Source organism: Carassius gibelio, chromosome B14 (assembly GCF_023724105.1).
Source record: "Carassius gibelio isolate Cgi1373 ecotype wild population from Czech Republic chromosome B14, carGib1.2-hapl.c, whole genome shotgun sequence".
Lineage (NCBI taxonomy): Eukaryota > Metazoa > Chordata > Actinopteri > Cypriniformes > Cyprinidae > Carassius > Carassius gibelio.
In genome coordinates, this window is record NC_068409.1 from 14,778,711 (window position 1) to 14,847,336 (window position 68,626).

General features: G+C 37.3%; 5 protein-coding genes across 7 annotated transcripts; 2 read left to right on the forward strand and 3 right to left on the reverse strand.

Moving 5' to 3' along the window:
- Positions 1 to 7,059: 7,059 nt before the first annotated feature.
- On the forward strand, positions 7,060 to 29,574 carry LOC127971981 (NEDD4-binding protein 3-A). 2 transcript variants are annotated; one of them, XM_052575343.1, is made up of 5 exons: positions 7,060 to 7,341; positions 23,448 to 23,891; positions 25,318 to 25,920; positions 26,867 to 27,130; positions 28,054 to 29,574. In XM_052575343.1, exons 2-5 carry the CDS (start codon positions 23,481 to 23,483, stop codon positions 28,624 to 28,626), a joined length of 1,851 nt encoding a protein of 616 aa, XP_052431303.1. In that variant the 5' UTR covers positions 7,060 to 7,341; positions 23,448 to 23,480; the 3' UTR covers positions 28,627 to 29,574. The 2 variants fall into 2 exon arrangements, with proteins under 2 accessions (XP_052431303.1, XP_052431304.1); XM_052575344.1 differs by lacking the exon at positions 7,060 to 7,341 and adding an exon at positions 13,959 to 14,663.
- Positions 29,575 to 32,980: 3,406 nt separating this feature from the next.
- Positions 32,981 to 40,287, reverse strand: LOC127971706 (E3 ubiquitin-protein transferase RMND5B). Its single transcript, XM_052574913.1, has 10 exons — positions 40,179 to 40,287; positions 38,907 to 39,126; positions 38,154 to 38,296; positions 37,648 to 37,785; positions 37,440 to 37,540; positions 36,927 to 37,093; positions 36,557 to 36,722; positions 35,813 to 35,915; positions 35,040 to 35,194; positions 32,981 to 34,568 (listed from the first exon to the last, which is right to left on the reverse strand). The coding sequence occupies exons 2-10, from the start codon at positions 39,043 to 39,045 to the stop codon at positions 34,505 to 34,507; spliced, it is 1,176 nt and encodes a 391-aa protein (XP_052430873.1). The 5' UTR covers positions 39,046 to 39,126; positions 40,179 to 40,287; the 3' UTR covers positions 32,981 to 34,504.
- An 823-nt stretch (positions 40,288 to 41,110) lies between these two features.
- On the reverse strand, positions 41,111 to 59,464 carry LOC127971584 (histone-lysine N-methyltransferase, H3 lysine-36 specific). 2 transcript variants are annotated; one of them, XM_052574697.1, is made up of 24 exons: positions 59,112 to 59,464; positions 57,491 to 58,359; positions 55,926 to 56,067; positions 54,849 to 55,021; positions 52,917 to 54,735; positions 52,712 to 52,824; positions 51,946 to 52,156; positions 51,776 to 51,867; positions 51,628 to 51,684; positions 49,996 to 50,044; positions 49,723 to 49,862; positions 49,405 to 49,539; positions 48,437 to 48,560; positions 48,113 to 48,313; positions 47,815 to 47,994; positions 47,511 to 47,667; positions 47,221 to 47,426; positions 46,742 to 46,854; positions 46,124 to 46,393; positions 45,225 to 45,341; positions 44,989 to 45,130; positions 44,806 to 44,912; positions 44,527 to 44,728; positions 41,111 to 43,842 (listed from the first exon to the last, which is right to left on the reverse strand). In XM_052574697.1, the coding sequence occupies exons 2-24, from the start codon at positions 58,340 to 58,342 to the stop codon at positions 43,166 to 43,168; spliced, it is 6,279 nt and encodes a 2,092-aa protein (XP_052430657.1). In that variant the 5' UTR covers positions 58,343 to 58,359; positions 59,112 to 59,464; the 3' UTR covers positions 41,111 to 43,165. The 2 variants fall into 2 exon arrangements, with proteins under 2 accessions (XP_052430657.1, XP_052430656.1); XM_052574696.1 differs by having other exon boundaries at positions 49,723 to 49,865.
- Positions 59,465 to 60,918: 1,454 nt separating this feature from the next.
- LOC127970910 (UPF0461 protein C5orf24 homolog) lies at positions 60,919 to 63,338 on the reverse strand. Its single transcript, XM_052573619.1, has 2 exons — positions 63,100 to 63,338; positions 60,919 to 62,598 (listed from the first exon to the last, which is right to left on the reverse strand). The coding sequence occupies exons 1-2, from the start codon at positions 63,139 to 63,141 to the stop codon at positions 61,990 to 61,992; spliced, it is 651 nt and encodes a 216-aa protein (XP_052429579.1). The 5' UTR covers positions 63,142 to 63,338; the 3' UTR covers positions 60,919 to 61,989.
- An 844-nt stretch (positions 63,339 to 64,182) lies between these two features.
- On the forward strand, positions 64,183 to 68,061 carry LOC127971951 (serine/threonine-protein phosphatase 2A catalytic subunit alpha isoform). Its single transcript, XM_052575291.1, has 7 exons — positions 64,183 to 64,647; positions 65,650 to 65,859; positions 65,958 to 66,131; positions 66,233 to 66,322; positions 66,435 to 66,596; positions 67,039 to 67,157; positions 67,274 to 68,061. The coding sequence occupies exons 1-7, from the start codon at positions 64,546 to 64,548 to the stop codon at positions 67,344 to 67,346; spliced, it is 930 nt and encodes a 309-aa protein (XP_052431251.1). The 5' UTR covers positions 64,183 to 64,545; the 3' UTR covers positions 67,347 to 68,061.
- Positions 68,062 to 68,626: the final 565 nt, after the last annotated feature.

Sequence of the window (68,626 nt, forward strand, 5' to 3'; positions counted from 1 at the left end):
GATTGTGACAGGGCTATTTCTGTCCGAGCCTTTCTGTCATTCCATAAGAGGGTGAGGAATCCAAGATCAGAACAGCACAGAAGAGCAGAACGGAGAGACAGGGGACCAATACAGCCACTACTCATTTACAGTAAACTTTTCTTCCTAAATACAGTGTCATCTTGTTGACAGTATTTTCCAAACACTTTTGTTACAGTTATTGGTAAAACATGCTTCAACTGCTGGAATCACATAAAGCATTATTAAATGCTCTACAAATCATGAAGGTCGTCATCTACATCCTGATTTCTTTGTAGTCAGTGAACAGGAAATCACGGCAAAGTGATTTGGGCTGCCATCGAGTGTACAGAAAGTGAACTGTTTGTTGGAATTGCTTAATAAAGAAGAATGTCCTATTTCTTTTTTGTATGAAACTATGTCCTGGTTTATTGTGCGAATATTTCCTGAGATATACGGTCATCATAACCTCAAAGCAATGTTACAAATCTTTCTTTGGTTTTCAACAAGAAAAGAAAGGCTATTTTGTTGCTAATGCATTGGGTGGGTGGGTCAAACATTCCACTCTTGTATATATTGTTGTAAAAAATCATGGATATATTTAGATGGTTATTACAAAGATACAGACTGCAAACTTCTCTGGACAATGAAGGTAAAGAAACAAACATTCACTTACTAATTTGATGAGTTAAGAAATGTCTTTGCAAGCTCTTTAGTCATTATAGTCTAAATTATTTATTTTTTGAAGGTTTCAAAGGAAAGAAACAAAGAAAAACAAACAATCAGTAGTTGTGAAAACATGAAGACATTGTAATAAGGTAAATGGGAGGATAAAAATGAATTGTCAAATAAATAACCAGCATGCAAAAGATTAAAAACTATTATTTTTCAAGCAGATTACTGAGCATAATCCAGATTAGTTGTCCAATGACACAATAGCATCGAAATGATATTAAAAATCCCATTTGATTTGATGATAAAACTATCAAAACAAAAGTCATTTTAGCTTAATGAAAATGCAGAAAAAATTCATTAATTTAAATAAATAGTTCACCCAAAAAACTACATTTTGTTTAAGATTTACTGACCCTTACACCACACAAGATGTAGATGAGTTTGTTTGTTCATAGGAACAGATTTGGAGAAATTGAACATTGCATTACTAAATGGATCTTCTGCAGTGAATGGGTGCCATCAGAATGAGAGTCCAAACAGCTGATAAAAACATAACAATAATCCACAAGTGTGTGTTTGTAAGAAACAAATCCAAACAAAAAACAACTCATCCTCATCTTGAATGTGCTGAAGATGAGTACATATTCAGCAAAGGTTCATTTTTGGGTGAACAATTCATTTTAAAAAAATGGATGTAGCATTAACCTCACACACAAGCTATTTTCAAAGTAAACCTTTAAAATTTTTCTCTCACTCGCCTATAACAGCCAATAATGCAGTCAGTGCTGTCTTTCCTGAGGGCCCTGTGCCGCAGAAAGAACCTGGAACCAGACAAAGAGATGTCCACCTTTTGTAGCTGTCTTACAACATTAGATCTGGTGGCTTTGGGAGTGGGCAGCACCTTAGGTGTTTATGTGCTCTCTGGAGAGGTAGTCTGGACACTGGCTGGACCAAGTCTTAGCCTCTCCTTCTTCACTGCTGCTTTAACTTCTGTCTTTGCTGGGCTCTGCTATGCTGAGTTTGGTATGTGCGTGCGTGCGGGCGGACGGACGGACGGACGGACAGACAGACAGACAGACAGATAGATAGACATAAATTAAACAAAATAGATAAAAATGCTAATTCTCTATGTTATATACCAAATATAGCATACTACTCTTTCTATTATGGCAAAAAATAGTAGGACTAGTATCTTAGCATGCTACTCCAAATTCAGTCACATCTTCAGTTAGTTTCTAAAACTATTTTTTTTGTTGTTGTTGTTGTTGTTGTTTTTTAGAAACCTAACATCCACCATCAACATCACCACTCAGTATGGAGTAGGTGGCTTTTTTCCATTTGGATTTGAAGGAACACTTGCAGGGGCAGACATGTATCTGTATGCATTTGTTGGCTTTGATTGCATTGATTTGATTGCATTGCATGAGATGTTGGCTTTGATTTCATTGTATGAGACTCATAATGCAGTGGCACAACTAGTCTTCAACAAGTCCAAAACAGCTCATGTTACACCTCTCTTTATCTCCTTGCACTTGCTACTGATTGCTGCTCGCATCAAATTCATGTCATTGATGCTTGCATATAGAACAGCCACAGGCTCAGCACCCTCCTACTTCCACTCACTATTATGAATCTACATCCCCTCCAGAAGTCTGAGATCTGCTAGTGAGCAATGCCTCGTGGTACCAGCAAAGAGAGGCTCAAAATCACTTTCCAGAACATTCTCGTTCATCATTCCTGGCTGGTGGAATGATCTTCCCACCCTATCCGGAACGCTGATGAATCCCTGACAATTTTCAAGCGACAGCTGAAAACTCATCTCATTCACCTACTTGGCTTCATCATAAAAAAATAAAAAATAAAAAAAACACAGGTCTTTCTCTTTATTTATTCCTTCTCTTTCTAGATTGTACTTATTTTAACAATTTCTAAAACTTGGTATTACAAGCACTTCCTTTGTTTTTTTTGCCTGTTTAAGAAGAATCACTTTACGTATTGAAACATTATTATAATTTAAAATAACCGTTTCTATCTAAAATGTAAATAATTTGTTCCTTTGATGTCAAAGCTGACTTTTCAGCATCATTACTCCACAGTCTTCAGTGTCACATGATTCTTCAGAAATCATTCTAATTTGCTGATTTGGTGCTCAAGAAATGATCCCAAATTTGTAAAAGTAAGTGCATGTTATCAACAGTAGTCATACGTTTGAACAGATTTTCTGGGCGAGGAGGTGAAGAATCCTCTGAAGTGTATACCTAGGGGTATCGTGGCATCTCTGCTCATCTGTTTCCTGGCATACTTTGGTGTTTCAGCTGCTCTCACTTTGCTGATATCATATTACAGATTCGACATTCAGAGTCCTTTTCCTGTGGCCTTCACTTACACTGGCTGGGCTGCTGCAAAGTATGTTGTGGCAGTCGGTTCCCTGTGTTCTCTGTCAACAAAGTAAAGGAGTCACACATTGAGATCTAAATCTCTGTTATTTATTGGAACAGTTACAGACATTTAATTTCATCTGCAGTCTCTTGAGTTCCACGTTCCCAATGCCCTGTGCCCTGTTCGCCATGGCCAGGGACAGACTTATGCTCAAATCACTGTATAAAGTCAGCTTCAGTCCAGTGGTGGCCATGCTTTCCTCTGCCACTGTTGTGGGTAAGTGTACTAAAAAAAAAAAAAATTCTACAAATTGGATCAAATAATTTGACCCTCTTTTCATTTGACACATATGACATACTAAACCAAACCATAAAACTAGGGAGATTTTTCTCTCTTTAAGATGAACAGTAGATAGTCTGCAGCTTTTGAGCAAAATACAGAAGCCTTGGAAATCTTGTGCTCTGCTTTATCCCACCAATAATGGCTCTTTTATTTGACCTGAAGGCATTGGTTGATATGATGTCGAGTGGAACCCTCTTCTCCTACTCACTTGTGGCTATTTGTATTCTCATACTAAGGTTGTATTCACAGCTCCACACCACGATACAAATCTTTGAAGCTAATAGCAATTTCTTTCAAGGTATCATATTTGTGGATCAATTTTACACAAAGTCTTCAGTAATTATAAATTGCCTAGTGACAAATGTCACAGAGCAGACCTTAGACTGATGCCTCTGAGTTTTTACAGCTAAATAAACACTGGCCGCTTTTTCAGTTGGATGGTCAGCTCTCCTAAGACTCTGACTGGTAGAATGAACACAAATGAATGATCCAGCCAAAAGGCTGAACCTGACCTGAAGAACAAAGATGAGAAGAGACCAAATAGCAATTCCAAATCCAGACATACCCCACTCAGGTGGTAAACATGGAAAGGTTCCAGAAAGTGGGGGACACACGGACTGTCCATGTAGGCGATGCATTGGAGCTGAGATGTAAATTTAATTCTGTACAGTGGGCTGTTCCTGCATATCTGGAATAGGATGATGAAGGACTACTCGGGTATGAGCTAATATACGTGTGATTAAATCTGTGATCGCATTAGATTGCATTCAGTAATCAATTGTTTTTTGTCTGCATTTTCAGGACAGGTCAGCATGTACATTATGGAATAACGTTTTTGGTAAATTCAACAGTGGTAGATACAGGTTCACCTCCTATGCTATGTACTGTGAGGATCCAAGTCTTCACCTTTTTCTTTGGTAATATGAGAATTTAATGTGATGAACAGAGAGCAAATTATAGTATTTTATAGGTAACAAAAATATGACGTAAATCTAAAGTTAAATCTGTTAAAAGTTCTGCACTTTGGATGTGTCAACCCTAGCTGCCAAAAGTGATTTGCAATCTGCAGATTTTGGACAGTCAGAGTAATCAGATTTCACAAAAAAATAAAATAAATGAGGTTGCTAGTCCCATTGTTTAATACATCGCAATGAACTATGTTTTTCTTTTTTAAGACAATAATTTCTAAAATATATATCATAATGAAGTTATATAATAATGAAGTAATGAAAATATTTTTATGGTCTGACTGTATAACTTACATACTGCATAATATCACAATCTGAATTTCAATTTAAATGAGACCTATTATGCCTCTTTTTACATGTGTATCGCGCTGAAATCATGTGTTTTAAACCAAATCAGTTTAAACTTCTGAGCAAAAAACAGATCAGTTAGCATACTCTCCTCGAAGGGGGAGTACTATAACAATAATAATAATATAATGTTATAATATTTTATAATAAGATATACGTCTCCTGTGATTCAGGCCTCCTCCGACACTGTGGCAGGGGGACAGGATCTCCAGGAGACATGCACTGTGAGAGGAAAGCAGGACATGGGGGTGGATTTTACCTGGGAATATCCTGGACAAAAGATTAGACTAGAGATAAGACACACAACTTATTAGAACATACATAAACAAAAATGACATTCAATTAAATGATATTTCTATTGTTAAAAGACTTCTTTTTAATGATAATTTATGTTTTGTATTATCAGATTGGGCACCCGCTGTACACCCAGACAGTGTGCAGACAGTGCAGGTGGATGGACAGAACTGACAGCAAACTCAGCCGATATTGCTGGTGGATGAGGTCAGAGAGGTTGACCAGGAAACATACACCTGTACAGCTCGAAACTTAGAGGGTTCAAAGTCTGCATCAACCAGTGTCAATGTGCAGTCAGCATGAACCAACACCAAGCCTAAGAAACCATCCAAAGTCCTTCAAAGTAATCCTGCAAAAACCTGAAAACCGGGAGCATGCCAGTCATGATATTCTCAGCTGAAACATACTATACTGAAATGCTGAAAAAAAAACAGAATGATTACCATAGAACACTGATTCTTCTTCTGAGTAGACACAAGTCAGGAGCAACAGAGCAAAGCAGAAACAGTGTTTAAATTACATAGTATGTGCATTACTATTGTTCATTAACCCCATGGCAAGAAAGCAAAGAGGATTGTATAAATGCTATTTGAGCACAGACAAATAAATATTATGACAATCAAACATGCAACTATAGAAATGCTGGTATAAATGGATCAAAAATTGGAACAAAGGTTATTTATCCATCTTAGTCTCTTTTACAACATTTTACTACTGGCTATTTACATATTTCTAATACTGTGCACTTTTGAACCCTGTATACTATACAAATAAAACACAGTATATTAATGACAGCTTCTGTTATCCTTGTTCTTTATCGCCATTTAAAGTACTACTGTTATAATGAGTATTGTTATTGTTTGTGACGCTCACTGAATCTCAGAAATACCACAGCTTTAATGTTACCAGCAGAGGGCGACATATTTGCGCTATTGAAAACACAGGAAAGATGTGGAAAGAGCAAAAGCAATGTGTTCATATTACAACAACAATCACATTTATGAGTTAGGAATTGGGTTTTTTACGTAAGGATCATTGTGATTTCTTTCTCAGCTGTTGGGACTCTCATCCTGACGGCACCCATTCACCCCATGAACAAGTGATGTACCTGTAATTGAAATTTTTTTCCAAATCTATTCCAATGAAAAAACTAACTCCTCTACATCCTGAATGACCCGATTGACTACATTCTAAGCAAATTAAAATTTTTGTGTGAACTATTTCTATTTTTACAATTTTGCTACAGTGGGGCTCTATTGGTTAAAAGTTGATTTATTTTCAGTTTTCAAAATTTATTGTTGCTGAAATGAAACCATTCAGGATGTCTCTGCTCTATCCTCAAAGGACAGGAAGTATTTGGTGTGCACTCAGGTGTGTGCCCAGAGGCTACAGTCATCAGAGAGAAAGAGAAAGAGAGAGAGAGAGGAGAGGAGAGGAGCGTTAATGACAGGGTGCTGTCACTCGTACTCTGTTTAAGGAGGTCTGGGGGCCAGATACGACTCTCTGTCTAGTTCTATGAATAATTATAATCAGGGGATGTGTCAGAGCTTAGGATACACCTCTTTGATCATTCTGTTCTGTTCGTTCCCATCGGAAATGCATTGTCTGTATAAAATTTTTATAAAGCTGATGCAGCTCTTACACAGCACAGCCTATGGTGTCATTTGTGCTCCAAATTACACAGCGGAAATGAAGGAGAGATCACCATACTATACCTTTTTATACTGTATATTATCACATTTCAAATGTTTGAGGTCAGCAGAATTTTATTTAACATTTTGAAGAAATTCTTTTATTTAGCAAGGATGCATTGAAATTGTTAAAACAAAAAAATGTTCACATAAAAATAGAAATTCTGTATCTGAATGATCAATTGACACAATTCAGCCATCAGGAGAATTAATTACATTGTAAAATGAAAATGTATTGAAATAGATACATTTTATTTTAAGTGTTATTTTTAATTGTAATGATATTCACAAAATGGTTGTTTACTAAAAGAAAGAAAGAAAGAAAGAAAGAAAGAAAGAAAGAAAGAAAGAAAGAAAGAAAGAAAGAAAGAAAGAAAACATCCAGCAGTTCCTCAATGTAATCGACTGGTGTCGCTGTAGAGTCGCTGTAATAAATGACTGAAGCCGCTCTAATGCAGATTAGTTTAAATCTCAGCGAGGGAAACTCTCATTGCGTTGTGCAAGACTCCGACATCAGATCATCTCCACCGCGTCTCTACAGTTCGCCATCAGCGCCGAGGAATATCTGTCCATTGTTTTCCTCTAAAACAATTAGAAACAAAAATCGTCAGTCTCATCTGTATCGTGATTGTGCGCCAGCAATAATGGTGAGTCTGCTGTGACTTTAGAGTCGGTTTGCACTTGCTGCAGTATCTCTATATAGACCGCCACATACAGAATTAAGCCTGATCTGTCTGTAAACATAGCTTGACGGTGCACACCACTGAACTTGAATTCATTTAACTTTATTTTTACTGCACGTGATCTGAAAATGAGTTTACAGGTGTCTTTCTGTTTGATACCCTGAAGAGCGGCAAAATAATTGAACATACATGCGTATAACACTTATATAATAAGTAGTGGATAGCACATAATTATATATATGTAATTTATTTTTTAACCGCAATTTATCATTTATTTTCTCTTTATGGTCATGAAAGGATATTGTTATCATCTCAGTCATTTTATGTGCAGAGATAGATTAGTGCACTCTTGTTTGAAAAACAATTGCTTTGCCCTCCCAGCAGGTCAGCTCCATTAAAGTAAGGTCACTAAGAAGGTTTCTCAGTCACAAATCATAAAAAAGCCATTTTGCATAGTTGGAGTACAGCTTGCCTGTTTCTGTCATCTGCCTTGGTGGTCGCAGAGCGCTCGGACCCCATCTAACTCACTCTGCACAGTGTCTACATGTATTTACTGGTGACTGTTGTGAAATATTTGGGTGGGAGTCCTTACTCTAGACTCCAGCTCTGCTCTGCGTTTGATGCCCTTATTTTAGGGACAAAGGGGAACTGCGTAGCGCTCTTCTCTGCTTGGCTGTAACCTTGGAAACCAGGGGCCAAAACAGGACCCCTGACCTATAGAGTCACGGCCCATTGTGGGAATGGCTCTTAAGTGGAGGTGGTCAGAGGGCGTGAAGCTCCTCTGTGGGTCTCACATCTCCTTTCAGCGGCACAGAATGCATTAATGGGGTGTCTAACAACATGAAAATACACTTAGGGTGGCTTTTAGACAAGGCAGTTGGACGGCTGACAGTGGATAGCTTCTTGTGAAATTCTCTAATTGTTCTCAGTGTGCATGCAAACAGAGCTACAAATACAAGCCATTGCGCTAGCGCTTTATTTTTAGAGGTTTAAACTTTTGTGTTTGGTTGGCACCTTGCAGAAAACCTAAAGGAGAGCTGTCGGATGAGACTAGTAGTAGAATCTCTCGTCCAAGCAGAAGATCTGGCACAAACTGTCATGCCATCCTTGACCTGCACTGCTGAATATATCCAGTGTTAAGTAACTGTGCTACTATACTGTGCAAGACATAATAACACAAGGTCAACCAATGGTCTGAGTTTGGGGTGGAACTTCCTGTAAGTTAATTCAATTATACATGTTTCAAATCATTTTTATCTTCTACAAAATGAGCAGTACAACTGTTTTTAACATTTACAATAATAATGTTTCTTGAGCAGCAATATTAGAAAGACTTCTGAAAGATCATGTGACATTGAAAACTAAAGTAATTACTGCTGAAAATTATAGCTTTTGCCTCAACAGAAATAAATTACATTTTATTTTTTATGATATTAAATATATTATAATAACTTTGTTTGGTGACACCTAAGTTTAGGGATCTATCCTCACTATTAACCAGTTGCTTAATTGTTATCATGCATATTACTAGCATATTGGCAGTTTATTAGTTCTTTCTTGTAAAGCACATATTTTGCATGACCATATATTTATTTTAACTTTTGCTCATCTTTAATCCTACCCAACTCCTAAACTTAACACCTGCCTAACTATTAAAAAGCAGTAATTGGGAGTTTATTGGGGCAAAATCATAGTTATTTGTTAGCTAATACAGATAACTGGACCTTAAAATAAAGTGTGACAATTTGTCATGTAATAACATTTTACATTTTTATTGTTTTTACTGTGTTTTTCATCAAGTAACTAATTGCAGCCTGGATAAGCATAAGAGACTTCCTTCAAAAACAAAAACTTACACTCCAAACAGTAATGTATAACAGTAATGTATAATTTATTAACATCCAAAAGAGACATAATCCAACAGTGACTAACACTAATTCGGCGTAAGCATCAGGAGAGCAGGTGTGAAGATTATCAGAAACTAACTACACCTTTAAAGCTGGTCCCTGCAGGGCTGTGGCTCAGCATTAGCATGCAATCCCTTCACCTGTTTGTGCTTCTATCCTGTGGCACAATCGTTTTTATAGGCCACGTAATTCCTGCTTTGAGTATCTGAAACCTGGAAACTTTTTTTCTAAGTTTTGCTCAAGTCATTAGGGTTGGGAAATAACTACGTATTGTGACAATAGTTTATCTGTTTTTAAAATACTGTAGCTTATCTGGTATCGAGCTACCTTTAGCGATGTAGTGCACTGTTTATTTATATAGAGTAAATTAGGGTGTAATCTAGTATTGGAGCTGTCCAAATGGATCTGTGTAATGCTGTAAGTCAATAATTCAAATGCCTTCCTTGTTTTATGCCAGAAAAAGTAACAGGAATGTAGTTCCAGGACCTTAGTGAAGACTGTGGGCTTTTAACATAGCTGGACCCAGATAAGCTAAGCTATAATCATCCTCCCTTCACCTCTGCTTGCTAGCCTTCTGTCCCACGAACCTCTTTCTGACACTGCATAGAAAGTCTTGCGTAGGATTAGGATTAGTCCGCTTTCTTTCTCAGGACAACATCACGCACAGCGCGCTCACACTCACCACTCAGATTCTTTAGATCCTTTTATCCATTGAGAGACGCGTCTGTCGTTGTAATTAAAGATTTGCGGCTGCAACATTACCTCAAAATAATCAAGACTACATTTAAACGTTCCCATCTATCCTGCATTCTGCTGGGCCAGAAGTCATTCTGGACTGTGTTTGCCTTCAAGCATATAGCTGATCCATGTGATACTTCATCATACTAAATAAACCTAGCGCTGCTACTCTTGTGAAAGTGGTTTCACAACAGTCTTTTGGTTTCGCTGACAGTATGAAACATTTACTTGTGGCATTTTCATGTCTGTATATCAGTCTTCTGGTCTGTTTCTTTCACCGTGGGACTGCTTTCTTTAACATTTGTTTTTTAGAGGTTTGACGGCCAGAAAAGAACAGTGAGTGTAAAATGGTCTTGACAGCCAGTGTTTATATAGGGTTTCAGTTAGAAACATTTGTATGTGGGTCTATTGTGTACTGAATAGAATGAAGAATGCGGTGGTAGTTTTTCTGTGGCTCCTGGATTGACATAATGAGGTAGGCTAACGAAACTAATGCTTAAGGTTGCTAGGATCAGTTTCATTCCCAAAATAATTTGTTATTGGAAAATGTTTATTCCACTTAATGTTTCTACCTTAAAAATGGTGCTTAAACGGTTAAAAAAAAATTGTAATTGTTTAAGAAATTTACCAGCAATTTATGAATTAAAATTTTTGCTACACCAATGTTTTCAGTGTACATACTAATATATGAGTATATTAATATTAGTCAGAATTCTAACATATTAAATTCCTGAATTCTTAGTTCCTTTTTTTTTTTTTTTTTGAAAATCGTTTAACTGTAGATTACTCCAGGGGACTTTCCCTGCAATTAGAATGCTGCAATTTGTCAATGAGGAATGAAGTAATCATTTGTGTGATCATCAATAAGCAACAGGATGATATCGATTACAGCACTTTGTTTTCATCACTCAGATATTTCTCATAGCATCAAACAGGTTGTAATTCAAAACTACCTGGAAATCAGTTTGCAGTTTTTCCTCTGATGGTCTCTTGGGCTGCGGTGTAGAAGAGGATCAAACTCTGGTACTTATTGTTTCTTTTTATAGCTGGCTAATAGCTGCTCTCCAGAAATGTACACGGTTGTGTATTTTTTTTCTGATCATGCTGCTACTATAGAAAAAGCAGAGTTGGTTTGATTGTTTTTCCACTCACAAAGAAAAACAGCTCAAATCACCTGGTTTGTTGAAGAAAGCTGTGCTATGACTTTTTTAAAGCAATTAATGTGGTTTTTTCATAGCTATTCAAGATTACATTTCTTATGAGGAACCCATATAATACATTTTTATGATGGGCTGAGGCTCAGGAAACAGGTCCGGCTCAGTTAGTTGTTTGTCATCAGGAGTCAGATAGATAACTGGAGCAGGCTTCAACTTGTCTACATTAACACACTACACGTCCTCATCCTCCCTCTGTTCTCTTTCTTTCTTGCTCCTCTGTCATCTTGGGAAAGCAGTCTCCTGCCAGTTGAATTTATGGAATCTTCTAGACTGACTTGCCTGGAGGGGAGAGAATATGCAACACTGTATTTAAGAAACATGACTGGGGCACTCATTATAAAGTCTGCTTCGTCCTTCAGTAGCTATTTATTTTTTCAGTTTGATCTCTCTGCCAGTGAAATAACCCATATGTAAATATGGCCTTTCCAAAAATCTCCTTCCCAGAATGAATTTGTTTGTCTGGTTGATCCCTGGCCAAGAGTGACGTACTGTACTTTGGTTAAAGTGTATCAGAAAAGTCAGCTGAGGCATTCCAGAGGTGAGATTTGGCCCTTTCTGAGACCTGTAATACAGGTGCAGCTCAATAAATTAGAATAATGTGGAAAAGTTCATTTATTTCAGTAATTCAGCTTTGTGTATTAAATAAATTCAATGCACGCAAACTGAAGTAGTTTAAGTCTTTGGTTCTTTTAACTGATGATTTTGGCTCACATTTAACAAAAACCCACCAATTCACTGTCTCAACAAATTAAAATACTTCATAAGACCAATTAAAAAAGCATTTTTAGTGAATTGTTGGCTTTCTGGAAAGTATGTTAATTTACTGTACATGTACTTATGACCGTCGCAAGTGGGGTGAAAGGTGGTGACTATTATAGGGGCCCACAGCTGAGGGGGGGCCCCTGCGATCTCAAACGACTGGCTGAGGCTAGCCTAAAAAGATGATCAGGACAGTTGACAGGACACTGCTTCGTGTGGTCATGAAAGCTTATCATTTTCATGTGTTTTTAAGCCTCGCCACTTTCCAATTTAAACATTGAAAAGAGTTTAAAGCATTCAAACACAAGATGCGGAAAAGCTCAACTGAGTAGCTGGTTACTCGCGTGCTGTGTTCGGTGCGCATGCAGAGAACCGCATCTCACAGACAGCAACACTGAAACGAGCTCTTCTTAGCGAAGTTCTCCTCGAAGTTCCTCCTAGCTGCGTTTCCACTGTTGGACCAAAAGCGGGTGCGCTAGTGTGTGCCAGGGCCTGTCGTGTTTCCACTGTCACTTCCAGGGCTCGATCGTGCCTTGTCGGTGCTTCCTATAGGCCAGCGGCCCGTGTTTTTTGGCCCGATGAAAACCTTGGTGTATAGGAGTGGTTATGAACAAAGGCGGAGTTTCTCCGCATCTGGAGAGCATCAGCACTGCGAATCATTTCATAAAGCTAACAGCTATAACACCAGCATTTAAAACGTACTTAAATAAGTTGAGCTCAAACTCACTTTTAGTAAGAAGCAAGTGTTTGAAATAACTTGATCTGATGTGGATTATAATCACCATGCAAGGCAGAAATATTTATAACTGATGCAAAAGACTATAACCACTGTAGCCATTAACATTAGGCTACCATAGTAAACATGGTAAATGCAACGACTTGAAGAAATCAGTATAAATCCCGGGTATCTTTTGTTCTTTGAAACCACAATTATGGCGAAGAATGCTGACTTGGCAATGGTCCAGAAGACGATCATTATAGATCAAATAGGTTAAGTCACAGAAGGTCATTACTGAAAGGGGTGGCTGTTCACAGAGTGCTGTATCAAAGCATATTAAATGCAGAGTTGACTGGAAGAAAGAAATTGGATAGAAAAAGGTGCACAAGCAACAGGGATGACTGCAAGCTTCAGAATACTGTTAATCAAAGCCGATTAAAACACTTGGGAGAGTTTCACAAGCAGTGGACTGAAGATGGAGTCAGTGCATCAAGAGTCATCATGCTCAGACCGCTTCAAGAAAAGGGCTACCAAGCCCCTTCTGAAAGAGAAACAACGTCAGAAGCATCTTAACTGGGCTAAGTAGAAAAACAACTGGACTGTTGCCCAGTGGTCCGAGTAAATTTAGCATATCATTTGGAAATCAAGGTCTGGAGTCTGTAAGGAGACTGGACAAGCACAGAATCCAAAGTCTAGTGTGAAGTTTCTTAAGTCAGTGATGATTTAAAGTGCCGTGACATCTGCTGGTGTTGGTCCATTGTGTTTTATCAAGTCCCAAGTCAAGACTTTAGCACCTGTCCACACTGCCAATGCCACTTCCAAGTGGTTAGCTGACAATGATATTACTGTGCTTGATTGGCCAGTCAACATGCCTGATCTGAACCCCATATGGAATCAATGGTATATTTTCAAGAGAAAGATGAGAACAGTCGATTCAACAATACAGATGAGCTGAAGGCTCAATAGTGCTTCAGCAGTGCCACAGGCTGATCGCTTCCATGTCACACCTCACTGATGCTGGAGTTTGTGCTAAAGGAGCCCCGACCAAGTATTGAGTGTATAAATTAAAGAGCTTGAATATTTCTGTTTTGCACATCCTATATCAGTTAAGAATCAATAGCTAATATACATAATCAATAACTATAATCAACAATCAGTGTATAATAATCAATTAATATAATAAAATATAAAAAATAAAACCATGATAACTATAATCAGTAATCAATGATTATGAATACTGCTAAATAATAAAAAATAAATAAAAAAATCTATCTAACCAATAATGGTTCTCTAGTCACGAGGATACCACAAGAAACTGACTCATTTGCTCTGTAACGTTCTCCTGTAGAACAAGCCTCTCATTTTTTTCAAGTGTCTCCCACCAGCATGATGTAATCTGATGCAGTTGAGAGCTTGCCAAGGCTGCCTGATGTAGCCTGCAAGACTAAGCCTATTGTTTGAACACATTGCAAGATGACAACACAACTTGTTTTCCACTGGACACCAGATTCTGCGGTGAGCCTATGAACTTCTCCATCACAAACAACATTCTTTGGCAGCAAACCAAACGATTTCCACTTTCTGTATTCCGACATCTAGTCGGTTCCGCATTAATTCAGTATTGCTGCCCATAGCACAAGTAGTGTCCTTCACATTTGTCAAAAAACAAGGAGAACAGGTTCTTCCATACCGGCACCAAAGAAAGGTGTGCTTTATTTACAAAAGGGAGAGAGGGGTGATCAGTGTAGTGGTGGCAGGAGAGAGTAACCAGAGACATTCCCAGGGGTGTTCCTGGCCGTAGTCTGGCAGCAGGTCCGTGGGAGTGAAGGAAAAGATGTTTAACTGCTGATGGGTAATTTGGACCTCTCCTCAGCGGCATTAAGAGGAAATCAAATATATGTGCATTGACTGGAAGACAAGAGAGCAGCAGCAGCAAGTTTTTCTCAGGTGAACATCTTGTTTTTCATTTGATTTTATGTAGCCGCATTTCATTGTGGGCTTCTCTCTAGTGTTTGTAGCATTATTAAATAAGAACAGGACAGGACATTTGCCTTTAAATACTGCCTCACTGTGACATTCAGCTCTCTCTGCCTCACAGAAGGTATTATAAAAGATTCTCTCAGTATACAAACCTATTATGGTTTGGCTGATTAACTTCCATTCTGTTTACTGTTAAGAAAGTTGTGAAGTGAGACTCTTTGTAGCTCTGGGAAGCTTATTTGCAATTGAAATGCACTGCCCCACTTTCTTTAATACAGACATCAAATGAAAACACAAAATTTGCATTGTTTTTTTTTTTGCCAGTACAAGATACATCCTCATTCCCTGCAGGGACAACATTGTAATTCGAAAAGCTATTGCGCAAGGGTGGCATTGTTCAGATCCATGCTTTGTGTTTAGAGACCACTGACAGGGTTGAAATCTTCCATCTCATGCTGTGACATGTCATAATTAATGGAATGTTCTGGGCTACATTCAAGCTATTTGAGATTCTGTTATGACATAAAACATAAAATAATTCTTACTCATCCTTCAGTTCGTAAAAAAAAAACAAAAATCATGTTTATAATAAGGCACTTTTAATGAGTCTAAGTGGCAAGGCATCATATTGGAATAAAAGGTAAAAAATTCCACTGTTTGCAACAATATGCAAAACATCATACATATTAATTTACTTAATAATGGGGTCTAAGTTTCAGAAGATATGTGGAAGGATACTATAACATTTAATTTTTATATCTGATTATGCATAACAGCTATTGATATTAATATTGATATAAAGTAATATATACTGTTTTTGTAACACACTGCCATTTAAAAGTTGGGAATGTTACGATTTTTTAAAATGTTTTTATTAATGTCTCTTACAGTAAAAACAGTAATATTATGAAATATTATTACAAAGCTTTCTAAATGCAATCTTTTTACATGCAGGGGAAATTTAAATGATTAATTATTAATAAAGCTTAACTTGCATTGAACCTAGAGTAGGTAATCCTTTAATAATAATCCAAGACGATGTCATGACCTTGTGAGCGAAACTAACAGTGAAACTCTGACATAAAGTGCTTTTTTCTAATAGAATTCTGATTGCAGTAAATCAGACTGTTTCAGACAGTATTTCTCACAATATTATGTTTCTTAAAGCTTTACTATTGCTGCAATCTAATAGTAAGTCTTTTGTTTATTTCTAAAACAGCAGAATTTCCCATATCTTGTGTAGATTTGGGTTGATCTTTCTCTGCAATTACTCTTTCTTTTGGTCTTATATCAGCACCCAGACAGCCATAAATCTCATATTAATTATTACCTCCACAGAAATGTGAGGAATGTCCATTTTTTACCCACTTATCTAACTGACTTCCCCTAAAGAATGTACCATTCGGCTCAGGGCACAGGAATCCCACTGAAAAGGGTCAGACAGAGAGAAGGTCTGGCTAATATTAACTCAATGAGTAAAGTACACAGAAAAAGAGCTGGTTAAACAATAGAACCTGATGCCCCTCCTCACCACTGACCTGTTACGACATTACACCTGGAGTTTGCAACTAGTTGTTCGTTTTGAAGTGTTACTTGGTACCTGTAAAATGTAGGCTTCTTTCAGATATTAGAGATATTCCTCATCCATATAAGTTCATCGAAGTTCATTGGTAAAAAGTATGGCAACCCTGACCTATATTTGATTCATTTTAATGCGACTGTAAACAAGGACATTTGTGTTTATTTTTAGTGCCATTAAATACATAAGCCAGATTGCTGTAATATATTGGTAGATACTTCTTTTCCACAACCCTCTGAATGCTAATCAACCCTGCTGCATAATTTAAAAGCAGTGTATGGTGCATTAAAAGGCTTTGTAGGTGTTAACAGGCAAAGCACATCCTGGCTATATTTACTGAAAGTTTCTAAAGGTAGGTGTGAAGTTTCAATTCAGTTGCCATGGAGACTGTTTAAAATGCATCCATAAAATACATACAAGTGCCCTTAAAGTTGCACGTTGCAGTTGAGTAACATCTGAATCTCCTGATGCACTAATTTCTCATGTAACTGTTTGAAAAAGTGCTTTAGGTCAGTTTTGACAGCACTCTGCAGGCGGGTGACAAGGATTTGCTCTGTTAGAACAAACCTGAGCAGCTCAGGTCTGTGCTGGGCACTTCACAGCATTAGGGCTAATACGATTTAACACTCTCAGAGTGACCTCCACAGAGCCTCCTCACAAGCTGATCTTCACATTAATGCACGTGCAGGATTTGACACACCTCCACATGGCTTGCTTCTGCTTCAGACCACATTTACGAATTTTGTTGTGTACATAAGCACAGGTGGAAAAATTTTATTTCTTAAAAATTCATAAGAACAACATTTATTTGAAAATCTTTTGTAACATTTCTAGCTTTACTGCCACATCAATTTAATACATGCTGATTTTTCTTTTTTTTTAAAGGTCACCAATTATGCCCCTTTTTACAATCTGTAATATAAGCCTAGGTGTCCCCAGAATGTGCATGTGAAGTTTCAGCTCAAAATACCTTCCAGACCTTTTATTATCATGTTGTAAATGCCTATTTTGAGTGGAAGCTCTTTAAATGCAAATGAGCTGCTGCTCCCCGCCCCCTTTTCCAGAATAGGGCTGTGCCTTCACAGCTCGAACCTCAGATACTCTGCCAAAAACAATGCTACAGTCAGTTATTCTCCTTTGAAAATGTGCGTTCCAGAATGTAGGTCTCTGATGGTTTTTTATACCCGCCCACTGCCAGTTTTCCCAATTGTATTTCGGCTCCCCAGGTTGCCAGTTGGCAGAAAACATTATAGGTCAACATTTTTTTTTTTTTTTTTTGAGCACACACTTTTGAAGCACGCACACAGAAAGCGACTGTCACATGGCATATGAATATTAAACTAAGTTCTCTTTCGTGTCTTATTGTGCTTAAACTGTCAAATACACACAAGTTTATGTTAAAAACACTCACAAGTTACAAAAACACAATCGTGTGTGAAGTTAAACAGCTGTGAAAGAAATAGCGTAATGTACAGCAGCATTATATACAGTACCTATACTGCAATTTACTCTGTTTGTTCATATGACCCAATCAATAAAATAAAACAGAAAAACACTCACTGTTCTAAACTGAATAACTAATATATTTATATTTAAAAAATCAATGTTTGACTTGAATTCTGCTTTTACATACTCTAGCATGAAGGTAAACATGGCAGATTGTGTATGACTCACTTGGTGGGGGGTGGGGTGGGGGTTCTGTGCTAATATGGCATTGTCATGGCTTGTAAAATGTGACATCACATGTTAGGGGTACTGCTTATGATTTATGGGGATTAAAAAACAATTAGTGTGGATTTTTATCATTGTGGGGTGGTTGTGTACCCACTGCAAACACACGTTTATGTTCAAACAACATTTTAAAGTTAATTTTGCATAATAGGTGCCCTTTAAAAAATATATATAATTATTTAGAAACTAACATAAGTAGCAGTGGTCATATGGAACCCTTTAAAAACAAAATAAAAAATAAAGCTGGTTGATATATTCAGCTCATAAACTCCTAATATTAGCACTATTGTTAGCACCAGAGAGAACTTGCAGTGTGCCTCAGGTCTCTGTGGGGCCCTCAGGTCATTATTTTGTGATAAGACATTCACTTTCCTCTTTGCCCTCTCTGTCTGACCCCAAGTCTCTAACCCTGAAGGGGAAAGTTTATGGTGCTTTTCCAGTGGCATGACTGAGTGGCTCTGTACTCACTAAAGAGAATGTCTCCAGTGTGTGTGCCTGTCAAAAATGAATGGTGCTTCTATGCCAAAATAAGACCTCTAAAGAACGTGATGCAATCCCTATAAAGAGAGCTAGTGTTAAGTTAGGGCCTTTTCAATGAATGAAGTCGCCACCATTCGACTTGTCATATTTCACAGGGAGTCATATTCATCCAAATGACTGTTTGGTGCTAAATGGGTGGATGATAAAAGGGGACTTGGCGTCACTTTGGGTCCTACAAACTCCCAGCAGTTTTACCTCAACTGAGTTTTTATTAACGTCTATAATTAGTAAACAATAAAGAGGCTGTTGTTATGTTCACACAGTTAAGTGAGCTGACAGAAAATGTATTATAAATATACTACAGACGCTGATATTAAATTCTGGTAAATACAGACAAGTTGATAATTACAGTATTCTATGAAGTGAGCGTTAGTTAGATGACAACAAAAGTCATTTAAATATTTTTTACAAATTGAAAAACAAGCATGCACAATTAAATACATTTAATATCGACCAACAAGTATTTAGCATTAAACCATACCAATAAATCACAGTACCAGCTTATATGGTACTGATATATTGTACAAACTTAAAATAAACTTTTATTTTAATTTCGTTCAGGAAAGTATTGATCAGTTTTATCCATTTTGTTTTCTGAGGTGATGACTATGAAGTACTTTTCGGTTGGGAGGGGATTATAAGTATGCACTAGGCAGTGAGGCAGCTTACTAGGTTTTGTAATCACTGGTCATGTTCATTTATGTGATGATGCACAGAAGGGTTCATGTCTAGGTTTGTCTATGGCCTCCGGTTAAATGATACTAATCACGACATGGTGCCTAGGATGTAACAGAAATCATTGACCAGAGAGCTATGAGTGAATAGTTGTTTTTTGACTGACAGTACATGAATGATAGCTGACTGGAAAATGCCTTGTGGAATGAAATGTGTCATTTCCTGTGACGGTGTCAGCATATCAGTCCTTCTCAGATTCAGTTAATGGGGCACCAAAGTCATTTTAAGTATAAACCTGTTGTTCTGAATGGAATACTAGTGTACCGCTTACTGCATAGTACACATTATATTGTTTCTTTAAATATTAATAATGATTGTTAATAATTTTAGACTAATAATAGTAGGATAATAATGAATATATTACCTTTGATTAAACTGTATTGTGGGATACATTACACACATAGTATACTCTGTACAGCAGTGATTTGACAAATGTAGTCACACAGGTAATGGATGAAGAACATCCATGCTGCATATTGCAGAAATAGTAAGAGTAGTAGCATGTTAGTAGTATGCTATTCCAAACATCACCTTCTTGTCTGTGCTGGAACAAGGTTGTGCTGGTCTGTGCACAAGAATGTACGAATGTTTAGAGCCAAAGAAGGAAGTAAACTTCAGATTTTTTTAAAAGATGCATCAAGTTAGACAGGGAACTGTCTTGATGAGAGAAAATGCAAGTCTCAGCTTGATTGTTAGAGGTATGTTTGGAATTTGAAGGATCTTTGAGACCTGCTTTAGCTTTATATTTCTTGTGCACGTTTGTATAAAAGCTATTTAACCAATGTATATGATTTAGGCAGACACATTATACTCTAAATATCTGGGTAAAATAACTACTAAAAGAAAGTGTTCAAAAGTAGTAGTGAGAGTTGCAGAATTTACCTTAAATATTATATTGAGAGTTCTGATGCCCTCTCTTTGTCAAATGTTTGAACTTTTATCCAAACACCAAATTTAAACTCCTGGATGTCATTTGTTACATTCAGAATCATTACATAATGCAAATGTATATAATACGAGACATTTAAAACAGTATCAGAAGGAAGAAATGAGACGTTTCTGTTGCTCTTTAAACAAATGAACTGAACTGAACCACTGTGAGGTAGACAGGCCTCTAATTAAAGCTTTTCCAGGAGGAGGATGTAAATGAAAGTGTGTGTGTGTGTGTGTGTGTGTGCGTGTGTGCGTGTGTGTGTGTGTGTGACTCTGAACGGCCTGACTAGGCTGTAAATCAAACCTGATCTCTCAACTCACTCTGGCTGTTAAAAGTCTGAAGCAATTATGGAAAAAGACTGGACACAACATTTTCCCTGTCCTTCAAGATTTGTGGCCACTTTTAAAAGGGTTTTGAACCTTTGCTAACCTTCCCCCAATTCCTCAGCTCACGTCATAAAAACTCAAGCTTTCTTGTAACTACAGCCATTCCTCACACAGTTGCTACTCCTGTCAACAAATAACAAATATAATTGATTGAAATACCTCATACATATACAGATTAACTTACCCAAAAAACACAACTAAGAATTATATTATAACATAACCTTCATATGTTGTATGAATAACTGTATACTTTGATATCTAATAAAGCTAGTCATCAGTTTCCTGGTTTGTTTGTGTGTCAACATCACTTTGGTTCACCTGACTGCATTTTAGGAGGAATTATGCTATCTGAACATAATTGTAGCAGCCATTTTTCTACACTTAGGGATAGAAGCATAACAGTCCGTGTTTACTCATGTTGTGACACAAAGCATCATCATGCATATCAAACCTGAAATGATCTGAACTCAGCATCTAGTCATAAAATGATTTCCCAACACACCCACTTCCTTTCACACTGTGGGAGAGCAGTCACTTATTACTCTAAGTTCCCACGTTAGAATACTTCACAATTCATCCTGTCAGTCATAACTAAAGTGGCACTCCGAGTCATGGCATATTTATAATCAGAGCTTGCGCAGACGCAGGTCTTGTGCTGTAAGTGTTGTAGTTAGCTGAGTGCTGTGATGGCAGAAAACTGAAGAGAGCTCGGCCACATCTCATGCATAAAATCATGAGGTGGCGTTTTGATCTCTCTATGGGTAGAAGCCTGAACTTAAGTGCCACATTTTTTTGCCTCTTCTATAACTATTTGCATAATCACTCCAGTAATGTAAGGCTGAATTTGGTAAATTATCATTTTGTTGATATAAAGAAGAGCCTGGAGGGGATCCTGTGCTTAACTGCGCATTTGTAAGTATAACTTAGCTGTTAATACATCGCAAACATTGCAAATAGATTTTTTTTCTGTTTAGCACAAATATTAAGTGTTGACAAAATGTAATTAGGTTTAACAAAATTAGTTGAGGTTTTAAGAAGTACTTTATCACATTTTAAGTATTTTTTCTCCATTGTTTTTATTAAGTATAAACAAGATTCTGCAAAAACAAAATTAAGTGAGGTTTATGCTCAAAACTGAACTAAGACACATTCCCTTAAAATATATAAAATGTTAACTGATTTTGTTTTCAGGATGTTTAGATATTTTTATGGGAAACAAGACAAAATATTTATTTTTACAGTATATAAAAATACTGTAATTCCAGCGGAATAAATGAGTTCTCTGCATTTTAATTACCAGGACTGCAGGACCTGTGCTTCAGCGTTCAATGAAAATGAATGCCCAAGAGATATTGTGAGCTTCAAAAAGCAGTTTTCACTAGCAACTTGGATATATGTCCCAGCACGTTGGTATTTATTAATATTTTAATAAAACACACCTATCATAAGATATTTTATTTTCCTTGACCTTTTGGAATACAACAGTATAAACACCATAAAAACATCCTGTAATCTCCAGGACAAAGAATTCCCTCTCTTATCTACAGTATCAATCTTCATAAATTCATTAGTGTTTAGGGAAAACAACAACAACAACAAAACTTTACCAGGTGGACTTCAGGGAAAAAAAATAGATAATTAATTAAAAAAAATATATAGCATGGCTCCTTTAAAGCCAGATCCATCATCCTGGGGAAAGGTCACAGTGAGCGAATGTTTTCTCTGGGTGAGATGCCAGAGGTGAAGATGCACTAGACAAAAGGAAACACTTAGAGATGCTCTCAGCATGACCCAGAGCTGCTGAGTAGTGATCTGGCGAAGTGCTAGAATATTTAAGGCCTCCGTTTCTCTCTATTAGCTCCACCAAAATACACAATTGGCCTAAGTGTGGTTTGAACAAGGTCACTATATTATTAATGACTCTTTCAGAAGGCACTAGTTCTTTTTCTATCTGTTTATTCTTTGTTACAGAAATGTGTCCTACATGTATAGAAGACAAACAGTATATATTCACACGGGATGTGCCTGTATATGAGTGTACACACAAGCAGAAACACTGAAGTGCGTTTGTCCTTATGGGTGTTTGAGGCCATTAGCCTACATTTATAGCAATGAGAGAGAAGGTCATTGAGGTGAAATCAATACAAGTGCTCTGGAAAGAGAAAACTGATTGAGACAGGAGGCACTACTAAGCAAATATATTGAAGCAGGGCAGCACTTGAGCGAATAAGTAAATCAGCCTCACTTCCAATGAGAGGAAATGTTCTCAACTAAGGTTTTGAGGTTTTTCTTTTAGTAGGGAAAGATTGGTGATTACCAGAGGACATTGATTAATGCAGTAGTATTGGAGTGTAAATTAAAAGTTGTTTTTTTTTATTGCGTTCCACAGGCATCTGCCCTCATTTTCAGGGTATTTGGCTCATGAGACGATTCCCAGCTTGTATCATCTCAGTTATATAACAGACTTGTGAACTTCAGCGTGTACAGTAGTTCTCATTTCTAAAAGGAAAGCAGAAGCTTTTGACCTATTTTCATGTCGTGGCCTTAAATGAAATGGTTTTTATTAGACTACATATATAAATGTTCTTATGAGTAGCTGACATTTGGAGCACCAACTGGTGTCCTGCAGTGCCTTATCAAATAATTAAGACATGTTATTTTTTGGAAAACCAGCAAGTAAAGATAAGTTGGATGGTAAGATGAATAGCTTGCTTCATGATGTGGAACATTAAAACGAATGCATCCAGAGTGTCTTGAAATATTTTCTGCAGAAGAAGGATTCAGGTTTCATATTTGATCCTGTGAAGGGGTTTCCATTGTTTCTCATTTCTCTTCTTTCAATTTAGAGATCCCAGTGGAGCCATTTGATCCTGTAACCAATGGCAGCAGTCCAGGCCCTGTCCTTGAACCAGGACCCCAGCAAAAGCATCTGTGTCGGTTATCCAGCGTCCACTTTGGCATCAGGCCGCTGCATCATGGGAAGTGTAGGCAGCCTAATCGAGAAACCAGACGTGTCACCAACCAAGAGCAACAGAGCAGTTCCACAAGTGCAAGGACGTCAGAGCCACGGCCTGCTCAAGAAGGGTTTCAACCAGAGAGAGCTGCTTAACTATCTGAACATCACCAAGAAGGAAGCAAAGGGCAGCAAGCACCTCATCTCTGGGACCTCCTCTATCAAGAGAGAGCACAGGAGAGAGGACCACGACGTCTACACTAAGGTCTACCACAGGGATGGAAAGGAGGTCGATTTGGGAAAGAACTCACTTCCCATAGGTGGCAAGTTTGACAAGGTACACACTCTACACAACTGTAAACAGAGTTGCTCCATTCATGTCATGTAAGAATTACAGTCATTGTAATTTTCCATGTTTGTCAAGTTAAAAATTACAGGTTTGAGCCTCTGGCCAATGGTAGATACAGGGAGTGTTTAGGAACCTGGTTATAAACAGTTATTAGTTTTGATACTGTGTTTAAAGACTCAAGTGGTGCAGAAATCACATACTTCAGCTTCATATATTTTACACATTGTGTGTGCATGTGTGTGTGTATATATATTAGGGGAGTAACGGTTCACATAATTCAGTATTTTTTTTAAAGCATGAAGGTGAGCAAAGGGATATCACATTAGCAATGTGCAAACTTTGCGCAAGAATTATGCTGGTGACCATCTCAGATCTCAGTAAATTCACTATGCAGAAAGTGAAAAAACTAAAACTACATATAATATTAAATATTATATATACTGCTATTTTTATTTTATTTCATAATTTTTTTAATTACAGAATATTTATAAACACAAATTAGCACAAATTTCTTCTAATTTTATGTAACACCAGCAAGTTAAAATCTGACATTTTCTTGCAAAAAATTATTATTAATTTAAGCAGTTTAAATAATAATAATAAAATAAAGAGCTTGAGTGGAGAAATAAATTGATTAATTAGGGTATTATGAGCTCTGCCATGGAAACTAATCATTTATGTTAATTTGTGTAGTTAGTATGTTAGTATGTTAATATGTTTAGTTAATTTTAAACAAAACAAAGTAATATGGTAATTCAGACATGACCTAAAAGCAGCATTTTTGTTCATATTAAAATTATTTTTCTTTAATACAGGAATGAAAGAAAAGAAAAACTGTTCAGTACTTGGTTACCACTTTGTAGGAAAGTAGGGATGAATTTATCATAGTTTCTGGCTTTTTTTTTGCCCATCAGCATTTGTTTTCAGTAAGTACTTAACAAATCTGGGAGGGAGCAGGTGTTAAAAACACACTTTACAATGACTGGATTGAAACAAGATGAATAGGTTCCTCATTGTGGTTTCAAAGACTGTCAAAGAAATGCAGGAATCGTGACAATGTTTCCAGTCCGGCTCCAGAAGAGCAATTTTTCTCCTTGACAGGCAAGTGTAAGTTATTGATAGGTGGGCTACTCCCAACAGTCTCAAACGGAAATAAATCATATAAGCTGTTCAGGCCAGCAGCGTGTAGACAAACTGACTAGCCACTGCTGGCTAAATTTATCTCTGTAATCAAATATAGTCCCCCTAAGGTGACGTTATTGAGCAGGAAATTCAGCGAGACCAAAGAAATATGGAAGTAAAAGTGGTCTACATTAAATTACTTTAAGTTGTTTGGCATGGCTCCAATAATTTAAGTGTAGATCTATTCTCCTGATGCACATGCTGCAGTTGACTTATCCTTTTCATTCCACAGCCACGATTCAGGCCTTCCGCCTTTAAACCGGTCACCCCAAAAAACTTCAGTTCAATGCAGAACCTCTACCCCTTCAAGTCAGAGAAGGTAGAGAGCGGCTTAACCAACGGCATGCATCCATCCTATGCCAAAGCAGCGTCCAAATCGCTGTCCACCTCTTCCTCGTCCTCCTCCCCTTCACGGCCAGGCGCGAGTGTCAGCAAAGGCGTGCTAGCAGCAGCCCGGGGCTTCAGCCAGGAAGAGGAGAACACGTCCGACTCGGGGCACAATTCCATGAACAGCCTGCCACCTTATCGGCCGCCGTTCCGCCCACACTTGGGACAAATCAGTGCCTCTATGGGTCACATCAACCACATCGGCTCACTAGATCGCAACTCGCTGGGCTCCAAGGGAGCTGCTTCCATGGCCACAGACGCGTCCTGTCAGAGTATGGCTACGCTGAACCGCCTGCAGTGCTATGGAAGCGAGGCACCTCCACCCTACGAGCTGTCGCACTCTCTGGAGGACGTGGTGAAGGACCTGGAGGACCGTCTGCAGGAAAAAGAGCATGAGCTACTTCAGATGAGGAGGAACCTGGATGAGAGCGAAGATGCTATTGCACAGGTCAGCATCTTTCAGATTGATTTTTTTTATGTTGTTAATATCTCTTATGTTCAACAATGCTGTATATATTCATATAAGAATGTACATTAATATTGTGAAATATTCTTATAAAGTAAAAAATATATATATATATATATATATATATATATATATATATATATATATATATATATATATATATATATATATATATATGCTTATGATAAACACATATTAATAATAAAAATAACTGTGCTAGTTTTCATAATATATTATACAATATATATGTAATTTATTTATTTGTAAAAAATTGTCAGTTTGTCTCACCAGGGCTGCATTTATTTGATCAAAAAGTACTGTAAAAAGCAATATTGTGAAAAAATTATTACATAAAAAAAAAAATTATATGTATATATATATATATATATTAAAATGCAATTTATTCCTGTGATGGAAAACCTGAATTTTCGGCATCATAACTCGTCTTTAGTGTCGCATGGTTCTTCAGACATATGGTGTTTTGTTGCTCGATAAATATTTATTATTATTATTAATGTAGAGAACACTTGTGCTGTATATTTTTTTGTGGAAATCGTTATACATTTCTTCCAGGATTCTACAATGAATACAGAGTTTAAAAGAACAGCATTTATTTCAGTTAGATATATTCTGTAACATGGTTAAAGAATATATATTTGTCTTTCCTGCCACTTTTGATCAATTTAATGCATATTTGCTGAATAAAAGTATAAATTTCTTTAGAAAAAAAGGTTTAATTTTATTTTTATTTTTAAAAAGGTTGATACCTTATAAAATAATACATTTAAATAATTTGAACCATAGGCCACACATTAAATGTGAAAAGAAACTTAAAAATAAAGAAATTGAAAATAAAGCATTACATTACTATTATTACAAAATAAAACGACATTAAACTTCCAAACTCTGTGTTTGTGTCCTCCTGTAGGTTTTTGAAGAGAAGCAGCGGCTGTGGGAGAAGGAAGTGACAGAACTGAAACACCTGTACAATGCCAAACTGCGGCAGGTATCCCAGCAGTCCCAGCGTTCACAACGAAACCTGCAGCTGCAACTGTACAAGGCACAGCAGGAACGCAACCGGCTGCAGGAGGAGCTGGACTCTGTCAGGCTGGAGTGCCAGACCCTGAGAAGTCAAAACCCCGCGGCACAAAGCCAAAGCATTAATCCCCAGCTGGAAGAGACCCAATGGGAGGTATGCATTAAGTCAGAGCAATTGGTCCAGAGCTCTGGGGATTTCAGAAAAGTTTGGAAGAGATAAAGGAAAGAAATTTAAGTTGCAACATAAACGTATCATGTATACTTGTTAGTTTGTTCACACTGAACACAAATTTAAATGAGATGTTTAAGGCTGACAGTCCACAGTCGTTTTGCAAATAATCAGAGCCATTTGTTCAAACAGTTTAGTCACTATTCGATATATCGGTTGCCACTAGTGATGACAAAAAAGAGACAAAGAAAAAAAAGGAATTAAAAAGTATATATCATTGTACAGAGAAAATGGAAAATTAGATTTTTTTTTCCCTTTCAGATTTTATGGAAATCTCACCACAGGCATCCAGAACCACTGAATTGTTTACTGACTACGTAGAGAGAGACAGAGAGAGAGAGAGAGAGAGAGAGAGAGAGAAAAAGATAAATATATTTATATATTTTATAGAAGCAGATGGAAGTGAAATTACACGTTGTATATCTAATTATATATACAAATATAATATTAAAGAAATGACCCATATATATATATATATATATATATATATATATATATATATATATATATATTTATTTATTTATATATATATATATATATATATATATATATATATATATATATATATATATATATACACACTGATCAGATTTCATTTGTTTTCTTTTCACTTCTTAGACTGTACAAAAATCTAAATTGTTTTAAATCAGAAACAACAAATAAATAATAATAATAGTTAAAAAAAAAAAGATTTAGTTGCCTGTCTGAACAAAACCCTGTGAGGCTTTCATAATTAAAACAAAGGACAGCAACCATCCTAGTTATGAACAATCTTTCCAATCTTTTCAAATCGTATTTTGTTTATTATATAAGCAGGGAAAAAAGACTAAACTGTTTTTCTCTGATAGGTTTGCCAAAAGTCTGGAGAAATCTCTTTACTGAAGCAACAGTTTCGGGACTCTCAGGCAGAGGTTACACAGAAGCTGAGTGAAATCTTCCTCTTAAAGACTCAACTGCATGAGGCACGCAATCAGATCCGGAGCAAGGATAGTCAGATCGACATGCTACAGATGGCTCTACAGGGCGCCCGGCGGAAATGCCCCATGCCTGCTTTCGAGGAGCATCGAGCAGAGGCAGGTGAGACCGGAGGAGCCGGTGCTACGGAGGAGCGTCTCAGAGCTGAACTGCTGCTTGAAAGGCGGCAGAATGAGGCGCAGGCGTCAGCTTTTGAAACTGAGAGGAGCACGTGGCAGAATGAGAAAGAGAAGGTGATACGCTACCAGAAGGAACTGCAGGCCAGCTACCTGGAGATGTACCACAAGAATGAGGCCTTAGAGAGAGAACTGGCAATGCTGAGAGGGGGCAGGGCAAGAGTTGAAGAGGTGGGGTCAGGGGGCGGAGATGAGGGCGGGGCTTTACAAGAAGCAAAGCTGCCCACTGGTCTGCCCTGGATAGAGAGGATTGAGTCCTCGGAAATTTGACTTTGCAAATGTTCTTTAGCATCAGAGATTAGATTGATGCCAACAGCTCTGGCTCCTTAACCCAAGACAATGTTTTAAACTGAATAAATAAACTAAACTATATAAGTTCGACCAAAAAGTGTACCAAACAGGGGAGCAAGCTAAATAATATGGGTTGTTTTGTATCACAGAAGGGATTTTGCTTTGATAAATTTGAATCATCAAAACAGTGACTCGTCCCAAATTTGATTTTAGACATAATTGATTTTGGGATTGTAAAACAGTCTCAATGAGTGTTCTAACGCTATTTTTTCATTGATTCTATGGTATATTTGTGCTTTAGGTACTGAATATTGCTCAGGGTCATCATGACAGTTCCAGTGGATGGTAAATCATAAATCCCAATATAATTATTTTTTTTATGCTGCCATTTTTTAAAGACTGAAATCAGAAGTGTGCTTTCCCTAAAACTCATGTTGCACTTTAAAAGCACACAACTTTTAAGTTGTCCTTTGCATTTGAAAAAAAATATGTAAACAGCATATCCATATAGAAGCATTTCTGCTACTATGTGTATTGGTTGTGCTCTGTTGGGCTTTTCTATTCTTTTGAACCAAGATGTGTATAACTGCATGAATGTGAAATTAAAAATCTGGAAAGTTTGATGGCAGTGTGTGCATAGAACTGTTGAAAAGTCATTGATTTAAGGGTAACGTTAGATCCCACGTTATGATATCTTAATATAGCAAACTATACTGTGACTTGTTAAAAACTACTGAATTTCATCTTCTATTTCATGTATTAATTGTATAGATTTGTACTATACAGGTATGGTGTTCTTTTCCTCAATGTTGCATAAACCTTGCCATTTTCCCTGACATTGACTGAAGGTTACTTCCCTTGTTCTGTAAAAACAGCTCTATAATGTGTCTTCCAGTTAAAATAAATAAAATAAAAGTTTCAAATGTATCTTTCAGTTAGTGCTTTCTTTCACAAACACTATATTTTATTATGTTAATAAAGTCCATAATAAAAGTAAAGTTTATTATGTTAATAAAGTATCATTAAGTGTAGGCTATTATGTCAATGTAAATAAGGGTGTGCCTTATTTTTCTAATAATTCAACGGCCTGGAGTCAATTATTCCATTTTTTTTTCATGGAGTAGGATAATTTTATGCATACCATTCAATAAAGATATCTCTCATAATACATGTAAAAAACACTGAAATAAGAAGAAAACTGTTGAGCGTAAAAACTATAATTAATGTGCTAAAAGCATATTAATATATTAAATTAACCAAAAAATAATAATAAATAAACAAACATGTAAGGAACAGTTTTGCAAGCCCACAAGAATGTGGCTCCACAAGCCCCTGCACATCAGATCCAGATTTAGTGCTTGATAGACCAGAATGGGCCATTGTCACAGGGACAATAAAGAGTCTATTCAGTCTCCAGGTAAGTTGCTTCTTTAGAAGTAAAAAGGAAATCAAGTTTGAGAAGGCTGAAAGGGTCAGCATTAGATATCTAACTTTAAAAAATGTAAGAACATTTTTATCTACTTTTTAAAAAGTTACATAAAACTTGGACTTTGTTTTCAAAGAAAAAAAATCCTGCTGTATTATTTTGTTCTTGAATGCATAGCTTTACCCCCTAGTGTTCATTATATTGTCAAGCTCTTTTAAAGCAGGTCAAAGGTCATCTAACTTAGGCCCTGTCCCAAATTGCACCCTAAACCCTTGCGGTCTTCCTCTGAGTCCACACTTTGGTGACGTAGTGCCACTTTGACTGTTGGGTAGAAGTCTGCTGCGGAGCTCGCCCAAATGGGGTGCTCGCGAGCACCCTTTAGAATGCTAAAATTACAAATGGGACACACCTGTTTTTATACAGTGATTGGCCCTGTCCCAAATGGCACACTCCGGACTTGTGGACTTCCTCAGAGTCACCACTTTGGTGATGTCATGTAGTGCAGACCTATAGGGCCCTTGGCGCGAGTCCATGAGGGCGCATTGAGAGGTATTCTTTGGACAGACTCGATCGTCACGCCAGAAATAACGGGCTGGTCTGGTTGCTTTTGCTTATGCCACCTGGGCATTAGACAATATCTACATGCTTATTTAAATAATGTATACAGTTGTAATAATACATAATGTTCCATTTGATCTAAGATAAAAATTTTAACACATAATAAACGTGCGTGCGTTTCAGATGAATTAACAGGTTTAAATATAAATACTAGGTTTACATAAGCCTCAGTAAAGCCCTGACATTCGGTTCTATTTATTTAATGAATCATAATGCGATCGTATTATTCAACATGCTATTATTATGCTTGAGATATCAACCACTGTTGATGACCATAATGTTTGTATAAACTGTAGGTAATAACTGGTAAAATGTGCACCTAGGTCATAAAAATCGTAATGATACTTACACTTAAATATTTTATTCTCAGCCATGTCATCAAATGCTCTTGAGCTAAATCTCCTCCCATCCATTGTCTGATTGACATTTCGCAAGGATTCCTCGGTAGCTAAAGTGTATGGAGCCTGCATCTATGTGGACTTCGCGGAAGACCGCTTCAAGGGTACAAAGAGGACGCTGCTGAGCACACTTCAGAGCGTTAAAATGCTGAATGGGACAGCCTACAGATTCGTAGACTCTGCGAGCACGCACAATTTAATGGGTTAGTTCACCCAAAAATGACTTTAATTACTCAACCTCATGTCGTTCCAAACCTGTAAGTTCTGTAAGTCCTCAGTTCTCAAATTGGACGCATCCGACAGAAATGGTTCTTGACTCGAGAACGAGTCAATCCTTTGTTCGTTATCAGGCTCGGCTCGGTGTTCATCTTCAGTTCTCTCTTCACAGAAGTTCAGTCAGTGTACTGTTTGAGTAAATGAATTACTCCGGGATATTGGTTTGTTTGAACTCAGAGGGAGTGTCAGCCACGTTAAAAAATGTAACAGCTTAAGTAATTTGTGGATTAATGCTTATTGGAGACGTGAACCGCTTCAATTGATTCAGTTCGATTTGGTGAACCGGTTAAATCGAATGATTTGTTCACGAACCGGATATCACTACACTGCAGTGAACGCACTCACAACAGACCCGGAAGAGAAGACAATGCTGAATAAAGTTGTAGTTTTTGTTATTTTTGGACAAAAATGTATTTTCGATGCTTCAACAAATCCTAACTGACCCTATGATGTCACATGGACTACTTTGATGATGTTTTTCTTACCTTTCTGGACATGGACAGTATACCGTACACACAGTTTCAATGGAGGGACTGAGAGCTCGCTGACTAAATCTAAAATATCTTATACTCTGTTCCGAAGATGAACGGAGGTCTTATGGGTTTGAAACAACATGAGGGTGAATCATTAATGACATAATTTTTGGGTGAACTAACCCTTTAAGTCCATGAGACCGAAAGTCCACATGAAGTGCGCCATTAAGGACAGGGCCTATTGGGACACACTACAGTCTAGTGGACTTAACGGACACGTACACGCGGCGGCCACTGGAAGTCCGCAAGACCGAAAGTGCACGATTGTTCCATTTGGGACAGAGCCTTTGTGTGCAAACATTGGAGGGTCTCAATTTCATTCAAGAAACCGGTGTTTCCATAGAAACTCACAGACGTCACTGTAAGGTGAAAACCTGTAAAAGGGTTGTGAGATTTAGAGTGAGATCCTTAATGGGAACATTTGCTCTACACTGTGATCACAGTTTCAAATACAATTTTGACTGACGTTTTATTACAACGTCTATTTAAAAAAAAAAACTAACAGTATAAACAAGTATTTCTGCAAAACTATTTCTTATTCCCATTATATATATATATATATATATATATATATATATATATATATATATATATATATATATATATATATATATCGATTGCCTCAGTTTAAGCCCTTTCAGGTTCCCCAGTGAACTGAGGTTTCCCTCTTGTGGGAGTAAAGGCTCAACATCTCATTTAAAACAGTTTGCTATTGTTTTCCATAGTTTCAGTATGGAGGCATTTTTATGTTTATAATTTTAAAGGCAACACAAATAATACGCCCAAAATCACTGACACACAGCAATTGCTATTAACAGTTTTTATGTTTTGAAAGAAGTCTCATATGCTCATCATAGCTGCATTTATGTTGTCACACAGTAAAAAGAGCACTATTGTAAAGTAATATTACAATTTAAGATGATTCCTATGATTGTACAGCATCATGTTTCATTGATTTTCAGCAGCAATTACCCCAGTATTCAGTGTTTACTATTATCAATATTGAAAACATGTGATGCTTAATATTTTTGTGGAAACCATGATACATATTTGTGTGTAGAGCCAGACAAAAAAACTCAAACTTTGAGTATAAAACTTTTTATTTTTTTGATGCAAACATATTGTACTATTTGAAGATCAATATTTACAATAGTTGCCTTGCAGATGTTAGCAGAGAAAGCAGAGTCATTACTGAATGAAAACTAAAACAAAAAAGCACTTCCTTAAACCCATGTTTTAACCCACAGTACTCTGCTTTGATCTTACAGATTGATTTCCAGGAGGTAATAAATGATTGTCTACTAAAAGAAAAAACAGACAATGTTTATTATCAGCACGTCACTGGCCACACAGCACTCCTACACGCCTCTTGAAGGTATTAAACAAGATGACGGCAAAAAAATAAAATCAGACATCATTCGCCCAAGAACGAAGCTATGCTGGTACATGCCCGACCTTCAAGAAAGTCAAAGAGCCAGGGAGGATTTAAAGAACATCCTGATGGACAAAATATTATTCGACCGTCTCCCATCACCTATACACATATAAACAGGGTGAGTTTTTACATTCAGGGATGATGGGAAACACCTGGAAACTCCTGTCTTGATTGGGAACATTAAAACACAGTCAGTCTACCATCAACTGTACATTAATGTATTAATGCATTTCTCGACTCAACGCATAGACCCGTTTTGATTATGGAAGTGGAGAAGCCTGGAGCTGTAAGTCCATTCAACTCCATGATAAAACAGTTTGTTTGTGCATTTAAATACATTACATATGTAATAATACTAATGAAAAGTTATACCATCACAAACCACTGCTGTATATTAATGGAACATTATTATTTTATTTTTTTAAATACACAGAGCAAGACACATGGCTTGGACAAGGAGGTTTTCTCAGACATCAGATGGGTGCAAGGAACAAGAACACAATCTGCAAAAACAAATCCTCAGATTTCAGATTATGAATATTCACACTAACACACTAATCAAAACGCCATTCGATCCAATTACGCCTTTACTATACTGGAAAGAGAGACGCGATTCATTTAAAATCCACGAGTCCTTATGTCACTCTTAATATACACACTGAAAAGCCCTTTCTACCATGTACACGTGTGAAGAATCCCCGTTCATGTATTTAAATGTGATCTCAAAAGAGGAAACCATGAATATATTCCGGCAAGAAGTCACCCACACAGATGCATCACGCCCATTTGCTTAATAAGAGTCACAAAGAAAGAAAAAGAGAGGCGTTATACCATGGAAACTTAAAAAATACTCTGCAATTAAAACAAATGGAGAGGAAGCGAAATGCGCAGACACACACGTTCTTGTAAAAGCCTGTTCATACTAGGCTGTTAACAAACGAATGATCCACAAAGATCGTTTTCCTCGTTAGGTACACTTACTGCCTCAGGTTCTACAGGTATGTAGCCGTGGCCATTGCCTCTGTAAACTAAAAGCTTTGGAGAGGGAGGTGTTTGCGTTGCGGGGAGAAGCCGCCACAGAAGGCTTGTCATGCCTGTGAATGAGGATCATTCGAAAAGCGGCTCCAAGAAGCCTTTAACACGACTTTCAGCTACGCTCCGAAAAAAGACATCAGAAGAAGACCTGTTTGGCATCGGAGGGATTCTGCTCCATTGGACAATATGGGCATTTAAGCCTGAGAAGAGAGAGTTTACGACATTGTAATCAAGGAATATCAGCATTAATACTGCATAAAAGATTAATTTCCATACATTTATTTTGGCAACACTTTGTTTTACGGTGACCTTGTTACTATTGTAAACTAACCCAAGCAACTAACCCAAAAGTAAATACATGTAGTTATTTAATAATACACCACAGTTGTTATTTGTGTAATTATAATCTAAAAATGTCACCTCAAAATACATTTTAGACGAGGGATTTATTAAATCATACAGTGAGTACCTGGCTTAAGTTAAGTTATTTGCAATCATCTGTCAATCAACTATGGCTACTGGTGCTAATGCTGTAGCAACAGCTGCAGTCTGCACTTTAACCCTGGTTAAATGGTTAAATAACCATCAGGCATCAGGTCTGGGGTCTGTTTGCTAGCACTGATTACCCTTTAAACATAATGTAGAATGTGATGCATATGTCAGAGTCTTACTTTCCAGCATTGGTGAGTTTGTTAAGCGCGTCTCTGGATATGACATGCCCACAGATGAGCTTCATGGGTGGATTGCTCTCTGATGTCTGCTGCCTCAGGATAGGACAGGCAAACACAGAGTGATACCAGCAGTTCTTCCCCAGATCTATTTCAATCTAAACACATACACACACACAAACAGCAGCGATGAACAGATGAGGCATTAATGTATTTAAAATGACCACACTTATTAATAATAATAATTAGCAGATATATCAGCAAATAAAAGTAGGCATCAAGCACCTATCAGACACAGAGCAATTAGTCAAGCCAGCTGAAATCAAAATCTGAAATCGAACAGTCTGAATAGGGAAATGAACAAAAGTGTCATTTATCATTCATAATTTTGGTAGTTCATTGGTTTAAATTTGACAAATGAAAATCGCTTTCTTTTTTTCATTTCTTTGCTGGTCTTGAATTATGAAAGTTCACCTAAAAAAGCACCTTGTGTTGGCTAAATAAATTTTGAAAACCTGCTTCAGTTTATTTTGTTGTCCACTTAATTATTTGTGTTCCATAATTAATTACCAGAGTTTAAAAAAAACAGAACGACCAAAGTATTAGTATCAGTAAATGTTGTTCTAGTAAGTGATTGGTGCATCCCTAATTATAATGTAAATGTAAAAACAATTCATGTAATTAACAGATTTCAACAAAACCTTTGAAATGTTTGAAACCTTCAGAAAAAGGAATATGATTGAATAAAAGCATTAAAGGGAAAGAAAGAGACCTACTGGCAGCTCATCCTTATGCGTCCAAACACCACTGCACTGTCTCTGTTCAATAACCTGTTTGATGTTCATGAGCACCGGCAGCGCCATACAGCCAGACGCAAAACTGAGGGAGGATTCAGTAATAAAACCATCATTCGTCATTCACTCAATACAAATGAAAAAAAAAAACCCATGCATGTCTAAAACAGAGTACATTGGTCATTCGATTAATTTAAATCTAATTAACTATATGGTATTACAAATAAAAAATATTGTTCTTTTTAGCAATTTAATATGACCCCTTAAAAAAAACATTTAAGCTGAAAACAGAAATTTTCAATAATTGTAATAATTTTACAATATGACTGCTTTTTACTGTATTTTTTATTAAATAAATCTCATCTTAGCAAGACAAGTGGCTTTTTTCAAAATCATTTAAAAATCTTACCCCAAAATTTTTTACATTTACATTATGCCGACAAATAAAACACTGAATAGACATTGCAAAAAGTGGCATTTCAAGTTAAAACTTTGAAATATTTGAATTTTAAAAGCATGCCTTTGGACTCTTTTTTTTATTCCTCTCCATGGAGCACCATGTTAAACTTTCATAAAACTTCAACACATTAATGAATTGAGTGGTTCCTAAAATAGTCCTGCCATCTATTTAATAATTGGTTATGGGCCATATTGCAAATCCTACAGGGCCGGTAGAAATCTTAGAGGACTTGTTAAAGCAGAGTGTAGCAGAGATTTTTTTCAGACCTGACACTGAGTGGGGACTCCACAGAGAGTCCAAGAAGAGAGCAAGCATCTCGTGTGAAGATGTTACAGATCTCTGCCCACTGATCCGTCTCCAGCAGACTGCGGTACGGAGAGTTCTCGATCCCGTGGCGGAGGTACACTAGACTACCCATTAAGATCTGAATATCTAGTGAGCACACACAAACAAGACTCAGACGTTATCCTAAACTTTAGTCATAACATTGAGTCAGGTAGTGTAATACAGAACAAAATAACTGCATCAATGATGTAATTGATAAAACAGCCTCAATGGTGCTTCAGTTCCACCCATATGTTTATAAAAATAAAGCCTAGTTGTGGTTCATGAATTCTGGCCTGAACTTTTCCTCACCTCTGTGATGCTGCGAGGCAAACGGTTGGAAATGCCGTGCGTACTGTAAAGCTTCCTGCTGTTTGCTGATGCCCCCGTTGAGCAGGCAGATGAAGTAGAGTCTGTGGAGCTTGAACTCAAGGGTGCTGTTTAGATCCAGCAGCCGCTGACGGTTTGTCACCGCCCACCTACCACAGCAATCATACAACCAAACAAACAATTACAACGAGTAATCTCAAATCTACAATGCACATATTTAAGCCACGCCTAATCAAATTCACTGTTCTGAAAAAAGACTGAGAGGATGTGGATGAATAGACCATCCAAAGGTTTTGGACTCATTAGCTCATTATTATTATTATTATAGAAATCTTTTGTGATATTATAAATGTCCATATAGATATATCACTTTGATTGATTTAATGTGCCCTAGCTGAGCAAAGGTTTTTCTTAAAAAAGGAAAACTTTTGAAAGGCATTGTACACAAATAAAAATAAAAGCCAGAAGTAGAAAGCAAACGGATGTGATACATACTCTAAAGCTGGTCTGAGATCTTGTGTTCTTAAAGCCTCTAAAATGCGGTTGAGCTCCAGAAATGGCTGTTTCATGCTCATGTCGATTACTACACCAGACTCCTGTCAATTCAGATTAACACACTACATGTTAGCGCTGGGGACAAATTGTCAACAAAATACACGAGCTGAAAAACTCACAACAGAAATGCTACAAAAGAAACTCCTACCTGACAGAGATCCTCTGCAACACTCAGCATGCCTTGTCGATAAAGATGTTCAACGATGGTTTCACTGAGATATTTCTGCCTCTCTTGAGAGTCCCAGACATTCTCAGCTACAACTGCACTCACTTCCGCATCAAAATTCTGTGCAAGAAAACAGCAGAAACATATTAGACAAAACTTTGAGGTGATTGATTTACTAAAATAAATTAAATCACAAGTCAAATTTGATCATCAAACAGGTACACATTTCACTTTTAACAGACAGAAAATATAGAGGAAAAGAGAGGAAGACCTCTCTTGAAGATATTTATTCAATCAAACATAATATATTTTATCCTTCACTAGTACGTATTTTTGTTTTTATTTTAAAATGAACATTTTATTTTCTATAATTTAAATATTTATCATAAACAACCCCCAGTTTGGGAGACTCTAAGATAAAATGTTGTTAAATTGAATGTCCATTTAATACTTGATTAAATTAAACAATTAAGTTTACAAATTCTTACTCTGTCAATTGCTTTGCCCACTTTTGACACACTGCCATGGATGTCCTTGTGCCTGGAGGCAAGCATCTGCACGGTTTCTTTGATTTCCTTGCAGCACTTGGCCATTGTTTGATGGAGCACTGACAAATCTGCATCTTGAACACCTAGAGTTGAAATGGAGTATGATGAAATATAACAACTCGGTGAACTTTGATCTAAACAGACATATGCTACTGTGACTCATCTCTGTAACGGAGTTATGCTTATATAACCATCTACAAATCTAACGTGTGGGCTAGAGGTTATACAGCTGAATGCAGTTTTTCCTGTGTTTTTGTATGTTTGTTTGCACTGCAGGCTTTTATTTATGCAGGCATCTAAAGTACACCTATTGTTCATGACTTAACATAACTGAATTGGCTTTTTTCAAAGCTGTAAAAGCACTTGGTTGACTTCCTCCTCCTCTTCTTTAGACTTGTTTTCATGTACAAACACTGACTTGTGAATCACTCTCTCACACAAGCTGACAACTGATGACATGGGGGAAAAAAATTAATGCAACTTTTTCAAGATTCTGACTTTTGTTCTTACAATTGTGAGTTAATATCTCGCATTCTGTATCATACAGACATAAACTCCAAATTCTGAGAAGTCGTCTGAAATGTGAGACATAATCTTCCAATTTTGGCGAAGTCAAAATTATAAGATATAAACTAAGAATTTAGCTTTGCACCAAAGCCAAAAATTTGGTGTTCAATTGGATTCTAAGCTCACCATAGGCAACCAATTGACTTCTCAGCTCACAGACGTTCCTCAGGAGTTCATCCAGCCTTTCCTCTGACTGATGTCCATATGTGACGAACCTGTGTAGCACCTTCTCCAGCTCTCGATCCACAAAAGCACACTGCTCCATCAGCACAGCGTTACAGCTTCCACACACACACACACACACTCACTCACTCACACACACACACACATACATACACACAATGTCCTGCAAAACAGGAAAACATAGAAATCAATCTCATATACAGATCGCGATACTACTACCTTATAAACCCTGCATAAATCTTCTGTTCTTTAGTTGGTCAATTCCAGGTATTAGTAGGGGGTGGGGGGGGGGGGTCATAATTATAACAAATTTGTCAAGGTGTGCAAATACTCTGGTTTGGTCAATCATGACATACAGTGAATTAAAGCAGATTAGAAGTTAAACTGTGTTTTGATAAATGACTAGATTTTAACCAAGCATTTCAGAGAAGCTCATTTGTCAAATTAATTTGTTAGAATCATATGAATCGTCTGAATGGTCCTCACAGCTAACAACTTGTTTGTGAGACTGAGGGCTGATTAAATAAAGCCAATGGGTCAGTAAATGATTTTTAGAGATAAGAAGATCTGATCATAAATCTGAGCCAAAAGTCTGACTCAAACCTTAGAACAAAAAATAAATAAAAATCTTAGGATTCCTACATTTTAGACATACAATACCTATCAATATGTCATTTTAAGGTTAGCAGGCAGGCACTCATAGGATATTATTCCAAGGATTTAGGCTTAAAGGCCTGTTGTCATAAAAATAAACAGCCTAGAAAGACTGAAGTACTTTGTACACAACTAATCCTAACTGGAATTAAATGTCACTCTAAAATGCAATACTTTATTGACGCATAATTAATCAGTCATAAAGGACTCTGAATGAATATAAACATGAATAAACGTCCTTGAACTTTTCAGTTCAAAACAAACATAGCCTATGCAGCCCAAACACAGCATAATGATGAGCCACAATAGCCCACAGCTATTATTCCAAATTTGTTTTAACTGTTTCAATAATACACTGCAAATAAATGCATGTCTAACTAAAGAAAACTGTAATAATCTCTAAACTTGTGCGTTGAAATGAGCAACTGTAGGATCAAAACAATCAGTTAGCTTGTTAGCATAGCCACCAATACATCTAAGTTAGCCATAAGAACGAGTCTAAAATTCAACATGCACTTTGACACTAACGAATCCATTAAAGTATGTCACTCTAGTGCTGACCTCGAGCGAATTTTAGAAGGCTATATTAAACGCGTAAATTAAATAACACATGATGTTCTTTCCTGTTTTGACACCACTTCACCAGCAGACGTCCCTGAAGCGATGCCTTGAATCTTGTTCTTCTGGAGCAATGCACTTGTTTGACGCTCTGCTGCCACCTGCGGCCTGGAAGGGGAATGTATTTACCTCAAGAAGAGCAACAAAGCACAAAAACTTTTGATATGCAAGTACAAATGACGCTTGGACCAGTTTTAATGTTCTTAGCTGGTTAAAAAATAAGCGTTTCATTGGTGTATGGTTTGTTAGGATAGGAAACTATTTGGATGAGATACAACTATTTGAAAATCTGGAATTGGTGCAAAAAAAATAAAATCGAAATATTGAGAAAAATGCCTTTAAAGTTGTCCAGATTAAGTCCTTAGAAATGCATATTACTAATAAAAATAAAGTTTTTATATATTTATTGTAGGAAATGTGCAAATTATCTTCATAGAACACGATCTCTACTTAATATACTAATGATCTTTGGCATAAAAGAAAAATCGCTAATTTTTACCAATACAAATTGTTGGCTATTGCTACAAATACACCTGTGGGACTTAAGACTTAAGTTTTGTGGTCCAGGAGTTTTTCATAAGATCCACAGCAAAAAATATTTTAATGTATAACAGCTTTTTACAACGATAGGTTTTATTTATGGTATGTAATATGTACGCTGGTTTTTAAAAAAAATTAAGGTAAAAACTAGGAAAATGTCTAATGAAGATAGCATGTGTACACATATGTAACGCTCTACTGATTTTGTAATTTTTCGATCTAAACATTGTCAGCAATTATTGTTGTGCAATTTAAATTTCATCCTTTATTAACTATATCTAGTTTGATCCACCTTAATAAGGACTGTTGATAAAAAAACAGAAACAACTGCGGTCTATAGTAAAATTTTTACTTATATTTATTATGCACAAGGTACAGTACAAAATCATGGGTCTCTAACATGGCAGCAAACATTTTGCCAAAATGTCCTCAGGAAACTCTCATCTGCATTTCGTCCTGTTCATGGTGTCAAGGGCCCATAGTGCTGAAACACAGCAGCAGATTTAACAAACATACAAGAAACAAGGAACGAGTGAAAAAGATTATACAAGGACCATAAATACAAAGTGACAAAAAGTATGAAGAAAAACAGAGCTAAGCAAAGTACAAAGGTTGATGATGATGCTGCTAAAGAAGAAAAAAAGCATCTGCGTGATTAGGTTACAATGTTACAGAACCAGAAATAATAAGCGTAAGGCCTAAAGGCACTGAAAACATTGTACAATATCAGTGATGGAAATAAAAAGGTTTTCAAAAAGTTCTATGAATATGAACATCACGTCATTACATGAGGCAGATTTTCAACCAGGAATTGTACCTGGTGCACAATGAGGTTTCAAACAAAAGGTGCTTTCATAATTTTTGAGAATCAAGTGATGGGAATTTTCATATATATATATATATATATATATATATATATATATATATATATATATATATAGCAAAATTAAACCAAAATATGACTACTTGAAAAAAATAGGCTCCAGGTATGATGATATCTGTAATTAAAATACAAATCATTTAGGGAATTTCTTTGTCTAATAATCATTTTTAAGGGCTTGTCTGCATCCCTTAAATATGACTGATTGAATCTTAATAGAGGATGACAAAGCAGCCAACAATGAGCTGCTATAGGTTTCATCAGGCAGATCAACACAGGATGGTGAATGAACAGCTTGGAATCATGAATATAAAAGACGCTTTGAATTTCTCCTGATCTCTGAAAGAGTGCAAAACATTCAGAGGCACCTTTTAAAGTTAACCTGCTCATAGACACAATACAAAAACAAATAGCAGGAAAACATAACCTGCAGATTTGTAACACAACGTGGGGTTGGGGGGGGGGGGTTCTCTGACATTCTGAATGGTTACTGCAATGAGGCATCTGGAGATTTTTGAACAGTATTTTGAAATGGTGGTTGAATTTAAGTAACTAGAGAAAGTACAAATAGGCCTTTGTACTTCCTTTGTAACAAGAAGTACAAACTCATCTTTCCTAAAAGCTTTCAAGACTCAAAGGCCACAAGCATGGAGAACGAAAGGTGATACAATCACTTCCTCTAGACTTTACAAAAACTTAAAACTACTGAGTTTCTTTAATTTCTCTGACAATGTCTGAAGTAAAAATGACAAACACAAATGCGACAAAAAAAAGTGCATGATTGAAATGAAGCAGGATGATGCTGGGAATATAAATCTTCCTTGTCCTTTTTGATAGTACTTTTTTTTTTTTTATTCACAAATCAGCTAAAAAAGTACTAAGATGCCTATTATTCGTTCTCATGTAGCAACTCTGTGACACTAACAGACGGACCTGAAGAAATCATTTCAAGTACAGTGACCCGTGGAGCCATTTTTGGCCTAAGGATGTAGCTATTTCATTGTTATCACCTGGTGAAGGGACTAAACATTAGTTATCTGCTGCTTTATGTTCTCTTTTCTCTGTCAATGAAGCGTAATCAAAATCTATGCAGATTCCGTTAATAAGACACAACCGTATGGTTTGTGGTGCCCCATTTCAATCCTCCGTGAGGTCATCTTTGTGTAGATCAGAGAATGTAAACAAGTCCAGGAGGAAAAAGTAAAACAAAAAAAACACAAAAGAGCACCAGACACTAATTAAATTCCAACAAAAGGACTGAAAAAAAAAAAAAAAATCACAGTCCCACAGCACCAGGTCCAACCCTCTTTATGAACGTTTCCAAGAGGACTTGGGTTGAGAAGGCAAGCTGAACAACTTAAGAATGGTGCACATCTCCATCATTCTCAAAAGTTCAGCTGGGCACCAACTGGAAAACAGCAGTTGGCTTTCCCTACAGGTCACCTGCCGTGCCCATCAGAAACAGAGTTTGTGTGCGAGAGATGGATGTCTAGCAAAAATACAGGAGAGCTCACTTTTCTCCTTCGACAAACTCATCCCACGATGATTCCTGGTCGTCCCCTTCCACTTCCCCCAAGTCCTCAGTGTCTTCGAACTCATCATTCACATATTCATCTCCCCAGTCCTCCTCTTCCTTTTCTTCATCCTCGTCTTCGAATCCCATTCCTCCGTACTCCATTTCTTCATCATCATCATCATCATCATCCACGACTTCAAGGCCTTCATCTTCCCCTTCATCCCCGATCACCCCTTCCATCACCTCGCCTTCATCGCTCATATCTTCCTCCTTGATGTCCTTAGAAGGAGAAGAGGATGGCAAAACCACATTGTCCACTACTTCATCTGCATACGGGTCTCTTTGGGCTTGGAACGCAGGTGTGTTGGGGGCGGGGATGAAGAGCGGGGCAGCAGGCGGTAGGGCAGGCAGAGGTATTCGGCCTGACACTGACATATTTGGCGGAGGTGGTAGGATAGGTGTACCGGGCACGTACTCTCGAATTTCTCCCGGTTCCAGAGGATCGGGGCCGCAGGGGTCATGATCGCTGCAGGACAGCTTGCCGTCCAGTTTGGATATGAACAGCATTCCCTCACGGTGCTGTTTGCAGTAGGAGTTGGGACACATCTCGCAGTAGGATGCCGCCTCCCGTCTACACACATTACACTGATGCCATGGACACTCCCAGCGGCCTGGAAAATGCATATAAGGCAGATTCAATCATGATTTAGCTTGACTAACATCCTAAGCTGACCGAATAGCGAATAGAGGGAGAGTTTTTCAACTATTTAACATTACTAAAACAAGAAAACTCCTTTAAAATGCTGAAAAGAAACAAACAGAACAATATTGATAATACTAAGACATGTTTCAAGTGCACGAAATCAGCATATTAGAATGATTTCTGAAAGATCATGTGACACTGAAGACAGGTGTAACGGATGTTGAAAATTAAACATTGCCAACACAGGAATAGATTAAAACTTTACATTAAAAAGAGAAAACAAAAGAATATTTAAAACAGTTAAAATTGTAACTATGTTTCACAATATTACTGTTATATTATTTTTATTATATTCTGGACAAATAATTGTATTTGTCAAACTCAAGTAAGCATAAGAGATTTTTTTAACATTCCTTAAAAGTTCTCCTAAAGTTTTAAACATTAGTGTAAACTAAAGGCTTTCATCTTTGTTGTTTTTTAGAGGACACCCCAACCTTCCTATTTTAATACAAAATACATAAAAACAAAAGAAAAATAGAGATCAACATGGGAAAAAACACATCATAAACTTCAATACAAGGCAAAATACCGTGACACATGAAATGAAACGTGTCAAAACAAACTAGTTGCTCTTTGAAAAGGAGTCACTCACCTGCAGGTCTCTTAGACAGATTCAGACAGTCGGCGTGATAGACCTTGGGGCAGCCAGGCTTCTTACAAGACACAATCTGCCCGCCATCCCCACAGAAGAAACATTCATCCTCTCGCTCCTTGGTGACCTCCAACTGGCTCTTGCGCTTCACTGCAACCTTTTTCTTCATTTTCCGCATCTTGTCATCAGATGAGGGTTGATTCTGAACAGAAAGTTGTGTCACATCGAGTACACCAGCTTTAACCCTGAATATACCTTAAAAACAACGCTATGCCGTACCTTTGGTCTGACACCAAGGAATCCGCTGCAGTTGGGCGCTCCACATTTACACACGGTCTTCCCATTACCAAGACACTCCAAGTTATAGTTGAAAGTGAGTTCAACACCTGCAAACAGCCAACAAAACCTGTTAAACAAGCATTCACCCCTTTCTATTTCCATATTATCTAGATTCAAACTCACCTGTAGGAATGTCCTCCAATGCAAACAGCCCGACCCTGGTGTCTCCATTCACCGTCCACTTCTGCGTCTCACAGTTCGGCTGGCAGCTGTGGTTCATAAAACGTGACTGGTTTCCCTTCGGCCCGGCGTCTATGATCCGATCCTGCACATGCGCAGAAAACAGAGCCCAGTGTCAAGATAAGTGGAGAACATGTTATCAGGATAATCTGGATTGAGAATTGCCTCAAGTGACTGACCTTATCCAGTGTGAGCATGTAGAAGTTGCAGATGTTGTTCTCCTGTGCATGTTTGATCCTGGCTCGACACTCCTCTTCGTCAATGACCTCTCCAACATACTCATTCACAAAAGCTCCCTATGGTGGAGTAATGTAATTTGATTAAAAGAGTAAGAGAGACATAATTAGTCTCATATGTGTGTGGTCAGAGCTGGGTCGTAACTGGATTCCTAAAATTAAATACTTATTCAATTACATTTTTAAATTGTCGTATTCAGACTACAGTTACTTTCTTAGGGATTACATTATGATAACATTATTTACATCATAGAAATCATTTATTCTGAATTTATTGATTTTCCCTAATTCCTCTTTTTCATCTTTTAAATTTTCCTTTCTTAAAATAACCTACTGCTAATATAAAATCAGAAAGTCCTCCAGTTTTGTGGAAATACACACAAAAATCCTTTATTTTTATTTGAATTGGCACTCATTCGGTTATTTTACCATGTATTACTTTGGAAGGTGCACAAATTCTCCAATTTGTCATCTGATACTCTTTCACCTAATATATTTTTGTTTAAAGAATTCAAAGTTTATTTAAATATTTTAATAATGAAGTATCACACTTGCATGTTCATTGGCTATGGTCACAACATGCAGGTAAACAAATCAAATATTAAATTTTTTCATTAAGTGTTTTATTTTGATAAACTTTCCTGTTTAAATCTATGTGAGAAAACAAAATAGGTCAAAAGTAATTATATTACCTAAAATGTGTAATGTACTGGATTGAGTTAATAACTACAATTTGTGTCATGTAACATGGAATCAGTAACAGACTAAAATTTGTAAGTAGTCTACCCAGCTCTGTGTGTATTATTATCTCTCAAATAAATCCGCAAGTAAATACAGCCCACCTTCTTGATGTCAGACACACCGCGTAAACCCCAACCACGCGACAGCGTCCTGAAGATCTCCACCTCGGTGTACTGGCGTTTGGTGAAGCTTTGGTTCTGACAGCGAACCGATGCTGGACACACTTGAGGATGACACTCGTACATTAGCATGCGGTTGATGCACTCCGAGTCAATGCCACACGGGTTCTCGTCTTCGGCTTTGCAGTTGCAGCGTGGGATCTCAGACAGATCTGCCGTGATGATCTGCACTTTTCCTATCGGTCTGTTCACCTACGTGAAAATCGATCAGTGTTCAAAAGAGATCAGTGTCAGTCTGAGAAGCCAGCATTAGGCCAATTCTAAGAAAGGAAGATCAACATGATGCTGAAGAAGTCTTGAAGGATAACCCTTCACCTTCATGACATTAACCAGTTATTTTTTCATAGAACGCAAAGGGAGAATTTGAGTAACGTGCAATTTTTTGGGGGATATCACCAGGAAATTTTGTTTTATGAAAAGGACCAGGGTCAAGATTCATCACAAGTTTGATAATGTGCACCAGGGAAAATAATAAAATGACATGCAAGTAAATAAACAAAATTAGTCACATTGTACTAACCAAGCATTTGACATTATTACCTTAATGTGTTTGTATGGCGGAGGTTTCTTGTCATTCTTCCGGTCTTCTTGAAGCTGTCTCATCTCCTTCTCCGCCTGCAGTTCCCTGAATCTTTCGGCCGCTTCGTTTAAAGCTAAGAAAAATACCAATTTGCTCTCAATGTTGAAAGAATCCACATTGTAAACTCTAATCAACACAACCAGTAGGCTTTAAGTGGATTCAGCATACATATATTAATTACATTTCCACAGTGACTTCAATTTTTATATATAAAACAAACTGTCATACTGTCATAATCGGTCATAATGTGATAAAGTGCCAAAATACAGCAGATTATTCAGACTTCCACCATCAACAAAACCACCACAAAATCCTATTCCACAGTTATATTTTAGATAGCAAATATGTAATGATATTAAGTGTGAATCTTAAGTATGGCACCTGATAACCTAATTGTGTTAACTAACTATTTTAGATAACTGCAGGAGTGTAAAATTACCTTTCTTATAGACAGCATCTGCACCCTTTCCCATTTTTTCCTTATTGTTGGCATCCCCTTCCATATAGGGAAAACAGCGAGCCTGATAGGTCCACACGTAGTCTTTGGAGCCGAAGAAGTGCACAGGAAACTCTCCCACCTCATGCCGCATGCGGTAGATGTTCTCAGGAACATTTTTGGGTTGAGTCACTTCAGCAGGCCACCACCTGGAACAAAAGGTCCGAAATGCATCAGAGAACATCATCAATACTACAAAAGTGAAAGTGGTAGTGGTGAAACACCACACAAACCTGTAGCGGCCCACTTTGACCCACAGAATGTCCTTGTAGTGGGGTTTCTTTCCTGCTCGGCAGTCGTTACAGAACCAGCTTCCCTGGGGCATGTCAATGTTCAGACACTCACGGTGAAAGGCAGCAGGGCAAGATTCACAGCAGAGCAGACTTCCTCCTATAGGAAGAGACGGAAAACAAATGTAATTGCAATAAACAACCGTAGTAAAATGTTTGCTCTGTCCTCACTAGAACACACTCTTTTCCAACTTGGATAGTAATAGCCTTAGCAAGCACAAGTAATATTTCTAACTGGACTGCATACCTTCAGAACACACAAAACACCAGCTAACGTTGATGTGTTCATGGTTTTTGCACCCTTTGCGTGGAGTGAAGTGGTTGGGGCACAGGAAGCTGTTATTGGCCAGTGGGACGCTGCCGGCAGCCATACAGTAATCACTGGCGTGGTAGGCCACAGGGCAGCGGACGCAGCGGGTCAAGCGACCTGTGAGATGGACAAGTTCTGATCAATGACAAGAAACCACGCTTTTCTTATACGTAGAAACAACAGATTTGATTTAGTTTAATAATCTTTGCAAACACAATATCTGAAATAATGTCACCTTTGGAGATACCAGGGTTGGCAGGGTTGGTGATGAAGCAAGCCAGACAGACGTGGAGGGAGCAGCGGAAGCCGCGGTTCTGAGCGACGGTGGGGGAATATTTCAGGATGCATTCCATGTGATAAAACTTCCCACACACAGGGATCATACACCTCCTGACCTCCTTGTCAGGCTTCTTACACACAAAACATGTGTGCACACCTACAGAAAGGGAGAACAGGAAAGACACACAAAGAAATGAAGGTGTTCGTTTTTATCCATCCTAACAGTTTCAAAATGGCTAAAAAGTTTGGCTGATATATTGGTTATGGAGTGGTTACTCACCCGTCTTACACTCTTGGCAGATAAACCGGCCTTTAGGGGTCTCTGTGAGGCCGATGCACTGCAGATGGAAGGCACCACAGCACTGTCCCTCACAGAGGAGCAGTTCACCTGTTTTCTCACAGACCTACAAGACATAATCCAAAAACAGTGTTACACTGATTTTTAGGACAAACACTACCATTCAAAAGATGGGGGTTGGTAAGATTGTAAATGCTTTCGGAAGAATAAAGTAGGGATGCATCGAAATGAAAATTATTGGCCAAAGCGGAAACCAAACAAAATAAAACACTGGGGCAAAACATTAGAAATATTACAATTTGAACACTATGTGTGAATTTTATAATAAATGTTTTACTAGAAGAGTTATTATTAGTAATATTTATTTTAGAGTAATTATTATTTATTGTTATTATTACTTTGTTCTTACTTTTTCTACTGTCTTTTTTATTTTATTTTACAGAACGAGTAAAATTACAATACAAACATTTATAAATGTTGATGGACTTCTTGCTGTTTTCTCAGCTTTATATTTTGGCGGGACCCCACAGGAAGACCTCAGTGCCCCTTTTTGTTGACAGCAGCAAATTTATAAAGGATTCTCATTATGAATTTGGGAAGATGTTTGTCACACATTTCACACTGTCACATGCTGCTCTGTCAGAATACATGCAATTTGTGCGTGTATTAGAAAACAATTGTTTAAGGGAATTTTGTGATTTTAAATCACCATACAGTAGCCAGCAACAACCACAACTTCCTCATCTCATCGAAGACATGCAATACAGTACTAAATGGTTTTAAAAACGTTTTAAATGGTTCCACACTGCGGAACATTCAGTGCATCCCTAAAATAAAGCTAACTTATACACAAAGGCGAAATTACATTGTCTAATATATATATATATATATATATATATATATATATATATATATATATATATATATATATATATATATAAGATTTTTACCTGGCAAACATTCTCCTTCAACGATGCACCTCCGCCTTTCTCCCCTGATTTTCTATTGGTTGAGAGTCCTGATAAGTCACCTGATAAAGAATCTCTGCTTGAAAAAGCACTATCATTCAGTCCTGCACCAAAAACCTGAAAAAAAAAGAAATAAAATGAAAAAAAGTTATATAAATCTATAAATAGAGATATATCTCACCATGATGAATCAAAGAATCAAAACAAGAAAGAAGCTAGATCATAAGGTTTGAATCACGAGGATAAGTGATGACATCATAATTTCAGACTGATGAAAAATGTGCAGCTAATAATAATAACCTCAGAGAGCAGCGAGTCCTCGCCATTTGCCTGAGGCTTTGACGGGCTGCACTGATCTTCTTCGAGCTGGATCTGGCAGACACTGGGTGAGTCCGGCTGGATTGGGGACGATGTTCTTATTTCATCCTCACTTTGTGGTGCTGCTAAGGATGACAGAAATAAATATCACTGTACATTTTTAGAAAATATAATGGTGGATCAATTACAATATTCTTAATAAAATACAACAAATACATGATTGTAATGACAAAAGTCACACATGAGAAAACAAACCTGATGCAGCACAGGGGCTTGACGGTCTAGGTCCAGGCTCTTCCTGTTTCTGTTCAAAATAAAGAAATAAAAAATATTAATATATCTCAGTAGTGTTGCTGGTCGAAATACATTTTTAATATAACATTTTATAATGGTTAAATGGGTGTTAAAAATACATTTAAAAAGTACAACAAAATATAGTATAAAGAATAAAGTACTTTTAAAATCAACTATCAGTTTGTAGTTAATCATTTCTAAATCGTAGTCTATCAACAAATAGTGAGTTAGTTATTGTCACCATAAGTTGCAAAAGTTGATAGTTATTCATTAATAGTTAATTCTTATGTGCAAAGAGAACTGATAGACATTTATGCTTAAGGTTTTTGTAAACATTTTAGGAACGCTTGCTATTAATGCAATTAATGTTTTATAAAGTTAAGTTATTCCCTTTATTTTATAATTTCTGAGACCTTATCATACTTCTAATAAACAATTAACAACTTCTTTACTATGGCTATAAATACTGTACATGAGTTAGGTATTGTTTAAAAGTTGGTAACAAGGGATAATTAAAACGTAATAAAACATGACAATGAATGAAGAACTAACTATTTGTTCATAACATATTAGTGTATAATTATTTATGATTTAACACCATGTCAGCAGCAGTGGTTATATTCATAGAAAAAGCAAACATGTCAATTTAACTATTCAGTCATATAAACTGAACAAAATTATAAACGCAACCCTTTTGTTTTTGCCCCCATTTTTCATTAGCTCAACTCAAATATCTAAGACTTTTTCTATGTATACAAAAGGCCTATTTCTCTCAAATATTGTTCACTAATCTGACTAAATCTGTGTTAGTGAGCACTTCTACTTTACCAAGATATTCCATTCACCTCAGAGGTGTGGCATATCAAGATGCTGATTAGACAGCATGATTATTGTCACCAATTGAGCATGTTTGGTATGCTCTGGATCAGAGTATATGACCGTGTGTTCCAGTTCCTGCCAATATCCAGGATCTTCACACAGCCATTGAAGAGGAGTGGACCAACATTCCACAAGCCACAATCAACAACCTGATCAACTCTATGCGAAGGAGATGTGATGCACTGTGTGAGGCAAATTGTGGCCACACCAGATACTGACTGGTTTTCAGACCCCACTGCACATTTTAGATTGGGGTTTTATTGTGGCCAGCCTAAGGCACACCTGTGCAATAATCATGCTGTCTAATCAGCATCTTGATATGCCACACCTCTGAGGTGGATGGATTATCTCGGCAAAGGAGAAGTGCTCGCTTACACAGATTTAGACAGATTAGTGAACATTATTTGAGAGAAATATGCCTTTTGTGTACATAGAAAAGTATTAGATCTTTGAGTTCAGCTCATGAAAAATGTGGGCAAAAACAAAAGTGTTGCGTTTATAATTTTGTTCAGCGTTTATATTTCATCTCAAAACCATATTAGTGTATATTATAAACTATAGTGTATTATAAACAATGAATTTTATTGTGCAAATGATTTTAAAGTTAATGTATACTTATTATAATTACACTTATTATTTGTGTTACCAATTTATTACAATTATAAACATTACTAAAAAACTAATTGCACATTGAAGTACACCCCATAACATTACCTGCACATCCTTGAGATCCGATTCATCTGGGCTGGTATTTTGTTGTTGTTTACTCTCCTGATTTAACAGAAGTAAAAAAAAAAAATAAGCAAATACAGAAGACCCCAACACATAAAATTTTTTTTTAGAAATCATATAGACCCCTAACCTCTTTCTTTGGGACCTTTACAGAATCCCCCTCAACGATGCAGTCAAGAATTTTCTGCACAGTCTTACGTGGTCTCTTTCTATCTGAGGATGCTGCAACAGCAATATAAAATATGTTTATACCTACAGCTGACATTTACAAGTAAAGTGCCTTAAACTATACATTCTTACCAGATTTCTTCTCACATGACTCTCTGTTTAGCGATGGGCCTCCACAGGATGGCGATAATGGTGTTGAAGGTGATACGAGACCATCTGCTGGTTCGATCTGCTCCTCTGGTGTGGCCTGCTCAGAGGGTTTTTTAGGTGAAGAGCTTAAAGCTTCAGGTGCGATCTGCTCAGGTGCCAGCTGCTCAGCATTAGTGTTGGCGATCAAAGATTCCTTCAGGAAAGGTATGAAATAACATTATTCACATATAGAAATACAGTTGGTGCACGTTACGAATACCTCACTCAAAACTGAATTATGATATCATTTTGGTACCTTGCTGTATGAAAAATTTGCACCCATCAATTATAGCCTATGCTCTCAAATCTCATTTGTGTATATTCAAACTTGACACTTCATGTTGCATGTTGTGTCATTGACACCAAACATCATTGGCTCTTGCATGGATTTAAATGTCTTGAATGCAAGCATGAACAAGACTACAAAAGAAACTACAATTTCTATATGTTTTTGTAATTTTGCAGGCCGGATAATTCTAGTATCCACTTTTGTTTTATGGAGAAGAGCTAAATATTATGGCATCGAAAATTCTGCTTTTGTGTCCGTGGAAGAAAGTAAAATATGTTTTAAATTACATGAAGATGAGTGACAGAATGACAGAATGTTCATTTTTCGATGAATTACTGAAAATAAATTTGAATTGCTTCTGTGGTTTTGAAGTCCATAGGATCAACAGAAACAATGTAAAGAGTTAAAGAAACAGCTTACTGTTTTACAGGACTCTGGAGTTTTCTTGACTTTTTTCTTTGTGGAAAATATCGGTTCATATTCTTCACTGCATTCAATAAGCCTCTTGCTTGGTTTTCTGAGCCTTTTGTTTTCTGACAACAGAATCATTAAAAATCATTGAATTTGGTTTACAACATTTAACATTAAATCTAACTATTGATATTTCATGTAATATCTCAGTTACCTGAAGCATCTTTTTTATCAGGGACGTCAGAATGAGCCGTTTCTTCAAGACTGTCTTTGAAAACTCCATTTAGCTCTGTGGACTCCTTCACTACATCTTGATTCAAACCAACCAGATCGCTCTTTGGCTTGGTGCTTTTCCCAATTCCAGACTCAAATGTCTGCCATCGCTTTTTAGGAGCAACCTTGGAGATGGTGCCTTTGCCACAGACATCAGGAACAGCATCACAGTGAGAGTTGGAAAGTTCAGCTAACAGAGGAAAACTCTTTTCAAGTGCATCCAAACCTGCTGATGAGTTCTGCTTTTTCAGCGGAGAAACTAAATTGTTCCCACCATCGTGTTTATGCGTCTCCTTTTTCACCGATGATTTTGGCTTAGCCTTGCTCTGTTTTGAGCTGTTTGGCGTTGATGTCTTTCCCTGCCGACTGTTCTGATCCGCAATCGCCTCATTTGTTGTTTCTTCTCCAGGTGGGATAAGAGAAGGTTCTTCCCTGATGAGAGAGGATGGAGATGTGGGAGGAAGGGTTAAAGGTTTCCCTTCCTTCTCCCGGCTGTCGTGCAGATCCTTCAGGAGCATTAGGAAAGTGCTGAATTTGTAGTTCGAATCCGCATGGAGCGAAGTTTCTCCTGAGCTGCGTTCCTCTTTGACAAGAGACCTGAAAGAAAGCTCCTTTATATCCTGGAAAGCGTCCATGGGAGAGATGGAGGGAGACGGGAAGGACGAAGATGAAGTGTCTGAGATTATGCTCTCGTTTTTGATTTTAACAGAATTGTGGGAGGATTCAGTCACATCTGACTTGAAACATTTATGTCGAGGTCCATTCTGAACGTCCTTTTTCTCATTTTGGATTCTTGTAAACTTAAGAGTTGGGTTTGGCGGTGTGTGAGAGATATAGGCATCTGTGGACTCTTTGCTGTCCTCTGTTTTTACCTGCCATTGTTGTTTTGAGAACTCAGAATGGGCGGTGGGGGATGAACACTTGTAAAACTCTGATTGTTCATCGCCAACACATGGGGAGGGAGATTTTGGCTCCTGACTTAAATCTTTCTCCTTGGTTTCTTCACTGGCGGCAAGTGCTCTTGAGATTAAGCCAGTGCTGGCAGGAAAATAAAAAGAGTGCATGGCAAAAGACCCATCTGAGGACCCTGGGGAACTGCTTTCCTTCTGTCTGGAGTTCGTAGCCCTAAGTGTTTTTTCTTTGGGTGTTGACTTCTTTAGCTTACTGTTGGTTGTGCATTTTGAACCAGCCTCTGTCTTCTTCACCTGCTTATCCACGTTGGCTTTTTTTATCTTTTTACTTGGCTGTACTTTCTTATGTTTAGTGCTTAGTTCTTTCGCTGCCTCTTCCTGTGGCAATTGCTGTGAACGTTTGGGACACAGGATCCTCGGGACAGAGTCAATATCTGAATACAGACTATCTAGGGGGTCCGGCTTGTGCCGATCGGTGGCTGTGGAAGGTTTGTAGCTGCCTGATGAAGTGATTGATAATGGTTTTGATGATAAAGAGTTTTCAGTTATTTTCACAAGAGATTTTACAGTTGAGCTGTTCTTCTTAGTTGCCTTCTTTTTGCTTCCAGTGGCAGGTTTTCCTTTGTTCTTAACGGATGGATCTAGACCATTGGACAAAAGTGAGCTTGATAATGTGGACTGTGTAGAAGATGTCGGGCAAGCAGGACTTTTTGGTGCCTTGTCTTCTGTAATAGGCATGTGCACATCCCGAATTAAAGTCAATGGAGGTTCGCTATTTAACCGTTTGGTCAGTGCTGCCTCTGCCTCCAAGACACTAGCTTTCCATGATGGCATTAGACGTTTGGGAACCTGTAGAATAAAAAAAAAATCATAAACTTTCTATCAAAAGCATTAAATGTCATTTAATCATAAGCATTCATTTTTCAAAATATGAGAACAAAACAGTTGCAAGTTAGCTTTACCGTGTATTTGTAATCTTTGTCCTTCTGTCTTCCTCTTCGTCTAAGTACAGGCAGTTTTTCAAACTGATGGCCTCCATCAAAAGGAAAAGTGGCTTTTGCCGGGACCCAAGCTTGGTCTACGATCTCCCCAAACATCCTGACAAAATAGAGACGACATGGCCGACGACTGGGATCTGCAAGGAAATGTTATAATATTTAATTATTTAAAGGGAAACTCCACCCCAAAATGAAATTGAATCACTTACCCCCATGTCGTTCCAAACCTGTAAAAGCTCATCTTCGGAACACAATTTAAGATATTCTGGATGGAAACCAGGAGGCTTGTGACTGTCCCATAGACTGCCAAATAAGTTACATGACAAGGTCCAGAAAAGTATGAAAGACGTTGACAGAATAGTCCATCTGCCATCAGTGGTTCAACCGTAACGTTTTGAAGCGACCAGAATACTGTTTGTAAGTAAATGCCTACCCTCTTCTGTGTCAGCCGCACCACAAGGATCTTTCAAATTATAGCATAAATACATATAGAAACAGTTTATCCTTTTGGCGCGGCTGACACAGAAGAGCATAGGAAGTTTGAGTGATGTGAAGAGACACAGAGGAGACTGTTGACAAAGGAATTGTTGAAGAAATTCGTTATTTTTGCTTTCTTTACTTACAAACAGTATTCTCGTCGCTTCATAACGTTAAGTTTGAACCACTGATGGCAGATCAGGACTATTCTGACGATGCTTTTCATACTTGTATGGACCTTGACAATGTAACTTACTTGGCAGTCTATGGGACAGTCATAAGCCTCCCGGTTTTCCTCCAAAATATCTTAAATTGTGTTTTGAAGATGAACAAAGCTTTTACGGGTTTGGAACAACATGGGGGTAAGTGATTAATGAAAAAAAAAATCATTTTGGGGTGGAGTATCCCTGTAAGCCTATAAGACATAGAACAAAACAAAACATTGATAACTAACTATATTTTGTCAATAGCATGTGCCGCTACAGAAGTGTTACATCACCCATGTGAAATTAGGCATCCACTATGAATAGTCATACAAAAGGTGATTAAAACAAAAAAGATCACCTTTCATTTTGGTGTGAACTTCAATCTGTGGGTCAGTGGCTACTTGACAGGGCCACCAGGGTCTGCGGTTGAATTTGGCCCACACAACATCTTCAACAGAGTACTTTATACCTGGGAGCTGCTTCTTCTTTGGGCTGTTGGACTTTGGGTTAAAATAAAAAGTTGTTAGTTTAATCACTTCATTAATCATCAATAACATGCGTCAAGACAGCTTGAGTTGTTTGTTTAGGCTACTCTTTTATCAATACAGATACTTTCACCTTGCAAAGAGCCATTAGTGGGTGACAACCTAACTGCAACCCACCATACTACAGCCTTTGTCTTACTGTGTCAAAGATCTTGGTCAGATAAGTTTCACAAAAGAAGTATGAACCAACGAGCACTTAGCCTACACCTCCTACTCAACAATTCAGTGCAACTGTGTGGTGCAAGAGGTGTTCATCTTGAGGAATGGTAATACAAATGACTTCCATCTATGACAACATGTAATTTAAAAACACCAGATATAAAACTCCAAATACTGGTTAAAACCAAGTTGTTATGGCAAAGCGATGTTTTGATAGTGCCAGTGTTTATACTTTTCTGCCAAATCCACTTATGAATAAATTGGGTTTCTACATATTAAGATGAGAAAAAAAGCACTTTTATCTAAGGAAACATGGAATTATGTTGATATAGATATTGTGCTACTTATTAGCACATGTGCTAAAAATTATGCATATTTTGGCTGCACGGTTCATCAAATTAAAAAGTACACAAACATTTCATGTTGACATTATCTGCATCAGTCAATTACTGTGGTTAACTGACAGAAGTGATTCCTCTTGGTTGTTTGATTAAAAGAATGAATACCTTTGTTATACTACACACTTGGTTTTCAAATATTTCTTAATTTGTGGAAAATAAATGTGTACTTAAAAATGTAAATAATTGAATAATTATGCACTGTAATTATACAGTGGGGTCCAAAAATCTGACACTGCTAATGAAAATGCTTATATTTATCATATAAGCATTTGCATCACTTAGATAGCGTTCATTACTTACTGCATACCATTTTCCAATACAAAACAACTTTAATTTGCTTTAAGCAGAGAAGCAATTGAGATGCTCCACATATTTGAGTAAAACCTAAACATTGTGTTGTCCAGCATGGTTTGAAACCGTGTGCCTTAGTGTAAACAAAACCATATTAGGTCAGATGATCAAGGTCACTATTTTGGTTTCCAAATTAGTGACTTAGAAATTGTTCAGAATATTCAAAAAAATTTATAACATTTCTTTAAATTTAATTAAGTTTATTTCAAGGTCTAAATAACAGATTTTCAATGTGGTTTTGAACTTTTGGACCCCACTGCTGTGTGTGTGTGTGTGTGTGTGTGTGTGTGTGTGTGTGTGTGTGTCATCATGAATATATATATACACTGTATTTAAAAAATAATGGATCTTCCTTCCTGCATTCTTAGGTGGAAACTCTTTAACAATATAACTTGTACACCTGTTAGGAAAAAAAACACAATTAAGACAACAAAATAAGAAATCTGATGAACATAAAAACATCTTACAGGATTTGAATGGGAGTCACTGGGTGAATCTGGTCTTTTAGAGAGACCAGAGTTGAATATTGAAGCACTGTTCTCAGTGCTTGGAAGATCGCAGTCACTGTCTGAATAATCATCCATACTGTCTAAATCCTCCATCATGACCTCGGCAGGCCAATGTGAGGGACTACCAGGAGGGTTAGACTTCGCTGTATTTTTAGAAACAAGGTTACTACTTCCATGTTTGTTTGTACTTAGGTCCAGCCTGTGGCTGCTAGGAGGCTTTGTAATTGCCAGATTTATTTTCTGGCATTTCTTTGACGTGTCTTTAAATGGTGCCACAGCATTACCCCTATCATGCTCCTCTTCATCATTATCCTTGCTGTCCCCACTATCAAACAGGGTCGACTCGAAATGCAAAATTCCATTTGGGATGGATGGAAAATGTTCCAAGCTATCAGAGCTTACTGGTGAGAAACCATTTTTGTCCACATCCTGAATAGTAGTCCTGTCAGTGTTTCCTTGCGAACTGGACGTGTGATATAGGCCTATTCCGAACTCTCCTCGACCGATGGGATTGTGTATGAGCAATTTACTTCGTCCGTGAAAGTCCTTGTCCTGCAAACTCATGTCGGCATGGTTCACCATAGTGGTCAGATCCTGAAGTCTCCTCAGCGGACTGTAGTTGGATTCCCTCTGATTGTACACAAACGGCGATGCCGAGAGTTTGTAGCCAGAGTTTAAGAAATGAATGGCAGACCCCTGGTCCCCCTGTCGCTTTGTGCTCTGGTGTCCACAGGAGTTGAGTTGAGTCTCCTGTGGATCACCACGACACCCCGAGCCATCCCTGCAAGCCACTTTGTAGGACCGATTCATGTTGTCATGGCTCCATCCTGCGACAAAATACAGGGAAATGCTTTAAATGCTTGACCTAAAGAATAATAACACTTAAAGGGTGTGTTGCAACTGGACACAAAACACTTGATGAATTGTGCATTAAACTGAACATTGCAATCTAATTCAAAACAATTATCCAGGAGACAAGATGATTCTACATTAAAATTTTGACAGCAAAAACACTAATGCTGAAAAACACCAGCATGCACATGCGATAGCAATGCTGAAAATGCTGATTAAACTGCTAGCTGGTTTCTAACTGGTGCGAGCTTGAAGACCATCTTTGACAAGCTAACCAGATGCGAGCTTAAGGTGGTCATAATGTTGTTTGGAGCACGAAAACTGGTCGACCAGCTAATGACCATCTTAAACCGGCTAGAAACCAGCTATCATGTTCCAAAACATTGCTAGCATCATAAACCGGATTTTGTAACAAGGTGGCTACTCGGGTTTCAGTCACAAGCTCTTAGGCCGTCTTGTCAAGAATCCATCAAGACAAAGATAAGAGAGCTTGAAAAACTCAACATGAATCGCTATGTCAAAGACACTTCGATATGCCCCTACTGGACTGTTTAAAGATGACCTCTGCCGCGATTTCAGTGTGAAAACGCTGGTAAAGTATGTTACATTATCATCATGTGCATCAACAGTTCCATACACTCTCGTACAGCAGTAACGTCACCCACACGGTGAGATGAAAAACGCACTAAATAAAAAAGGTACATGAGGGAAATCCCCGGTTTCTTACCATTTACGACTCGTTCACGACAAAACCACCGGAAAGCCCTTCAAATTCGAGCATGTAGCGTTACTTTTTGTCAATTTGTGAAAGCGGATCTGCAAAATCCCAGCAGCATTTGCAACAGTAGGCCCGGCCTCGGCACTCATTTCTCTCTCCAACATCAAAAATGGAGATTAATAAATAAACGAGAATGAAACTGAGCGCCTGTCATCTTCCCCCGAAGCACCACGTCAATGCATCGAAAGCACGTTTTTCAGCGGCCACGATTTCTATTAAAATACATGATTGTTTGCCCCGCTTGCCGAGTGTGCCCCTGGTTGTATGTGTGTGTTAAAACAAGCCCTGACTGACTTCGTGTGTGTGTGTGTGTGTGTGTGTGTGTGTGTGTGTGTGTGTGCTGGTGAGAGCGACCAATCGGCACAGCACACCCAACCCCCAGTCAGTATACTATACATTCACATCCACTTAACCCGACTCACTATTTCCCAGGTACATCTCTCACTTGCGCTAAATGCATGTGGACAATGTGCAAGCAAACGCAAGTTTAACTTTGTCCCAAATGCGTCCTGTATACAGTAACAGTCGACGCGCTGCGTGTTGGCCGCATGGGACGACACAACAGTGAGCCCTTGCTTTTTAACCCTCACGCCATTTGTTTCCTTGTCCTAACAAAGGCGTAACTTCCTCCATTTTAGAGAGACCGCTCGTGCTTTGCAAGGTAGCCGTCCACAATAAATCATATGAGCAGAGAACACAATTTATTGGTCTCGATCAACAGTCACATGGTCCTACATGCTTCATTTTCTAAGTTTTCTTTGCGCATTTTGTGGGTGGTTGAAAATTAGGCCATGCCACGCATAAGTGTAATATGTCAGACAGTTATGGCAAGCGGGTTTAACATGCATTCCTTACTAGTCACTAACTGTGGTGCCTTTTGTTACTACTCATATTCATAGACATTAGGCTGTAATCCAATTGTTAACATTTGTATTCTTAATAGTAAGATTTTTTAATTTCTATAAATGAACCATGCTGATATATATGCCTAACAAGTAAAAAAGCAAGTAAACCGTTTTGATAGAGACCAGTGTCTCTAATAATTGGGAAAAGATGTAACTAATTTCTGTAAAAATGGAATAGTTGTTTGTCACTATTGGGATAGTAACAGAAAAATAAATCCTAATATCTGATGAATTCACATTAAAACATTTTTTTTATCGAATTAAAACATTTAAATAAGAAATTAATTAATCAAATTAAATAATATATGAATCATTATTGGAATAGTTAATATTCATTTTAAAAAGCACTAATGTGTACTATCAACAGAAACAGATTGCAGTTAGATTAAATGTTAAATTAGCTTGCCACAGGCATGCGTCAACATCCATTGTGTCATGAGATAAAATGTAACTCGTCTATGAGCCTATTTTAAGATTGCCCGTGAGAAATAAATATAGAAGTGGCATTTCTTTTGCAATAAAAGCTATTCTTATCTGTCAACTTTTCCTTTTTGATTTTTTGGTCATATTAGCTCATCCGCTTACAGTGTTTATATAAAAACATATTTAACAAAGACAGTATAATAAGACTAATGAATTGCCCGCTGTTTCTGCATAAATCTTAGTTGTTCTGAACAATTCTTTTTGGAAAAGAATGTAACAATTTTAAGTAAAATGTTTATATGTGCAGTATAGTTCTTTAGGTTTCATTTTACATAGTTACGCTCATAAAGTTATTTTAATGCTATGTCTTACAATATGTTTTGTCTTATAATATGTGCATATTTACAACATGTATATTGTACTTCCTATTTAGCCCATCCAAATTATTTATTTATTAAATTATTTGTAATATTTTGTGTACATATTTTTGCTACATACATTCTATTGTTTACAAAGTTACAGTCATATATAATTACTTGATAATAGAGACAATTTCACACCAACTTAATAGATCAGTAAAAAAAAAAAAAAAAAAAAAAAAAAAACATCATTTGTAAAGAAAAAAATTGCATTTTAGAAGTTTTCCCGCACAACTTATTTTTTGGAGTAATAACTGTTTATTTTTTATTTATTTTTTTATCAGATCAGGTGTATTCAATTACACAAAACCAAGACTTGTTTTAGTCCAGTGGTGAAAAAAAGTAACAGAGAATTTTAGAGTGGATCATTGATCAGCAAAACAGTTTTAGGTTGAACATAAAACAATGGCTGATATAAACTCACAGTTATAATTACAAGAGCATTATGTCATTGCTGAAATCTGTGACTTGACATTTTATCAAAAATTCACACTATCCTCTGTCTGAAAAGGGCACCAGACATTTCATAAATACAGCAACAACAAAAAAGATCAACATGTCATTGGACATTACAAAGCACTTTCACATAAACATCAGGGGAACAGAGAAGTTATTACTAGTGATCAGATTTTTCAAGTCAAATGCAATGTTCTAAAATCTAGAGTGAAACCAACTATGTGATGAAGACTGTTCCTAGCAGTAACATTACATTGAAAGTATTAAGGAAAAGGTCAAGTTAAATGTAAAACAACACAATTGCAGTTCTCTCTACATCTCACTTCAGCAAAGTCCAAGGGACTGAAAAGGTTAATATGTGTTCAGTACTTTAAGTTTATTTCACAATACTACCGTCATGCACATCATAGGTTAACATATGTCATTGCGAGAAAGGTAATGCTAATGGTCTTTGGAAAAAGATACAAAAAAGGATAACACTGGCACATACACATGAGCTGTAGTATCAAAATCCATCTTTTTTTTCTTTCTTGCAAGAGTTTGACATCTTAAACACAATTTACTGTGACTTTGGACATGCACCCACATCCCGAGTCCCCCTTGCAATAAATAAAAAAACAGGTTTCACTCTGTAGTAGTGTCTTTCTCTTTCACAGTGGCTTCGCACAAGGCCCTCTTCTGCATCATGGTAAAAGGGAACGGTGCACCATTGCAGGCGCCATAGTCCAGTTTGTTAAGCCTTGACAGAGTTTTGATGCTGCCTGGAGGCCTACCTGGGCTCACCTTGTAGCCTGCAGCTTTGGTGGTGCCCAGTGGCCGTCCTGGGCTGGTTTTAAAGCCTGCTGCTCTGGTGGTGCCAGGCGGTCGTCCTGTACTTGTCCTGTAGCCTGCGGACTTAGTAGTACCCGAGGGCCTGCCTCGTCGTCCAGACTTTCCAAGTCCCTTCTTTTTCTTGGAGCCCTCTGGAGCATCTGCAGCCCTCATTCGAACTGTTTGGGAGTGAAATTCATTCTGGGAGTCCTGCATCTGGCAGGACATGGGCTTGATCATGCTCTGTGGCAAGGGGGGCAAGTTTGGGAGTGGCAGTTGTAGTGCAGGAGGTGGGGCGGTGGTGTAAAATTTATTGGACTGTGAACTGCACAACTCAAAGTGACTGGCTGGGTGTTGTCCATCATCCCCAATGCTTCCCAGACCATAGTCGTTGCTGTTGCTGGCTACTTGGTGCATCATTTTCTGTTCAAATAAATTATATTTGAAAACATTTGATATATTTCAAGATAAAGTGGTTAATGAAAAGTACATTGTGAAATAACAACTGAATGTGAGGCTTTACAATACTTTTCCAACATCTTACATCGACCGCGTGGATCGAAAGTGATTGATTGAAGACGTCAATCAAAAAGAAAACAACAGGCCTGTGCAATTAACCACTGAAAGTCAATGAAGAAGAAGGAGTGGCTATATAAACTATATATAAACTATGGAAATATTCATACTTTAAGTAGATCGCATCACTTTACAGTTAGATAAACACAATGTCTGGTCATAAAATGTAGAGCGACCGCGGAATATCGCTTATGCAAGTCCATCGCTGTCCTGTCATTCTGTATCTTTTTTCCTGCTCTATTTGGTCGTTAATATAGACTATTCTTGTAATTACTGCAAATAAAATAAAATTAAGTATAAAACAGATGTAATTTTGCGTTAAATAATGCAATAAAGAAAGTATTTTACCTCATCTGGAACGCGGATCACGGAATGTAATGGGTTAAACATGAAACAGATCTATCTTCCATTCTTGAAAGCAAAAGCATAATGTTATTTACGCAGGAATATGGACATCCTTCAACCGCGAAATGCTTTCTTCCTAAACGATCGTGCTAATTCTGGATTATGGGATGGATATTTTCCTCCTGAACCGCTGAGGTTTAAAGCTGAAAGGCAGCCATTTTCACTAGAAAAAAAATCATAAAATAGTAAGAAAAGCTTATACGCATGCGTCAGCACTGGTGGGAATTTATACTATTCTTTAGCAAATACCAGAAGGTCCTGGTGTCAGCTCACGCGCCAGTTTTGTCCTCGATATTTAATCATTTATATATATTTATTCGCTGAGGACATTTGAAAATGTCACCATGTCACTGTGTCCACACAGAACAAGGATTTTTTAATTAATATTATTTATCTTAATTTAAGTCATATATCCAAAGAGATAGTTAAATGAAAAGCACAGAGTAAAGAATAAACTATGGTATATGAGAAAGTAAAAAAATTATGACCATGAAAACAATGTATAGATAGACAATATTTTAAGTATATTTATAACGATATTTAAATGAAGTATGTTAAAGACCATAATGAATTCTGCTTCTTTACAAGATACACAGAGGGTAAAAAAGAATATCACCTCCCAGAAACAGAACATAATAATGATAATAATAATAATATTAATAGGCAAAAAGTAGCTACCTTAACCTTCCAGCAACAAAACATAATGTAGTAGTAGAAGTAATAGATGATAATATCATTTTTATTACTTCTTTATTTGTTTATTAAACCTAACAATGTAGCGGTTCTCAAAATAAAACTTAGTGTCATTCCCCTTGTACATCAGTTGGCGGCACTAAACGCACAAGAGACAAAGCAATGTATCTGCGACAAAGACTACTATGGCGAAGACTTAACTGGTCAATATTCATAAGGTCATGCTGACGTTCATTGACAGCCAGCCTATTGCGAACGCCTTGGCTTATACATATTAATTAGGTCATAAAGAGTCTGGCTCATGAATATTAAGAAGGACGCCTTCACTGTAGTAGGATTCGTTATTTTGAATGCGGATTAGATGACGTCAACCTACATGAGCAGATTCTTCTTCGCTGCTGCGCATCATAACCAGACTCTGACCGAAATCAAAGGAGCTTTCAGGCTTACTTTTAATCGCTTAATGTTTACAGAGAATAATAATTCATCGATTTATTCTTTAGGGAGTAAAAGTAACATCGTTTCACTTCATTTTGAGGCCTTGAAGTTTTTCAAGTGACCAAAGACTCAACAGCTTTATTTTTTTTTAACTGGGATTGATTCCTTTGACGCATGACGCCAAACCCAAACAAAACATTTTGAGTCATTTTACCTCATTTTTTAACATTACTTGAATGATTTAAGGAATTGTCGAGAATGGACGAGAAGGTATTCACGAATGAACTGGACCAATGGATCGAGCAGCTAAACGAGTGCAAGCAACTGTCGGAAAACCAAGTGAAAATCTTATGCGAGAAGGTGAGTTCCGCGTGACGGTCATCCTCACCCTTGTCAGTGTTGCATTGTATGTTAAAACGCGTGTTTTGTCAGGCGGTCCGTGGGCGCAGCAGCAGACTGTGGCTATATTTGTTTTCGGCTCAGATACAGTTGCAGTGTGCCCTTCCCACTGGCCGCTTACCCGAAGATGGCGGTGCCGAATTATTCTATTATTGGCCGTCTGTGCGCCATCAATGTGTCTATTGGTTGTTGGCTGTGCAGCGCAGTTAGCAACCAGAGCTCGTCAGGTTATGCCCACTTTACTGTTATTCGTTGTCAGGCAGAGTTTTGGGTTTGCCTTTTGCTTTCTAAGCAAACGTACAGATCCACCAGCTTTATTTTAAATATAATTTATGTTCTTTTAATTTGTTAAAAATAGTTATTTTATGTAAATTGTGACTGCAATGTTAAAGATGCACAGGTTATTTCAAGTGGCCACCTGCATTAATCAGTATGACCTGATTCTTTTAAACCAAATATTTCAATGTCCTGTAACTTTACCTGCACAGTGTAAAAGTGAAAATGTACGCTTGTTGCCTGAAAATAGTTGACCTAAAAATGAAAATCCTGTCATCATGTGCTCACCCACATGTTGTTCCAAACCTGCATGACTGACTTTTTACTGTGGAGCACAAAGGACGATGTACCTGAGTTTGTATTGGGAGAAATATACTTCTTTTATAATATATTTAAAAAAAAAATCAATAATAATTATCATAAGTAGTAGTATTATTGTAATTAATATTGTTGTTCATTGTTTTTTTTTTGTTTTTTTTTTGCCAATTAGACTCATTTAATTCAGGCCCTCAATCCATTTCCAAGAACAAAGGCATATTAGGCATATCCCAATATTCATTAATCACTGGTCCATGTCAACATTGCCTCTAGCAGTTTGTTAGGAATTTTAAATGCACTTAAGGTTAATAGTTCAGAGCACTGTTTGTCTGCTTTTTTAGTCTAACCTGCCGGTTTGATCTGTTGCAGGCTAAAGAAATTTTATCCAAAGAGTCAAACGTTCAGGAGGTGCGTTGCCCGGTCACAGTGTGTGGAGATGTACATGGCCAATTTCACGATCTTATGGAACTGTTTAAGATCGGGGGTAAATCACCAGATACCAATTACCTATTCATGGGAGACTATGTGGATAGAGGTTACTATTCAGTAGAGACAGTCACACTGCTGGTGTCTTTAAAGGTACGTGAATGGATACAGCTTTAATTAATTAATTAATTTTTTAAAGAAAAATTCATTTGCATTGTTAAAGGCTTGTTTTGTCATTTTAAATTGTCCAGGTTCGATATCGAGAGAGAATCACCATCCTCCGTGGAAATCATGAAAGTAGACAGATCACACAAGTGTATGGCTTTTATGACGAGTGCCTTAGAAAATATGGAAATGCAAATGTTTGGAAATATTTCACAGACCTCTTTGACTACCTCCCTCTTACAGCCCTCGTAGACACACAGGTAAAATGGCTTGTGATTAACAGTGTTTCATCCATTGTAACTGTACTGATGCGTAGTAATTTGAGGGCACATAAAGCTTAAACTTTGCGCTGTCTCCACAGATTTTCTGTCTCCACGGAGGATTGTCACCTTCCATTGACACGCTGGATCACATCCGCGCATTGGACCGTATCCAAGAAGTTCCGCATGAGGTATAAATTCCACCTGTGAATATCAGAAAGATGTATTGTGTTACTATATTCAAAATCGTTAAGAGTCCCAGCTGTGAATAGGTCACAGGGTCTTCTGAAATCTCATTGGCAGGGTCCCATGTGTGACTTGCTGTGGTCAGATCCAGATGACCGGGGAGGCTGGGGGATTTCCCCCAGGGGGGCTGGGTACACATTTGGCCAGGACATCTCAGAAACATTTAACCATGCCAACTGCTTGACTCTGGTCTCACGAGCTCACCAGTTAGTGATGGAGGTAACAGAGAAACAATTACCATGTATAAATATATGTTGGATACATGAATGTTTAATTTGTAGAAGGCCACAAGGGGTATGTGGTTACTAGTGATATCATTTATAAACTGATCACATTTACTGTAATTAAGAGGGTTATTTTGAGTATTTCCATGAATTAGATGTACATTTCATTCTATTTGCATAGTGTTGCTATTATGACATGCCTCGTATAGGCCGTATATCATTTTTGAAGATGATTAATGTTGTTTGTTACATGAGTAAATTAAAATGTAACACGAAAAAGTGCAGTATATCTGAAACTAAAGTGTAATAGAAATTTGAAACAAATTTGTAGAAATGTATACAATTCCAATGTAATTTTTGTTTTGAATTTGAATAATAATACACCTATCAACTGTAGATTAGCTAGTGGCTAACATATTTGTAAAACTTTTCTACAGGGTTATAACTGGTGTCATGAACGTAATGTTGTAACCATCTTCAGTGCACCTAATTATTGCTACCGATGTGGTAACCAGGCTGCCATCATGGAACTCGATGACACGCTTAAGTATTCCTTGTACGTATATAACATATAACATTATCTGTTTTTATTAATAATTCCCCTTCCCCTGTGTTATATATCAGTAATTTTGCTGTTATAAATATGAATATTAAAAGAATGATTTCCTTTAGTTTACAGTTTGACCCTGCACCACGCAGAGGAGAGCCTCACGTTACTCGTCGCACTCCAGATTATTTCCTGTAAAATGGGAAGGCTTTTTAAAAATTACAGTATTGCAGCACTATCTGACCAGTGGACAATGATTATTCAAAGAAGACATGCTCATCTGTTCAATCTGTTCAATCCATCACAAACCCCTTTCCTTGGACCAAAACGTGCCCTATCTATACTGCAATAAGATTGATGCAGTCTTCTCAACAAACACAATAATGTAACAGTACTCGTTCATCTGCATCATGTACTTTTCTCTCTTATGTACTATAAAGCTGTTGTGTTTTTGATCAGCATATAGGGGTTTCTTCTGACTAACGGGTTTATGTGCAGTCTTCTACAACGCTGCGTTTTGGATACTCTAAATGCTTACAAGTGGATAATGTTCAAGTTGTGATGAGCTTAAAATAGTGCTGTGTATTATAGCTGCATTTTCATGCTGCATGGCCTCGGGTACACAATGAGCTGTCATCGGGCACATTTCCGACTGCGGTTTTAAACGATCGCCTACTGCAATGTTTGTTACAGGTGGGTATGAGATACTTTAGTTTTAGTCCCTTTTCAATAGTTTTAGTCCCTTTTCAATGTCTTTTAAGCACTTTTTTCAATGCAGTATTTGTTATTGTTCTTAGTATACACAGCAGTGGTTTTGTTTTTGCTTTTGTATGTCACTGCATTATTTCCCAATTTGTAAACGAGAGCACAATTAAATAGGGATTTGAAAGGCAATAAAGACTCTTGTTATTTATCTATGTGAAGCCTGTTTCTTTTTAGACAGCAGCTGTAACCTTCTGTTCATCCTCTGCTGTAGGGTGGTGCAAAATGTTAGCAGTGTTGCTGATTGATTTTTATTGTCAAATTGGGTCATTCCTGTTATGCAGTAAAATATACTGAGCACTGTAACTATAAAAATAAAATATCCCTTTATTTTATTTCTTGATTGTTACAGTACACCACACTTTTTGAAATATGGTCTGGTCAAGTTCAGGCAACTATTTAAACAATGAAAATTAAGAGGATGGAACCCGAATAGGACAAAAAGAATGAGGTTTATCTATTGCTTAGAGCAAAATAAAAAGTTTGCTTACATGAAGGTGAAAACTTTAAATCTTATCAAATTTGAGTTAGTCGTCGTTATGTTAACTAAATGTAATAATGCATGACTGAAAATCGTGAGTTTAATATTTTACACAGAATTGTGGGCATGAAAATGCTATGCATAACAGGAATTACATAAGAGGTTGGTGTTTAAAATGTTCGCTAGATGGAGCCATTTTCTTAACCAGTTATCTTTAAAGTGCCCCTTTTTTGCC

Coding starts and splice junctions, on each gene's coding strand:
- LOC127971981 (XM_052575343.1), top strand. CDS start 23,481: ATGGCAGCAGTCCAGGCCCTGTCCTTGAACCAGGACCCCAGCAAAAGC. Junction 23,892..25,317: donor TAGGTGGCAAGTTTGACAAG/GTACACACTCTA, acceptor TTCATTCCACAG/CCACGATTCAGGCCTTCCGC. Junction 25,921..26,866: donor GCGAAGATGCTATTGCACAG/GTCAGCATCTTT, acceptor GTCCTCCTGTAG/GTTTTTGAAGAGAAGCAGCG.
- LOC127971706 (XM_052574913.1), bottom strand. CDS start 39,045: ATGGAGCAGTGTGCTTTTGTGGATCGAGAGCTGGAGAAGGTGCTACAC. Junction 37,786..38,153: donor TGGGCAAAGCAATTGACAGA/GTAAGAATTTGT, acceptor TTTCTTGCACAG/AATTTTGATGCGGAAGTGAG. Junction 37,541..37,647: donor TTGCAGAGGATCTCTGTCAG/GTAGGAGTTTCT, acceptor CTGAATTGACAG/GAGTCTGGTGTAGTAATCGA.
- LOC127971584 (XM_052574696.1), bottom strand. CDS start 58,342: ATGAATCGGTCCTACAAAGTGGCTTGCAGGGATGGCTCGGGGTGTCGT. Junction 49,866..49,995: donor AAGCCCCTGTGCTGCATCAG/GTTTGTTTTCTC, acceptor TGTCATCCTTAG/CAGCACCACAAAGTGAGGAT. Junction 48,314..48,436: donor CTGCCAAGAGTGTAAGACGG/GTGAGTAACCAC, acceptor CCCTTTCTGTAG/GTGTGCACACATGTTTTGTG.
- LOC127970910 (XM_052573619.1), bottom strand. CDS start 63,141: ATGTTTAACCCATTACATTCCGTGATCCGCGTTCCAGATGAG. Junction 62,599..63,099: donor TGATCCGCGTTCCAGATGAG/GTAAAATACTTT, acceptor TTATTTGAACAG/AAAATGATGCACCAAGTAGC.
- LOC127971951 (XM_052575291.1), top strand. CDS start 64,546: ATGGACGAGAAGGTATTCACGAATGAACTGGACCAATGGATCGAGCAG. Junction 65,860..65,957: donor CACTGCTGGTGTCTTTAAAG/GTACGTGAATGG, acceptor TAAATTGTCCAG/GTTCGATATCGAGAGAGAAT. Junction 66,132..66,232: donor CAGCCCTCGTAGACACACAG/GTAAAATGGCTT, acceptor CTGTCTCCACAG/ATTTTCTGTCTCCACGGAGG.